Consider the following 72,089-nt stretch of genomic DNA (forward strand, 5'->3'; position numbering starts at 1 on the left):
TTATTTATTTATTTTTCTTTCTTTCTTTCTTTTTCTTTATTTATTTCAGATTACTATGGGGACACAAACATTTTGGTTACATAAATTGCTTTTGCACGATTTGAGTAAGTTATAAGAGTGCCCATCCCCCAGATAGTGTGCATTGCACCCGTCAGGTGTGGGTTCACCCGTGCCCTGCCCCCCAGCCCAGCCAGTCTTTGCTGTTTGCTCGGCCTGGTCTCAGAGAAAGCTCCTGGCGGTCTGGACTTCAACCTCAGGGCAAGGTCCGCCCCCCTGGCCGAGGCACTGCACAGCCAACTGCAACCAAAAGGTACAGCGTTGAAGTTTCCTGAAGCTGGGTCTTTGGTCCATTCGGAGCAGTTGTCTGGTCAGTGGCAGCTTCAGTGCAGATACTGCAAACAAAATAATGGCGCCTCCAAGACAGAATGTGAAGATGACACTGCCATTGTCCTTAGGAAGATATCACATTTCGGAAGAGTATGGCTTTCTTCTTCCAAATCCTCTGGTAAGAACAGAGCCTCACATCAGGTCAGAAACAAGTTTCTTGAGATACTGCTTGGGTGGCTTTTTCTAAATATATGTGATTATTAAGAGAGGTGCAATATTAATACCAAGTTATTAGCCTGAGAAAGATGCTACATATAAAGTAGAGTTATAATTACCAACAAAAGAGAAGTGATAGGCCAGGCACCATGGCTCTCACCTGTAAAACTAGCACTCTGAAAGGCCAAAGGGGGAGGATTGCTTGAGCTCAGGAGTTGGACACCAGCCTGAGTGAAAGCGAGACCCTGTCTCTACTAAAAATAGAAAAAATTAGCAGAGTGTGGTGGTGTGTGCCTGTAGTCCCAGTTACTGGGGAGGCTGAAGCAGGAGGATGGCTTGAGCCCAGGAGTTTGAGGTTGCAGTGAGCTAGGCTGACTCTACCACACTCTAGTCCAGACAACAGAGTGAGACTCTGTCTCCAAAAATAAAAATAACAAAGAGAGAGAGAGAAGCGACAGCTACAGCAGAGGATATAAATGGAATGGTTTTTGTGCCAGTTTCTTTTACTAGATTGTTAGTTAGCCCAGGAAAATTATAAGCAAATCTGTATTTATCAAGAAAAAGATTGAATTTAGATAAAGATCAATTATATGCACAAATATAAGAGCCACAGCAATAGCCGCACTGGGCTTCCCAGGCCTGTTCTCCTACGCACTGTAAGGTATTAACCAGACACAAGGTCTTCCAACAGAGAACAGCTGGGATTTCTCTATTACAAATTCTATCCTTCGCATTGCATGTGTTTGTAATGCAAATTTTTCCAAGGGAGCTTATTCATAAACTGCTCTGGGGCACTACCTCTAACATTTTGGGGTAAATTAGCCAACCTGACTTTCTCCTGGGAGCAAAAAAGAGAACATGAAGGATCTTGGGTGCTTTCAGGGGTGGTGGGAAGAATCTCTGAGAAGAGGAAGGAACTGATAACAAACAGTACCTCTTTCTTAACTCTACTTAGGGATTAATCTGAAATGCAAATCTGTTTCATTAGCTGGGCCTTTTCAACATTTTTCTCATTGAATGTTGTCCAAGGCCTAGAATGCTAAAACTCTACCAGTTTTTACAAACCGTCTGGTCCCAATTCCCTCTTTTTACATTTGGGCCACTTGCCCAAAGTCATTATTAGTGGCAAAAGCAGAGCTAATACTGAAGACTCTTAACCTATTTTTCTATCACATCCTAAATAAGGACCAAGACCACACAGGTAACAGTCTCAGGAGCTGATGGTGCAGACATTGCAGTAACGGAATAAACTGCCTGCCTTTCCCCCACCGGCCTAATTTTCCATATAATGATGAATAAAGAATGGTCTAGAATTCAATGAGCTTTTATTGAATACCTACTCTGATGCCTATTTACTTCTAAGTGTTATTGGAGAGATACCAATGACAATAAGAAGTATTTGCTGCTTTCAAAGTTCTCTGCAGAGAGCTGTTGCCTTTGAGCCACGTCACAAATCTGCAAGTCACTTGGGCGTGGAAGTAATGAAGAGTGTTGTGCAGAGTGGGTTGTGGTCCAGAGTACTGGACTGTGTTCTCTGACAGTTTCACTAGGGTGACCACATGTCCCCATTTGCCAGGCACTGAATGGAGTCCTGAGATGCAAGACTTTCAGTGCTAAACTGGGAAAGTCCTGGGAAAGCCAGACTGTGTCAATTGCCCTAATTTGCATTTCCTAGCTCTTGTGACTTTGAGTGAATCAGTAGCGCCTGACCCCCAATTTTGACGTTTGTTGGATGGGATCTGATGCCGCCTCCGCTACACTGCTGTGAAGCATTTTGGCAAATCCCGTGCAAGGACCAGAAGGCAGTTCTTCTGAGTCTCAGCCCAGTGCTTGTTAAAAGCTCCACTCTTCACGCCTGTAACCCTAGCACCGTGGGAGGCTGAGGCAGGAGGATCACTTGAGCTCAGGAGTTCCAGACCAGCCTGAGCAAGAGCGAGACCCTGTCTCTACAAAAAAGAGAAAAATTAACCAGGTGTGGTGGCATGTGCCTGTAGTCCCAGCTACTCAGGAGGCTGAGGCACGAGGATCGCTTGAGCCCAGGAGTTGGAGGCTGCAGTGAGCTGTGATGACACCATGGCACTCTAACCTGGGCAACAGAGCGAGACCCTTTCTCAAACAAACAAACAAACAAACAAAAAACCCTCCACTCTGGCTGTGTAACCTGATTCAGGAATATTCCCATCCTGCGTAGTTCACAAGGAAGAAAAGGCCAACAGTCCATCTTAGTCTTATGAGATTAAACATGTACGCTAAGCTGAGGAAAAATTGTATCACAAAGTAGGAGCACATCAGACAGGGCCGCAGCTGTGGAGTTCTCTTGGCTGTTCCCTTTTTTACCAGCATAGGGACCAGATGAGAAACCATAACAGCATCAAGTTCTCATGACATTCTGACCCCTCAGAAAAAATTTCCCTTCCTCAGCTCATATACAAAAGTCCCTGACAAACTGGTTCTACTCTGTTCTAGCCATATTCCCCAGAACTCTCAAAACACAGTTCTTTGTTTCAGTTTTAATTTTCCTTTCCTTTGTGTGAAAATGTTATTTATCTTCCTTTCTGGGAAGAGGTAGCATTTGCTGGAATCTCCCCCAGGCTGTGGCACAAACAAGGAGAGCCGCGGTGGCCAGCCCAGCAGATGGTGGCGTTGCCACCGCAGATGGCGCAATCACAGTCAGCGCCTCTGCTCACGGGACAGAGGCACTGCTTTCCGTCAGTGTGATGACAAGTGTCCAGTGGGCTGCTGTCCCCTCATGTCAACTGCCCTCAAAGATGGTCCTGGGGCATCTCTTTCAAAAGAGATGCTCTTTTGGTTTCTTACTATGAAAATTTGCTTGAAAGTCTTGCTGAAGAAAACACAGTCAAGCTAGTAAAATAATAATAACAATAATAACATTCAGACTTCAAGGGAGGCATCTGACCTGGTTTCAATTATTCTATCCTACCGTTTCTATAAATGCGCAAACCTTTCCAAGCTCCAGGGTTTCAGTGTGGCAAATGTGTGCCTCACAGACTCATATCCATAAACATACCACAAAAGTCTTTTGCCAGATCATGTGTCTTATGTTTGTGTGTGTGTGCGTGTGTGTTGAGGGGAGAAGGGGTAATTTCTCTTTAGACATTAAGATCACGAGGAAATTACTTTGGCAGGAAAGGAGGTTACAGCAGGGGCAGACCTGAGAGGTCTCAGATGTCAGGCTCTGGAGTTTGGATACCGTGTCTGGCAAACGATACAGCGCTAGTATTTGAAGAGTTCCCTTGCAGAATGTCAAGGGCGTGGTTGTCTGGAGTGGCGGTTCATGGGCTGCACTGCTTGGGGAGTTTTGCAAAATGCTGATGCCAGAGCTCCATGCGGAATGGTTCGCTCAGGATCTGCAGCCTGCCTGGCCTCAGTGCTTGGAAATCAGACTGAGTAGAGCGCACAGAGACCACCACGGTGGCACAGTTGAGGGAGAAGGGGACGGCTGGGGAGTGAGAGTGTCATGGCATGAGAAGCACCCAGAAGGGACTGGGAGTAGGTTAACACATTGACAGCCACACTAGGAAAAAAGTTTTCTCCCTGAGGCCATGGTGTTTTATTAAAACAAAACGATCCTTTCTAATTTCTTGTATTTTATTGGTTTCTGTGCGTCAGTTGTTTGCAATGCAATCCACGTTTTTATGATCAAATTGTCAGTATTAATTGTAACAATAAGAACATCAACAGGTAAGATTTTCACGAACCAACTGCAGGGTTTTGCTTCATGAGGTCCCCGGGTCAAAACCAGCCTGAGTTAAATACAACTCACGTGGCAGTCAATGCGTTCAATACAAAAATGAAGGAAAGGAGAAATTTTCAATGTACCATTGGGGGCGGAAGAAAAGGAGGGCAAAGAGTCAGGGCTCTGCAGTCCCAGGCTCGCTCCCAGGGCTCTGGGAAGATTCCTTATTTGCCTTTTCCGCCTCCCGGGGGCTCCAGGTGTTTCTTGGCTTTGTGGCAACATCACTCTACTCTCTGCCTCCACCTTCCTGTGGCCTCTCTGTGTCTGTGTCTTTTCCCCTCCTGTCTGTGTCTTCTCTTAAAAGAACACTTGTCATTGTGACACAGGAAAGTGGCTCCCAATGCCGGGAGTCACTTTCAGTCCACATGGGTCCTTGGCTTCGTGCAAGAAAGAATTCAGGAGCGAGCTGGGTGCATATCACTGCCTGAGCTCTGCCCCTTGCCCGTCCCCGCCTGTCCCCCCACAACATTGGGAGCACTGCAGTGAGACGTCACAGCCTGGCCTCTGCTGTATTTGAAAACTGCTGTGTCCCGGGTGCCCTGACAGCCCGAGAAGGAAGAGCTTGCGTGATTCTTGGCGAAGACGCCTACCACTCAGGGCGGGTGGGCGCTGTGATTCATACTTCTCAAAAGACAAGTTAAATATTCCCTATCAGATCCATGAAGACCTGTTCATGGAGAATAGGAGGCTGGTTCACGGGGACTGGGGAAATGCGCTTAAATCTGTTCTTTTCTACTTATTCGTTCCCATTCTGATCTATGTTCTTGTCTTCATTTTCAGATCTCTTATTACAACACTACTAACCTGATCTTTCTCTCTCCAGCTACCGATTCAGCTTTTTTCTTTTTAATTTATAAAAAGAAGGAATTTATTTCTTAACAGTTATAAAGGCTGAGAAGTCCAAGGTTGAGGGGCCACATCTGATGAGGGCCTTCTGGCTGATGGGGACTCTTCGCAGAGTCCCAAGGTGGTGCACGGCATGGCACGGCCAGGGGGCTAAACGTGCGGCTCAGATTTCAGAGTGTGACACTTCTAGGGAGCTCAGAAAATTTCACCACAAAATATGACTCCTTGGTATAAAGAGTATTTTGAACTGCAGGCCCCTGAGATCAACAAAGCGCTGGAGGGGCCTTTCCCTCTATCTGCGTGAATCAGACTGACCCAGCAAAAGATCAAAGGGGGCAATTGACTTTCCTTCCTCCCCTTGTTATCTCAATATATTGCCCAATGCAATGCAAGTGGACCTGGCCCTGATCATTTAAAACATAATACCTGTCCCTCGTTAATTTACAAGTCAATCTGTCCCCTGCCCCATTCACCCTCCCTTGCAACCAGTTGTCACCCCTGAACAGAATTACCCATATTCCTCGTTTCCCTCCCTCCCCCGGAAGGCATGTATAAAACCGTCTGAACCTCACTGGGATATTGAGCAATCACTCTGTGATTCTCCCCATGCACATGGCAAATAAACCTTTCTCTTATTAATCTGCCTTAATTGTGAGTTGATTTTTCAGCAAACTTCAGGGAAAAGGGCAAGTTTCCCTTTACCCCTACAATATACAAAAAAAAAAAAAAAAAAAAAAAAAGAAGAAGAAGAAAGGAAAAGAAAATTTAAAAACCAGGGAATTTTTTTTATAGAAAGGAATGCCAAAGATTTTATTATTTCTGCCCATCTCACTTCTGTCTGGGTCTTCTGACTTTGGGAATGAGGGAAAGAAAAACATTTAAAGTTGTTTCAATTTTTTATTCTCTTGCCCCATGCCCATCCTCTCAGCCCCACCGTTCTCTGTGTGTTTACTCTGAGGAGGTTTGGAACACGCTGAACTTTGAGTCAGAAGAGGTTTGATCTGGTCACTAAGCAGATGTATAACCTCAGGAAAGTCATCTAACCTCTCTGGACTTAAACCTTCTCTATTTTAAAATGGAAATAATGAGATAATATGAATATGTCCTAACTCATAACATGTACAATACAAATGTAGAAGGATTACAGATTTAAGCATTAACAGTGAAACTGGAAATACTTTAAAAGAAATGATGTTAGGATGGGAAGAACTTTCTAAGCGTGATTTAAAACCCAGAAGCGTAAATGAAATATTGGTTCATCTGACTACTCTGTTAGGAATGGGTGTTTCAGACACACACAGAAAAACCCAATGACCAAAGCATAGGAAAAGATTTTCATCTGCTCACATTTTATTGGCCAAGTCAGTCACATGGTTGTATCTACCTGCAGTGGGCAGGTATTTGCAACGTGCCCAAACGGGGAGAGCTATAGAATATTTGAGAGCAGTCGCAATGACTGCCACACTTCCTGACATCTCTCAAGTTAAGAAAAAATATGCTGCTTGGACTAAGCAAAAGAAGCTACGTTCTTTGTTTCCCCTGTGCCATAGTAACCAATAATGCTCCAGATAGCGGCTGCCCCACTGACAAAGAACAGAGCCGCCACCTGTCCCTTGACAGGCAGTGTGAGAAAGCAAGGAAATCTTGTTGTCAAACGGAGCCACTGGTTTCTGTGTTGCTCTGGCCTAATCGATCCATCCAGATTCTACGGACAGAGGTGGACTTGGGGTTCAGCCACGGTGTCCGTCCACCCACCTCTTGTCTCTCACCCAGGCCATTTCACTAATTCTCACGACCAACCAGGCCCTGTTGGCTTGCTAAATTGTAAAGCAACCTTGCATAACACTGTCTTAGTGAGGTTGGTTACGATTACACCAAATTACGTAACAATCACTTGCCTGATAAATAAAGGCATTCCTTTTAATTTTGCCTTTCTGGATAATGAAGCATGGCTAAGGCCCTTAGTATAAAAATTTCAGAACATATGAATAGTTAATATGTTCCTCTGGGATCATGCCCATTACACTTTCAGATGCTTTGCTGCTGCTTTCTTTACTGTGTGCATGATCTAACTTACCTTCTACTTGCAGGAGACAGTCTTGCTTTTACTTATACCCAAATATCCTTTAATGTCATTACAAAAATGATGGAAAGTACTGAAAGGGAAGCTTTTTTACAGCATGGCAGCTATATTTTTGTGTTTTTTTTTTTTTTTTGATTCTTAATATTATTTTTTGTAGAGATGGGGTCTCACTATGTTGCCCAGGCTGGACTTGAACTCCTGGCCTCTAGGTGTTTTCACTTCATGAACACATTAAAATTTGAACCCTGCTTACACGACCTTGACCTAAATTATACCATGCCATGTATAATATGTAAACTAATATATATCAGTGACTTCACAGTTTTGATTTTTAAAGGGGGCAATCTTACTTTAACTTTCTAATAGTGCATTTGAACTGCTGATGATTCCCTACTTCTGTGAAATCCTCTGACGTCTTGACTCCTGTAGGGTCACCCTGTCCCAGTTGACTGAACTTCTCTAGCTGCCTTTTTGATCTGCTTTGCTGGATTCAGTTCTATTTGCCATGTGAACGTTCCCCTTTGTGCTAACCTAGGCTTTCTTCTCATCACTTTGCTTATTCTTTCAAATGCCACCTTTGTGGTTAGCCACAAACTAGGGATTTTACTACAGTTTTGCTTTCCAATTGTATATTTCTAATATGACTTTTCTCCTGAACTTTAAGCTGTATGTCCAACTTCTCAGTACACAGCTGTAGCGTCAGATTCCACAGACATTTTTAGCTCAATATATTTCAAAATAAATCCACTGTCTTTATGACTACTCTCTGACTTCCGGTTGCATTTCTGTTGCAATTTGTGTTCCCACCCACTCATTTGATCACCTAGTTCATAAATGTGGAAATCATCCTTACTTCCTCTTCTTAACCCAAAGACATGACATTTAGTTGTGCAGGGTGTTCACTGAAAAAGGAGGCCCAGATCACGGGACGGATCAAGGATTGGCGAACTGTTTCTGAAGGGCCAAATAGTAAGCACTTTAAGCTTTGAATACCATAGGATACCCTATGGTTTCTGTCACAACTACCTAACTCTACTGCTGTAATGCAAGATCAATCACAGACAATGTGTAAACCAGTAAGAGTGGCTGGTTCCCTTAAAAATTCACTAAAATTCAGACTGTGTTCTATTTGGCTAGACCAGGGGCCCAGAATGGACACACAAAGAATGCTACCGGGGCTTGGGATTTTCTTGCCTTAAACTCCCACCTCCTACATTTAATCATCATGTCATTTCAATTTTATTTCTCAAGTGTATCTTGAATACATGACTTCAACTTTTTAAATTCACTGTCATTGCCTGAGTTTAGCCCTTGAACAGTAAGTATTTCAAAGGCTTTCTAATCTGACTTTATATCCTAAAATCTCGCAAACAAAATTATCTTCCTAAAATTCAGATCAAACCATGGCACCAACTTCCGTGAAGGGAAAACTCATATATTCTACACAGAGCACATCTGATCTCACTTCTACCCCTGGTCGTCCATCATCCCTTCTCTGGAGCTTTGTGTTCTGGCATCACTGGGACACGTGCAGTCCTGAGACGCACACGTCTGTTCACCCACTGTCCCCTCTGCATTTGCTGCCTTCCCTTCTTCAGATTTCCACCCCAAAAAGTCACATTTGGACTCCAAAACTAGGCTCAATTGTCATATTTCTTTTCTTTTTCTTGTCTTTTCTTTTTTTTTTTGAGACAGAGTCTTGCTCTGTTGCCCGGGCTAGAGTGAGTGCCGTGGCGTCAGCCTAACTCACAGCAACCTCAACCTCCTGAGCTCAAGCGATCCTCCTGCCTCAGCCTCCCGAGTAGCTGGGACTACAGGCATGTGCCACCATGCCCGGCTTTTCCTGTATATATTTTTAGTTGTCCATATAATTTCTTTCTATTTTTTTTAGTAGAGATGGGGGTCTTGCTCTTGCTCAGGCTGGTCTCGAACTCCTGAGCTCAAACGATTTGCCCACCTCGGCCTCCCAGAGTGCTAGGATTACAGGCGTGAGCCACCGCACCCGGCCTCAATTGTCATATTTCTATGAATAATTCCCGTTAATTCCCCCTAACAGCTGACAGAATTAACCACTTCCTGTTCTTTGCAAGTTCTTAAACATACATACCCATCAGTAATTAATCATACTATACTACGCTGGGAGTCAGACGTACAGCTGACTACATTTCTTTCTCCCTTGTTGGACCATGAGCTTGAACGAGTGCAGGAAATTTCACCCTAAAATATGACTCCTTGGTATAAAGAGTCTTGTTAATGGAAAAACCCTCAACTCTGGAAAATGATTTAAGGACATTTATTCTCAGTAGATCATGTGTGACCGTGGCCGGGGGAGCCATGCTCAAGAAGTCCTGCCTAAGTGGTCTAGAGGCTGCTGGGTTACAGTTTGGTTTTATACATTTTAGGGAGACAGGAATTGCAGGTAGAATCATAAATCAGTACGTGGAATGTGTATCTTACTGTCTCAAGAAATCTGTTTTGATCTCTGTTTTAACATTAATGCTGGTCAAATGCTGTATCTGAACTATTAACACAGAAGGGTGTGGTACAACAAGATGTGTCTGACCTCCCTTCCCTTCATGGTCAGAAACTCAGTTTTAAAGTTTTTCTGGGGTTCCCTTGGCCAAGGGGGGCTCCATTCAGTCAGCAAGGGGGGCTCGGGCTTTTACTTTACTTTGTAGCCCTTAGAGAGCAACAGGCCTTGGAAGGGGGTTTCTCTCGTCTCCACAAAGACCAGAGGGACCCGCAAGAACAGTTGTCTTCTCTTCCCTTCCCCATATGCTCCCGACTTATTGCAGGAAAGAAGACCAAGCAGGTCATCAGAAGGGCCTGACCCTTTTCCAAGATAACGCCTGTCTCTCAGGTTCATTGAACTTCTAAAGAAAATCATTTATAAGTCAATTTCTACTCCCCCCTCCATTCACTCTCCCAAGTATCCATTCATTCTTACTCTCAGTAGTAATCATTTATCACCTCTCAACAGAATTATCCATACTCCCCATCTCCTCCCTCTCCTCTGAAACAAGGTGAGGTAGGTATCTGGGTCTCACTGGGATACCAGCCGATCGCTGTGATTCTCCCTGCCTGCGTGGTAACGATAAATTTCGTATGCCTTTTCTCTCATTAATCTGCCTCAGCGTGAGTTGATTTTTCAGCAAACCTTCCGAAAGGAAGGGGGAAGCCTTCTCTTCACCCCAACACACTCCCTAAAGACAAAAACTGTTTTCATCACCTGTAATTCTGCAGCACCAAGCACAGGACCTAGCATATAGTGAATCCTCAAATGCCGCTAAACTGAATTGACTTGGGCTCTCCTGAAGACTGAAATCTGAAAGCAGTTGTTATCCGAAACCACCTCCCAGAGAGGCCTAAAATGTGGACATGTTTCTATTTTAACTGCAGAAAGAACTTCCAGATCATTACAGTCCTTGGATGGAAATTGCCAACAAACTTCCTCACTTGATCGAGAGTCACCAGCTTCGAGCTCATGTGAACAAGGTATATCCTTTTCTTCTTCTTCTCTTTGCCCCTTTCTCACCATTCTTTTCTCTCTTAGCCTTGTGGAAGTGGGTCAGTTGAACTGGGAAAGTAATCATGGCCACTGAGCTCGCCAGCAGAGCTGTCTCGGCCTTCCTGATGAACGGATTGACCCCTTGCTGTTACGATACACGTATTTGCCTGAGGTTTCCAGAGCCGGGGCAGTACATGCCCGGCACATATTAACCAACCACCAAATGTTTGTTTAAGGAGGAATCTGAGTGGTAATTGCAAATAAGCTAATGGAGAATTTTTACCCTGGGAAGGGCAGACGTGGAAATTCTTGGGGTCCTCATTCCACATTCCATGGCATTGCCTCTGAGTGGGTCTCCCCTGCTTGTCATGAGTCGTAGGACAGCTGAATCAGAGAGTTCAGGTTACAAAGTCAGGACTGGCCATGAGTCCTACAAGGATAACTGATGAGTCTGGAAATACCACATATGTATTTCCATATACTTATATATATGATGAACATTATACGATAAGAGAAGCGATTTTTCTCAAACATGTGTAAGGAATAGTGAAACTTCTGGTTCCAGAAAAACTGACATTACCCCCTCAAGGAATAATAAAAAGGTGTATAGGAAAAACACAGATTTCGATTCAGAAAGACCTGGATTTCAATCTTGGTTTTATTACTTAGTACAATAGCTATGTAACCTTCAGAAAGTTACATAATCCTGTAATTACCCTTCCTTATTTATAAAACAAGAGAAATTCTGGACTCGTGGTACTGTTGCGAGGACGAGACGACCTCTGAGGTGGCCCTTGCACAGTTCTTGCCCCACAGCAGCAGGAACATATGTTCACGACTCCCCCTGCTCTTACCTGCGTCGGTCTCTCTCATCAGTTTGGAGCACCCCATGATTTCAGAGGTGCAAGAAGGGTTTTTCACCCTCTAAAATTCTCCTTTGCTGACATAGTCATACTTAATGTCTGTAAGAACAAATTTGTTTAAAAATATGCACAAGATAAGAACCCTGTAAAAGATGAATAAGAGACTGTCTTTAATGTCTGTGAAGATGGCAAACTAAACCTAGTAATCTCTTTACCTGTTGCATAAAAAGTTTTATTGACACGACCAAATAAATACAAAAAGAAGAAAAAAAATCCATAGAAGCAGGAAAACAGAGGAAAGTACCCATGATAGAATAAAAACTTTAGGGATTTTTGGACTATATTAAGAAAATTGTGCATTAGATCCGCAAATAAGTTTATAGTACTCATGCCAAGCACTTAACCAAAGGAAAAGGCGACACTGACAAGTCCTCCTTCCCCATCTAAGAATAGCAGAGGAGAGAAAGAATGGGGAGTTTGGGACAGTTGGCAGGAGGGAAGGCTAGAATTCAATTTGTGAACTATGCAATCCTTTGGACCAGGCTTTATTTGATGAAACTGTCATAATTGCAAGGAAGGACTTTTTTTGGGGGGAGGGGACAGAGTCTCTCTCTGTTGCCCGGGCTAGAGTGCCGTGGCATCAGCCTAGCTCACAGCAACCTCAAACTCCTGGGCTCAAGCGATCCTCCTGCCTCAGCCTCCCGAGTAACTGGGACTACAGGCACATACCACCATGCCCCGCTAATTTTTTCTATTTTTAGTTGTTTGGCTAATTTCTTTCTATTTTTAGTAGAGATGGGGTCTCGCTCTTGCTCAGGCTGGTCTTGAACTCCTGAGCTCAAGCGATTCTCCTGGCTCGGCCTCCCAGAGTGCTAGGATTACAGGCGTGAGCCACTGTGCCCCACCAAGGAAGGACTTTTTAAATTGGGTCTCCTCATAGCACAGCACTGAAATCAACCCCTTAACATTTGTAGTGGGTTCAATAGTGTCTCCCTAGAAGTTATGGACATGCAGAACTTGTGGAAATGAACTTATTTGGAAATAGGGTCTTTGCAGATCAATTTAAGATGAGGTCATACTGTTACTAAATTAGAGCACACCCTAAATCCAATATAACTGGTGTCCTTCTAAGAGGAGGGAAATTTGGACACAGAGACACAGACACACAGGGGAAACACCACGTGGAGACGGAGGCAGAGCTACAGTGACGCAGGGGCAAGCCGAGGTACACCGAGGGCTGCAAGCAACCGCCTGAAGCTAGGAGAACACATGATGCATTCTCTGGCAGGCTCCAGAAGAAATCGGCCCTGCTGATACCTTCCACCACTGTGAGAGAATGAATTTCTCTTGCTTTTATCACCTACTTCGTGGTAATCTGTTACGGAAGCCCTAGGAAACTCACTGAACACTCTCGGCCTCTATCCCTACTTCTGATTACTTATAAAATATCTAACGAGGTAAAATCACTTTTTAGACTTCACCACCAAAGGCTGAGACCAAATCAGTTAGAAATTGTTTGTAAGGAATAAATGTAATCGTTTCTAGAACCACACATGGAGCTATAGCCCAAGACGTTTGTCCTCTGGGGTTCTTTACTTGGTACAGACAATTCACAGCAGGTGAGTTTACAGCTGTGATCTTTCAGGACACCCAGCCTACCACTGGCTCTGAGAAAGCCTCAACATACCTGTCTGCATCGATCATTCGCTTAGACCGATTACTTACATTTCCCAGGAGGACGTGTTCAAAAGGAGCTATACAAGAACAAATTCAGCAGCATTCTGGAAAAACAATAAGAAAAGCCATAGTAGCCACTAATTCTAATAAAACTGACCTCCATTCATGAATTTGAATGGACAAACCAATGAGTAACCAAAGATGAGACCAATGCTTTAAAAATTCTAATTAGTGTATACAGTATATTGTTGCCTTCATAAATTAAGTGAAGGCTGATATGTAAAAGGAGTTATTAGAAAGCAAAAAAAAAAATTCAACTACACAAAAAATCTCAATATAAACCTAATACATTCCATAAAACATTGATTGTTTAAGAAAAGTGATTTAGGGACTCCCTTGAGAAATTCCATAAAGCATAAAGCAAAAATCAAAGAATCCAAACCATCAGAAAAATTAAAATATGTAAAAAAGAGAAATATAGGTGGTGTGAATTTCATATAATGGAGGTCCCACAAGCAGATTACTATGGGTGGAAGAAAAGCAAAATGTCAAACATATCAGAACAAAAATTTTCAGATCCTAAGAAATATTTGAGTTTTTACATTGGAAAGACAATGTGGGGGGTGAGGGTGAGGGATACATGTAAATACCACAGTGAAGTTTCACATTTTCTAGCATAGAAGGAAATTCTGCAAATTCTTAGGAAATAATAAGAATGAAAAGGAGTTTACTTAAAGAGTAACAACGTAGGACTATTTATCTAGAAAACTAAATATTAAAAGAAAATTTAGACTGGGCACAGTGGCTCACACCTGTAATCCTAGCACTCTGGGAGGATGAGGCTGGAGGGTTGCTTAAGCTCAGGAGTTTGAGACCAGCCTGAGCAAGAGCGAGACCCCGTCTCTACCAAAAATAGAAAAATAAGCCCAGTGTGGTGGCGCATGCCTGTAGTCCCAGCTACTTGGGAGGCTGAGGCAGGAGGATCGCTTGAGCCCAGGAGTTTGAGGTGATGATGATCGTGCTACGATGCTGAGCTATGATGACACCATTGCACTCTAGCCCTGGCAATAGAAGGAGACTCTGTCTCCAAGAAAAAAAAAGAAAGAAGGAAGGAAGGAAGGAAGGAAGGAAGGAAAGAAAGAAAGAAAGAAAGAAAGAAAGAAAGGAGGGAAGGAAGGAAGGAGAAAGAAAGAAAAGAAATTAATACCTATTTGAATAGCTAAAATTAAAAAACATCTGGCTATACCAAATGCAGGAAAGAATGTGTAGCAATAGGGACTTTCATTCATTGCTGATGGGAATGCAAAATAGTACAGCCAGTTTAATAGTTTCTTATAACATTAAATACAGACAAATATTTATTAAAGTAAATTGAAAAGTTATGTCCATAGAAAAAATATCAGTGTATGAATAACAAGTTTTATTCACAATCACACACAAAAAAACACCTTGAAGCAACCAAGATACCTCTCAACAGGGGCACGAATACACTAAACGGAGTTACAGCCATCCTAAAACAGTGGGATGCCGTCACGTGATAAAAATGAGCTACTGATTTGTGCAACGACATGGATAAAGCTTAACTACATTTAGCTAAATGAAAGACGCCAGACCCAAGAGGCTACACATTCTATAATGCCATTCATGTGATGTTCTGGAAAAGGCAAAACTGTCAGGGAGGAAAACAGGTCAGCGATTGCCGGAGGTGAGGGAGGAGGAAGTAGCCAAGTGCAAAGGGGCCTCCCCAGGGGAATTTGTAGGCTGAGGGAACTGTTCTATGTGGCACTCTGGTGCCATAGGCTAGGTCACTACACATTGTAACACCCACAGAACTGTCTGTCACAAAGAAGGGACTTTCACGTATGTACATTTTTAAAAAGTGAAACAGAATGTTGGGGGATCTCAGGATGGAATGGGGACTGTGACGAATGTATCTAACTGGACTACTGGTAACCTCAGTGAAGAGTGCTGGGAGTGGGGACATGGAGGTGACCTACGTAACTTTGGAAAACACTGTTTTGACTGGAATCTGTAAAGGCTAAAGGAAAAGGAACGCGATATGATTGCTGGACTCTAGTTGGTAAACTGGAGTTCCATGGGCACCGGGGGACATTCCTGAGGCTGCTTTCCGCACAGGCTTGCCTCTCACTCCACTGCGCTTCGCAGATGCTACACTGTTGACAAACTGGAGGTGTGTGCGAGCCTACACCAAGCAGGGTTGTCAGCATCATTCGTCCAACTGCATGTGCTCACTTCGTGTCTCTGTGTCACATCTGGTAATTCTCACAATATTCTGAACTTTTTCTTTATTGCTATATCTGTTAGGGTGATCTGTGATCAGTGATCTTTGATGTTACTACTGTAATTGTTTTGGAGCACCGTGAACCAGGCCCATATAAGACCACAAACTTAATTGATAAGTGTTCCGTGTGTTCTGACTCCTTCACCAACCAGCCTTTCTCCCTCTTGGGCCTCCCAATCCCCTGAGACACAATAATATTAAAATTAGGTCAATTAATAACTCTACCATAGCCTGCAAGTGTTCAAGTGAAAGGAAGAGCCAAGAAGTAAGAAAGCGCATCATCCACGCACTTTTCAATTGCTCAGGAATGATTTCAATAAAGCAAACACAAATTATAATAAAGGACTCAGGAAAGGGAAACATGAATATGTAGGAAACAATGACAAACAATGAAATCGTTAAATTTTATGGTCATTTCTAAACAATCATTGATAATGTGTGAACCAAGAAACAAATTATTAAAATAATTTATGCACGCATTGTGCACATGTGTGTGTCTGCACACATTCCTGTGACCAAGCTGTGCTAACATGATGGAGCGAAAACTCTGTATTTCTTTTTAACAAAACTCAGGACAAGGACACAGTGGTGTGAGAGTTGTGAAAGTAAAGTCACATTTGTATTGGTTTGATAGGCTGTGTTATAAAGCAAATGCATTATATATATATGTATATATAAATAACAGCAAGGTAAGAAGATTTGCACTCTCAGTTATCATGACTGTATAAAACTATAGAAATTAAGACCAGATGGTACTGGGGCAGCAATAAACAGAGAGAACCAAGAATACAGTAGAGAACCTACATGCAGACCCACGTACATAAGGAAACTAAATACGTGACGGAGCCGAGAGGGCGCATCAGTGGGGCGTAGCACTTCATGGATGACCGACAGTCCATACGATCACACGCGTGTAGCACAATGGCCAGTTGAATCTGTTCCTTTCACCGCAAACACAAATATCATTCCAGATGAATACTAACTTAAATGTAAAAGAAGAAATATTAAATCTATTAAATCTGGTAGAAGGAAATTTAGGAGAATATCTTTATGTAAGGAAGAAGTTTTAAACAAGACATAAAATTGGGATATTTGCATGATAAACTTTACACCATTAAAATAGAACCTCTGTTCATCAAAATAGGTCAAAAGAAAATGAAAAGCTAAGCTACAAACTGAGAGAAGATATTGTCACAAATAAAACTAAAAAAAAAAAAAAAGATTCCTAGCCTGAATCCTGGAAATCAATAAGAAAGACAACCAAGTAAAACTGTGTTCACTACACATTAACAGACATTTTATGGAATAGGAAACAAAAGTGCTCGATGACATATGAAAGCTGCCATTACTCATAATAAATAAAATGAAAAAACTATGATGGGCTAACATTTTACAACCACACAGCTGAGAAGTGTTTAAGGGTCTCGCATTACCAGGTATTGGTGAGCATCTAAAGCACCTGAATCTCTTTCAAACACTGTCATTATCTGGTGATGTTGAAGATACACATTGTCACTGATGAGGATTCCATTCCTGGGTATATAAATATCTTAAACCTTCTTGGGCATCTATGTACCCTGAAAGATGTAAAAGTATTATCAATATTTACCTTAACAAAATCATGAAACAACTGTGAACGAGAATGAACTGTATCTGCTCACAGTGCTGTGGCTGAATCTCAAAGCCGTGTAGTGTTGAATAAGAAAAGCAAATCACAGAATATACTGTATTCAGTATGATTCTACTGTGCAAGGTTCAAAATCATTTAAATTAAATAATATATTGCTCACGCTTGAAGCTCTGATTCGGGGGCAAGGGGGCGGAAGGGCAATATACGTAATGTAAACTTTTGTACCCCCATAATGTGCTGAAATAAAATAAATAAATAAGTAAATAAATAAATAATATATTGCTTAGTGGTCATATATATATATATATATATGAATTTTTAATGACATATAAATACCTAGGAAATAAATACAGAATTCAAATAGGTACCTGCCCCTTAGTTTATATTATTATTTTTTGAGACAGGGTCTCGCTCTGTCGCCCAGCTGGAGTGCAGCGGCATGATCACAGCTCACTGGAATCTTGAACTCCTGGGCTCTAGTGAGCTTGCTGCTTCATTCTTCTGAGTAATTGGGACTACAGGTGTGTGCCACCACGCCAGGCTCAGTTTTGTATTTTTGTAGAGACAGGTCTCACTATGTTGCTCAGGCTGGTCATGAACTCCTGGGCTCAAGTGATCCTCCCACCTTGGCCTCCCAAAGTGCTGGGATTACAGGTGTGAGCCACCACACCCAGCCTCAAATAGGTGCTCTTGAGGGGCAGACAGGGTAATTCCACCAATAAGAGACACAAAGAGGACTGCAAAGCTTTTGGTCTTTTTCTGTTTCTAAGCCAGTTGATGGATATATGTGTTCATGTATATTCTTTAAGCTGTAAATAGATATTACATGTATTTAGTTAATAGTTATAAATTAATGATATAAGTGCACAAAAATACTTCTAATAAGTTAAAAATCATGAGATGCACTTTGAAAATGTTCAGAAGAAAAATATAATGCAAACATGTTTCTTTGAATCATGTTGTAAACTGTAAAGAAATGTTCACAGAGTTTCTGAGAAGCTCTTCAAAGTATGTTTCACTCTAAGAGGGAAAACCATACCCACGTCTCTCCCAACATTCCTGAGGCCAGAGACCGTCAAATTGTTAGTGGCGTTTCATCAGGGAGGATGAGCGTTCGGTGGTGGAGAAACTTCCCACTGTGGTGGAAACCCACAAATCACTATTGCTGTTTTTAGTTCAACCTTATTTATTCTAATCCATGAGTTTTTAATACCCGTTATAAGGGACAAATAATTATAAGCTCATGTCCCCCAAATCATTTACAATTCAGAACAAATTGGTTTAGGAATAAAATGTGATCAATATTTTTAAAATTCATTTGTGAGAAAGTATTAATAATAATTCTCTAGGCCGGGCGCGGTGGCTCAGGCCTATAATCTTAGCACTCTGGGAGGCTGAGGTGAGAGGATCTCTTGACTCAAGAGTTCAACACCAGCCTGAGCCCTGACCAAGACTGAGGCCCCATCTCCACTAAAAACAGAAAAAATTAGCCACATGTGGTGGTATGCACCTCTAGTCCCAGCTATTAATAAATGAGAGGCTGAGGCAGGAGGATCACTTGAGCCCAGGAGTCTGAGGTTGCTGTGAGCTAGGCTGACGCCATGGCACTCTAGCCTGGGTGACAGAATGAGACTCTGTCTCAAAAAAAAAAAAAAAAAAATTAAATAAAGATAATTCTTTAATAATGTATATTTTCAATGTGTCTAACCAAAATATAAATAATGTTTATATAGTGGTCCAAATAAGTTATTAAAAAGCAAACAATAAACTAGGGAAAAATTTAGACTATTTATTTCAAATATTAAGATCCATAATACAAAACTTAGTCTACCAAATCAATAAGATGAACAATCAGTGGGGAAAAAATGGGCAAAGAAGATAAATAGTTAAGTTACAGAGAGATATTTGAATGAACAATAAACAGGCAAAATTACTCCATCTCAAGAATAAACCAAAAATGTAAATGAAAACAATGAAATATCTGGTTTGGGTTAGCACATTGGCAATAAATTTAAAAAAAACCATTTAGCATGCTGTCACTCAAGATGTGTAGGGAGAAACACACGTTGAAAGCAGGAGAGCAAATTAGTAAAATCTCTCTGGCAAGAAATTTTATAACATCCATCAAAATTTTAAATATTCATATTCTTTGATGCATCAATTCCATTTTTGTGAATTTACCTCGCAGAAATACACAAAAGGGAAAGATGACCAAGCAAGGGGTGTTTATTGCATCCATTGTAATAGCCAAACAAACAAAAAAGAGAAAAATAACAAAAAAATCCCCCTAAATTCCCATTAATAAATAGATCTGTTAATTGAATGACAACTATACAGCTATTAAATGATAATGTATATGTGTGTGTCTCTCTGTTTCTCTCTATGTATATCTTTGCCATATAGTTTACTAAAAAAAGAAAGGCATATCACAGTATAAATATGTTAGGTCCGGAGCCAAGAGAGAGACACACGAAGGCTCATGTGTAGCAAAATGCTGTTCACTCCGGGGGAGTAAGTAAGTGACCAGAACAGCCACTTGTAATTAATTCTTTTTCAAACAACCAGCTCCTAGGACCCGGGCCCCAGTCACATCCTTCCTTCAGCTCTTGGCCTCCACTTATCAGGAGAGCAAGGGAGGGACAGACTTCCTCTCCATCAGGGAGGGAGGGGGGAGGAATGCCGGCTGCAGCTGTCTGTTAGATTTACATCTGGCGATTCTCCACACTCACTCTTGCGGCTACTGTTTTACAAGCCTAAATTGTGCATTAACCACATTCTGTCCTATAGGCTATTGTTTTACAAGCCTATGTTGTGCATTAACCACATTTTGTCCTATACATACTTTTCAGGTTCCTACCTGGAACAAACCTAACAAAATTAATATCTTTAATGTATATAAATATATATTATGTATATAATTATATAAAGCATATATAATTATCTTTACAGATATTTATGTCATATATTTAATGTACATACATATAAATTCATATTGCGAACTAAAATAAAATCTTAAGCCTCCCCCACCCACTGGCTGACTGAATGGAGCCCCTCTTGGCCAAGGGGATATCCTAAAACTAAATTGCCTGCCAGGAGGGAAGTCAGACATGCGTCATCGTGCCCCCTCCCTTCTTGGGGACATCCTTTGTCACCCATTAACAGGCCTAAAGCTGTGCAAGACACACCTGCAGCTCCTCAATTTACACAACAAATACATGGCCTGTGGCTTGTCTCTGATTAACAGACCTCTTTATCTTAAAACATCCCAAGCCTTTAGACAAAGCTTCAGGTAACCCAGCCACAGCAAGTCCACTTGCTCAAGACTTCTTGGGCGTGGCTCCGGGTCATGGTCCTCAAATTTGGCTCAGAATAAATCTCTTTAAAATTGTTTTACAGAGTTTGGCTTCTTTTCCATTGACAAGATGTATACATTCCAATACAAATTCAAATACATATAGATATTTATGTTATATGTATTTAATGTATATATAAATTCAACAAATAAATTTCATATTTAATATATATTTTAATAATTGCATAATTCTTTGAAATTTATAGTATTTAGATAGAAGTAGACACAAAACTTAATGGTGTTTATATCTAATGAGTGATATTGAGGCTAACAGAAACCATTTTCTCTTTATAATATATGTATACTATATGCATTCTATATGTACAAATATGCACTTATATTTAAAATTTTTTACAGTGACCTTCTATTGATTTCCATTTTTTCAAAGATATACCATTCATCTTCTCTAGAAAGTCAGTCTAGTTGCCAATATAAAAGGCTATTGGTGGCCCTTTTTAAAGACTATAATGTTCACGCTAGCAAAGTAAAAGTAATGCGTGACTAAAGAGGCAGTCATTCAGCTAAGAAAATTCTTGGGAAAGAAGACTTAAGGAAACCAAATTGTGAAAATGCTGATTCTTGCTCCTGTGTTAGAGCTAAGGTGTCCTCAATCTAGCCGCCTCATATCAGCATAAAAGGAGGAGATCACAACAAATATTTAAAAAATCAGGAAATCAGCCAGCTCACTGTGGTACGGTGCAAAATGAAAAAGTGTTTTATGTTAGGATGAAATTAAGCTAAACTATTTCTGCAAAGTACTTACTTTCCATCTCATAATGAAGCAAAATGTGAAATCAAGTTGCTTACCCTAAACTGAGAGAAACACTATGTGTCTGACTCATTCCCTAACCACGTCACCTTTACTTGTAGAGGGAAGAAAGTTCCACTATAAAGGTGTTTTCCTTTGTTTTGTTTTTTCTTTCTTTTTAATCCCTTAAGCTGTTTTGTTTTGTTTTGTTTTGAGACAGAGTCTCACTCTGTTGCCCAGGCTAGAGTGCCGTGGCGTCAGCCTAGCTCACAGCAACCTCAAACTCCTGGGCTCAAGCAATCCTTCTGCCTCAGCCTCCCGAGTAGCTGGGACTACAGGCATGCGCCACCATGCCCGGCTAATTTTTTCTATATATTTTTGGTTGTCCAGCTAAATTCTTTCTATTTTTAGTAGAGATAGATCTGGGTCTTGCTCAGGCTGGTCTGGAACTCCTGAGCTCAAACGATCTGCCTACTTCGGCCTCCCAGAATGCTAGGATTACAGGCGTGAGCCACCGAGCCCGGCCTTACGCTGTTTTTTATTTGTATGTTTGCTTGGACACGCGAGGCCAGGGACTCTGGAATGTGCAAGAAGTTTCCAGAAAAACGTTTCTCTCTGACCAAGAGGAAGTTCTCACCTTGATCTTACTCCTTTACCTGAGGCTGCACTGTGGGAGCCGAGGCTGTTGAGCACTTGAAAAGCTGTAAGGACAAATGAAGATGCAAGATACCATATTTTGAAGACTTTGAAAGACTGACTGTAAAATATCTCAATATTTTTTATATCGATTATATATTGATGATATTTTTGATATGTTGACTTAGACAAAATATATTACCACACCTAATTTCACTTGTTCCTTTCTTACTTTTTTTTTTTTTTTTAATGTGGCCGCTAGGAAATTTAAAACAAAACATCTGGCTTGTGCACATATTTCTGTCCGGCAGCGGTGACTTAAGGAGACAGCGGGACGGTGGTGTCAGCACGGGCTCCGGGGGCCTGGGCAGGCGTCTTGCCCTCTCTAAGTCTCAGTTTGTCTTCGGACTCTTGCGAAGATGGAATGCCACGTGCAGGGGACGTTTTTAGCACCTGCCTTAGATGCTCTTTGGTGAGAGGCTCATCAGAACTACCTAACAGCTGCTGCTCCAGCTCTCCGCTGGCTCCGGACGAAACGCAGTGTCGCAGCAGCGCCAGCCACGCCAGCGTGGCACTGGCCCCCCGCCTTGGGGATTCTCGGAGCCATCTCTAGGAGGGGGAACCCGCGGCCGGGGCAGCCGGGGAGGTTCGCCCACCGCCTACCCCAGGCCCCTGGCGGGGCTGAGACCCGCGCGCACAGGGCGGCGCCTGCAGGCAAAGGGACACCCAGAACACCAGCGTCGCCCTTCCTGGCGCTGCGGGCCTGGGAGAGGGGCTCGCGGACGGATGTAGGTCAGGCTGTATCCAGAGCCGGGGAAGGGGATGGGACAGGGGTCATTTCAAGGACGATACCACCTTTAACTGTCACAGTGACGTTGCTGTCAGCTCTCCACTGTGACAGTGAGGAAACGGGCAGGGGGGTGCCAACGACCTGGCAGCGTCACGGCACCGTTCCAGCAAGGGCTGAACCCACTGGCCCAGCTCAGCTACCTTTCTGCGGGGTTTGGTCCGATTCCTACCTTCGCCGAGCCTCGCGCTACCCGGGTATCACGTGCGGAGAGGAGCGCCCGCGCGCACGGCTGGTGCAGGGTCACCGGGCCACAGGTACGCAGACGGCGCAGTGCAAGTCGCCGGGGATCTGCCGTGAACACTCTCAGTCCCGGGAGCGGGTTATCCGCACCCTCCAACCGAGCAGAGGCTGCCGTGATGACACCAGATTTGCACAACCATGAGCGACAACGCGGGGGCTCAGCGGGGGGCCGAGGTACTTACATCCTATGGACGCCTCCTGCGCTGCGGCGTCCCAGATCTTGGGATAAACAGCTATGTGCAGGCTCTCAGCTGCCTCATTAAACTACAACTCATGTCCTTACACCCAAAGGACCTTTCAAGTCCCAGAATGCCTATTCTGTCCCCATCCATGTGACTCACAGTCTGTGGAACTTCTCTTGCACAGATGCCCCTCCTGGACTGCCAGTTCCTTACGAGCTACCGGGCACGGCGCCTGGCCCACCTGGTCCTCAGCTGCATCACCATGGGGTACGTCTGGCAGGAAGGAGACAGGCAGCCTGAACAGGTAAGGGGCAAAGACATGCTTGTCCCCTGTTGTCGGGCAGGTCTGCTGCCTCTGGAACGACACTCTGTGCTGGGCACTGCAGTTTTCCTGGAACAGGGGTACTTTCTTGTTCTTTTTGATGTGTATCCATTGAAGGAAGGGTGGAGGGCCTATTTACATGATTTTCTTCTCCTGACTAAGGAGCTAATTTTCTTTTAAACTGATAGTCATGGCTCCCTTTAATTAGTAGCTGAATCAATTTTTCTCTGGCACCCTCTTCCAAGAATGTGTAAAGAGCTGAATTTGAAGACGGATTCTAAGAGTTTATTAAAAACAAAACAAAACTTAACAGCATTTTAAACTAGTATGCGTATCAGTTATGTTGGTTGCTTTTTGCGATCCTGCAAAGTAAACAGGGCTACACTATACCCAGACCACAGAGGAGCACCGAAGTTGAATTTCATGCCCAAGGTCAGACAGCTAATTAGTGGAAAAGCCGAGACCAGAGCCCAGATCTTCTGATTTCAGTAATGCAGCCTTCTTTCCCCAGAGCGACACAAGGAGATTTAGAACACTAATCTTTATTTAGATTTAGAACACTAATCTTTATTTTTAATACTGCTTTCTCTCTAATTTATTAGTCTGTCACCAATAATGCATCTAAATCTCTTCTGAACCTTTGTATACCTTTAAAATTTGAACCCAAACCTTGAGATGTGAAATCTGCACGTTCCACTACCTATCTTGTAAATTACTATTTCTTTTCATTTTTTATAAGTGCACCTTCCCGGAAATCAGGCAGTCACCCTTGTCCTAGAGCCCAGCCCGGCTGTTAAGGGAGCAGCTCCAGCCCATGGCATTTGCCTGGCAGGTTCTGCCCTTTCTCTCACAGGTGAACACAGGAGGCCAAGGGAGAAGGAAAGTGTGGAGCTGCTTCAGATTTTTATATGTCAGTACATCTCATTTTATTTATTTATTTTTATTTTTTTATTTTTTTTGAAACAGGGTCTCACTCTGTTCCCTGGGCTAGAGTGCCGTGGAGTCAGCCTAGCTCACAGCAACCTCAAACTCCTGGGCTCAAGCGATCCTCCTGCCTCAGCCTCCCGAGTAGCTGGGACTACAGGAGTGCACTACCATACCCGACTAATTTTTTCTATGTATTTTTAGTTGTCCGGCTAGTTTCTTTCTATTTTTAGTAGAGACGGGGTCTCACTCTTGCTCAGGCTGGTCTGGAACTCCTGAGCTCAAATGATCCACCCGCCTCGGCCTCCCAGAGTGCTAGGATTACAGGCGTGAGCCACCGCGCCTGGCCAGTACATCTCATTTTAAACATTTGTGTGTCTGATGGTGAAAACTTTGACATCTAGGCACATCCCCGTGAGTCCCCCCTGCCATCTGCTCCTCAAGCCATTATCCTAGACTGGGGGGAGGCGTAGAGGAAGGTGATGGGCATGGACGTCTCCAGCTCCCAGTGTGTCCGTGTAGTTCCAGGCCACCAGTAAGGGTCCTTGTCCACACTGCTACCATCCCCACCCCCGATCATCCCTGACTTTCTCTGTTTCTCCTCCTTTGGCTTTTCAGCCAAGGGAGTCCTCGCTTCTCCACCTGCTTCTGCGGAAAGTGGACCTTACGCTCACATTTCTAAACCCTTCAAGGCTCTTCATGATTTTCTATTTAGGGAATAATTCTATCCCAAATTTGTCTAAAAATCTAAGGGAAAACAAAGGCAGAAACGGGGTGTCTTTAATAGATCCTTCTATCTTAAGGGGAGGTGAAAGCGGAGATGGAAAACGGGGAGCATAGGAATGTTCTGTTTTTTGCCTTTTGAATCTAGACTAATGTAACCTTTAGCACGGATAGAAACCCCTGTGGTCCAAGTAGCTTTTCTGGACTTACAGCCGATAAAGCTCTGTAGAGCACTCCTCAGGTAATACAGGGTGAATGAGGTCTCTCTTGAGGTGGCTTATTAAAGTTGTTGTTGGGTTCGACTTACGAGTGAGCAGGAGAGTCGGTTTCCATGCAAGCCGAGGTGGTCTGTCCTCCCATTCCACCAGGGCGCCCCGGGCTCCTGATTCTCACACGTTCCTATGTCTGTTTATGTGTCTCTATCTGTCTGCCTAGAGATATTTTTCCCCACTGCTGATCTCCTCGGTCCTCTACACGTTTTGGTGATGTCCTCTTTGCACAGTCAGCTTTCAGAGGTTATTTTATAGTCTATGTGTGTGTGTGGCCCAGCCTGGCAGTGTTCACATATATTACACCGTGTGCTCGTGAATACTGTTTCCACTGGGTTAACAGAGAGATGTGCGCGAGGTGTACGAATGTGGGTCACTCAGGTCATCCCAGGGGGCCGCCAGGTCACTTCTGTGCCACAGGATTGCAGGAATGAAAGACCACCATGGCTGTGTCCTCTGGCACGCTCTTTCTAGGATACGCTGATTGTCTGGATTTATATCCGAAAGGTTCTGCCGAGAAGTCTTGCCCTTCCCCTTGTGGAAGTCTCCAGGAACTTGGGGCTCCCTCCTATCCTGGTCCACGCGGACTTGGTGCTGACGAACTGGACCAAAAGGGACCCGGCAGGGTAAGGAAGGGAGAGGGTGGTCTGAATTTTAACTGATGACACTCGGGGGCAGGCCATCCTGCGATGTTGACTCTTCCCGCGGGAAACGCCCAGGCCTTTGCAGCTATTTGATGTTTGGGGATGTTCCTATTTATTGTCTGCTGTTATAATGCCAAAGCAGGGGTGAACTTGAACACCAGTTCAGAAATCACAGGCCCCAGAAGTTTCCTCTCGATACAGTCTGAACACGCTGGCCCAGACCACTTTTCCTGTTTGCTTCCATGTCGCATCAGAGTTTCTCAGGGTGACCTTCAAGCTCCTGCGGAACCACACTTCATTCATTCTTTCTCACCCAACCGTTTGTTCCCTAGAATGTGCCTCCCATTGAAGCCAAGTGAGAACCAGGAGCTTCACTAAGCGATCATTATATAGTGATCATGAATGAATGATTAAGAGCAGGTGCCTAGGTACACTGGGTTGAAATTTCCATTAACAAAGCCATCATTCCACTGAGCTCACATCGTTCTTCTGTCAGTTGGGCTGAGAACAGGGGAATTTGTTTACAGAAGAAACAACATGAGTTTTGTTTTATTTTGGCTTCTGACCATATTCTGCAAAATACACGAGTTTTTAACAAATAAGAAATCTAATAAACAGTCAGAATTAGGTGGAAGAGATGAAATGTTAAATTTCCCTTTGAGCTTTATAGTCACAGCCAAGTTTATTTCAGGCTGTAGATGGAAGAGATAGCACTTTCCTTGTGCCTGGATGAGGAGACATGGAGGCTGGACCTTAGGAACAGTGTCTTTAGCTGAAGGGTTGTGGGAAACCCCGGGGTTGCCAGAGATGATGGGAATCTGTTTTAAAGGAATAAACATTTTAATAGCGAGCTTAGACTTTGGGATTGATTGATGTGCCCCTTGGAAGAAGTGAGATTGGGCCACCTCATCTCTCTACACACCTCTGAGCCCTGGGAGCTTATGTTTTCTATAATTATTAACTGTGATCTTTGACCAATTCTGCTTTAACAACAAAATAGGTGATCATTGAAAGCTGCTGAATATGGCTCAGAATTTGGATGAAAAATAAACAGTAAATAGATGTGCATAAGTCTGGTCAAGTTGAATTTATGATTCAGAGAAAAGAAAGGGAGATTGAAGGTGAAATGGCTGTACTGGGAGGGTAGCGTCGAAAATAGAACAACAAACAGCTCGTGTCCTAGGGGCACAGGGCTCGTGCAGTCCCAGACGTGCAGACACGGTTGTCGTCTCACCAGAAGTTCTTGGTAATTACCCTGTGCAATCTTTTATTCATAATACGCCCAGCACAGAGCTAAGTGCTATGAAGAAATGAAAGGCACAGAAGCAAAGTACTGCTCAGATGGTCAGATAACAAGACAAAGCAGTGTGCCGATGTCAGAGCGGTTCAAACAATACAGCCTTTAGAATTTCAGAGAAATAACATCAGTGCAGGCTTTATAAATCAGCAGAAGCATTGGGAAGGGGGTAGAACTTGATCTAAGGCAAGTCCTAGGAGACAAATGGGAGTAAAATAACTAGAACCAAAATGCGGGCTGTGGGAATTACACAGATATAAGGGGAGTGAACTAGTTAATCTGATTGCCACAGGTCAGATATTCTGGGGCCGATATGTGAGCTGAGACTTGACTCACTCTTGATCATGCAGTCGCCCTATTGAGTCACAGCCTGTGGCACTCAGAGTGCGTGTGGGTGTATGTGTGTCCGCGAGCGCATTGCACATGCGTGTGCAAGCCTGTGTCCATGTGACCCCAGCAGGTAGATCTGGCTTACAAATTGAATTGTTTTTTTATTTTCTTTTTCTCTTGGTGGTTTCCAATAACGGAAATTGGACTAGACCCCTGGAAATCAGGTAAGTTCTCAGAAATCCTTTGCTCACTTTAGAATCCATGCTAACTTTAGAAAGTTTACAGCAAAACAAAAAGGAAAGCATACTAGATTATATACAGTATAATAGTCACTAAATAAAATGCATGAAAAAATACTAGAAGAAAATGTGCCAAAAATGAGCAGTCCGAAAGCTGACAGTGGCTGCCTCTGCCTGGCAGGCCATAGGGGATTAATTTTCTTTCCTGTATTTTCCAATTTGTACATAATAAAGCGAGTAAAGTGCAATGCAAGAAAAGAAAACTTCACCAAATTTCTGTGACTCTTTGAAGTCTACTGGTCTGAAAAGATTCCTCGTTTCACTGTAACTTCTATGAAAGGCCAGCGTGCCGGCAGTGGTAACTGCAGGTACAGAAGAATCCCCTTGATGTATCTGTGGCTACACGGGCTGGCATTCATGGGCAGGGCTGGGCCGGATGGCTCCTTAGGCTCCACTTCCCGCGGAGAGCAAAAGTAGCCCCTGAGACAACGTCACCTCTCCCATCAGCAAACCCATCAAATAAAGGGGTCCGCAAAAAAAGCTATAGCTCGGAGAGGTGGGCGTGGAAGATAAAGACATCACTTCCCAAGCTAATGTACCTGCTGGAACAAGAAAAGTCTTGACTTATGTTTGTTTTATTTGGTTTTGGCGTTTGGTTTGTTTTTCACCTTTTCTCATGCTAAAAATGTCAGAGGCCAAAGTGATCTATGGAGTTAAGTTTTGAGGTTTTGTAGACTGGATCTACAAAATGACAGCAGGTCATTTAAAAATTGTGTCTCTGTAACAGCCTTCCAGCTCCCACTCTATGACACAGCATGTGGTTAAATAAATACATATATATATATATATATATATATATATGTATCACAGATCAGAAAGAGCTCTAGCCTGCGTTATTAAACTGTTCCCAACCTGGTCCAGCTATGTGACTTTGGGCAAGCTGCTTTGCTTTTCAGGGCCATAGTTTCATGCCTGTAAAAAGGGAGCATGGACTTCGCTGCTGCCTGGGGTCGGTTTGGCTCTAAGACTGTGGCTTTTGACAAGGAGGTGTGATGGGCCGTAGAATTGGCCCCGCAGGCCTATGAAGAGTCAGGTAAAAACTGCCCACCCATGTTTCAGCTGTTCCACTGCGGGGTGGGCTAGGACCGTCAGGGCCATGCTAGACTTTAAGCGTCCTCTGGTCAGGTGAACCTGAGCTTGAACCGATCAATTCTCTTTCCTGCCTGGATGTTGCTGAAGGCAGAGGCTCATGCTGAGGGCTGTCTCATGGAGAGGAGAAAGCTGCCCACTGGCTCTGCCTCGCAGCTGTCTAACTGGGGTGGGGGACACCTGCAGGCAGTGAGTGCTCACAGCACAGTGTCCGCACCTCTGATCCTGCCACCGTCTCCTTCCCAAGGAACTTGGAGACCATCATCTCGTTTCCGGGGGGAGAGAGCCTGCGTGGCTTCGTACTGGTGACTGCTCTGGTAGAGAAAGCAGCAGTGCCTGGGATTAAGGTATCTTCTCGCTTCACAGCACTTTATTCTTTCAAATGAGAAATCAGTCTGAGCTCTACTCCTCGCTCCCAGCCCGTCCCTGTGGTAGATTTCTCAGTACAGAGGAACACAGACCTCGTCCTACTTAGCTCACGTCTGAGAGAAGAGACCTAAGTTCTAGCCCACAGTGTGAGCTCCTTTTTCTCAAAAGGACCGTTTGTCCATCCTACACACACAGTATTGCTCTAGGCAATGGGAAACCACAGTGAACAGGCAGACATTGTCCCAGCCGCTGCAGGAGCTCACCTGGGGGAGCTTCCTACAAAATATCCTGGGGAGGAAAATGGATTACTATAGGGTAATAAGGGGAAAAGTGCGGGGTTTCACGAAAAGACAGCTAAAACCTAATCCAGACTGGAAGGGTCAGGGAAAGCTTCTCCAGAGAAATGACATGAAAACCAGAGTGATGTATAGAAAGACAGAGAGAGGGAGGGAAGGAGGGAGGAGTGAAGCACATTATTACTACTCCTGGCAGAGAAAACTGTTGTGAAAAGCCTCGAAGGAAAATGAAATGAAAAGTATTTGGAGCTGGAAGGCATCGTTCAGGGCTTGCAAACTTGAATTTCTTCAAGGATCAGGCAGGTACCAGAAAGGCAGGTACAAGACAAAAGACAGCGTAATCACCTCGAGTTTCGTGCCTTGCCTCAAGATATTTAAGGCAGATTTATGACTTCCCTCCCCACCTTCACCAGTGGGCATATATTGAGTGCCTACCATGTCCTGTCATAATTGTTCCAGCACCTTCTTTCACTCTCAGAAGCGAAACTCCATGGTTACTTTCATTCTCACTCATTGTCTAGTCCGTTGGAAGGCGCAGGAGCAAACGCTGGCCTTCTGTGTGTAGTTCAGAAGGCAGAGACCACCCGAAGGCAAGGGAGACTTCATGGCAGAGGGGCTCTGAGTTCATGGAACACAGAGCTTCGGAGCGAGGATGCCCTGGTTGGAGATGTGGAAGTAGAAGCGATCATGTTGTGTGATAAATCAGGAAGAAGAAACGGGCCAAGCAATAGAGTTCAGCCCTCGAGAGGTACAGGAAGTAGCATCCAGTGGAAAGGTACAGAAAATCCTAACAGGGGTCTGTCTGGGAGGTGCCCAGAGACATCCGGCCCTGGGGCGACCCCACAGCAGAGCTAGTTAGGCTGCCCCCAGGGAGCTCGGAGCCAGGGTGGCAGTCGGGGTTCCCTCCCTGGCTCGCGCCACCCCCAATGCAGTGCTAATGAACTGAGTGCGGAATCTCGTCCGCAGGCCCTTGTCCAGGCAACGCACGCCATCTTGCAGCCCAGCCAGGATGCCCTGCTCCAGGCCCTGCAGCAGCTGAGGCTCTCCATACAGGCCATCACCGGAACCTTGGGACAAATGCACGGTAGGATGCTCCTGCAGGACCGTGGAGGGAGGCTGTGTCCGCGGCCTGAACGGGCGATGGCGCGTTTGCCCACCAGATGGCGCCGGTGCACCGCCTTCGTTTTGAGGCATTTGCTGTGCACCTGCTCAGGGAACCGTTGCTCCTTTGCAGAGCTGTTGTGCTGGTTCTGTCCTTTGTGTTCTCCTGTGACTGTGGCCAGATAGTTCTGTGGCATGTTGCGGTCCTGCCTGAAGCTTGGAAGGCGGGCCTGGGGTAGGCGATGATATTGGTCGTGTGTGCTCCGCCCGGCGAGGTTAGGCTGCCGCGGGGCAGACCTGAGATGATGCGGTTTGTCTTTACGGCCTAATGCCCCTTTTATTCTCCTCTCTCCCCCTGAGATGACTGACCCTGGCCTTAGGCCTCATCTCCTGGACGGCCTGTGCTGCTTTTCTGTGGCCAGTGCAAGCATGAGGTGTCACGGATGAGAAAGTTGTCACCATCAAAATGGAGTCACTTGACAAAACCAAACCAAGCCAAAAAAAAAATGGAGTCACTTGTGTTTAAAAAAAAAGAAAGAAAGAAAAAAACCTGACAAAGCCAGGGAAGGCAATGAAGAGAGATTCTCATGCCCGATAATAAAAACTATCAGAAAAGACCCTGCAAAAACCACAACCTCGTACAAAAGCCACCAAAGCCTGACACAAAAAATGCTTTTGCAAGGACATCTGCCTGGCAACTGCCTGTCCAGCCTGGGATTGGCATCGCCTTTGTTGTTGTTCCTTGTAGCCAAGGATAATTATCTTAATAAATGATGTTATCCTCCTCATTTTTCCTTTGAAAACCTTTGTCTTCCTTTACCTGCCTGAACGCACACATAGTTCACGACGCAGGCGTAGTCCCCTTGCAACGCCCTGCTCTGGAATAAATACAGTTTGCTTTCAGAGAGCCCGTCTCTGTTTGGTATCTAGGTTGGCACAGGTGTGGTCAGTTAAGTAGCTTGTGCTTCCTGGATGGTTATATCTTATTCTGGTCACTGTGTTCAGTCTCCAGTGTCTGGGAGGTCCTTCAACTTCAGAAGAATCTGAAAAATGGACCTGGTATGTGTTTAAGGAGGGTGTGGGGAGAGGGGTGTGAGCTGTGAGCAAGAGATAAGCAGAGTGTGAAGTATCAGTTTCCTTGAATCCTGCTTCCCTGAAAGAAAGAGCGTGATTGTGGGGAAGGAGGGAGTTTACAGGAAACAGGATGGGAGGAGAAGGAGCCAGGTCATGCTGAGAGCTTCATTACTGTGTATTAAAAGAGTAAATTTATTTGTCATCACTAGTAGAAATCCACCTGAAGTCACAGGATTATATATTTTTTTCCATTCAACTTCCTTGTTTTAAATTTTATATTTGCATTTTCTCCATTCCCTTGAATTTTCACTCTAGAGCCCTCATGATCACATCAGTAGTTCTCCTGCCAAACTACTCCCCTAAGTTGGTATTGTGGCGTTGCCAAGCTAACATGAGACCAGCTGTGTTTTTGCTGTGCCAAGAAACTCTGAGTTCACTACTCAGGGTATGAAGACGACTCAGGACGAGCGTTCTGGAAGGTCAGGGAGACGCTCACGGTGCGTGCTGCAGCCACTGGCGCAGGCTCCCCTGGTGCTCATTTTCAAAGTCACTTTGTAAGCCCAGGACGATGCCTCTGCTCTCCTGACCACCCTCTGCAGGAGGTCCCAGAGCCACCTGTCTTGTTTCCCCCAAAGGCAAATTTCCCCACACAACTATAATTTGTTTTAAATGTTTCCCTACTGGTCACATTCATGTATATGGTAAAGAGATGAATGTATTAGACGGTGTTTTCCAAAGGTGGCTACGGCGACACACCCCGGTGCCATCCCACACACTCTTCTGCAACGTGGCCTGGACCCTGCTTGCGTCAGGGGATGGAGTCTGTGTCCCTGCGTGTGTCGTGCTTGTAGCTCACAGAATGCAGCAGGACAGCACGCGACCTCTGAGGCACGGCCAGAAAAGGTGCCGCAGCTTCTGCCTGGGATGCTGTAAAGAGTCCACCGCTGCCGAGGCCACTGACCTGTGGGTGCGAAGGCAGAGCACACAGAGCAGCCAGGCGTGGGTGCTCCAGGTGACACCTGGCCAGGAGGGACCGAGCCTTCAGGTGACTCTGGGCTCCATCCCCAGTCACCTTCTGTCTTCAAGTGCCCCCAGCTAATGTCCCAGACACTGGCGCACAGAGGAGCCGTCTTCCCTTTGTCCTGTGCAGATTCCTGACCAGCAGGATGTAACAGTGGTTTTGTGCCCCTAAGTTTCCAATAGTTTCCGTGCAACAATAGTAACCACAAAAATGAAGTTATAAAAATAATAACAGATACTAGAAACTGCAAGGTTTAAGGAATCACACAGATTCTCCAGTGATTGTCTCTGGTTATAGTCACGAGCTTTCTTCTGTAATGAGGAGACAATGCCCAGAGCTTGATTGGACTTCTTCCCTCTGCTTGCATTTGCTGAACAATTTTCAGATTTTCAAGTGTTCGAATCATGGGCAGACATACTTCATGGCACGTTTGTGAGGATAACTCCTGTTCTCTAAGCATTAGTTTTCTCTTCAGAAAAGCAAAAGGATATTTTTCTCTCCAAGGAGCCAGGGAAATGTTTGCCTTTGTTTCCTTCTGAATCAACAGAATTTCCAGCTTCTGCCTGACTCACTGGCAGCTTTAAGCATTTTTTCTTAATAGCCACGAGGAGTCAAAATGTTTGCTTCTGACAGTTTAGGGGACGTGTTTAAATCGGATTTCTTACGAGTAGCTTGGGCTAAACTATAGTGTGAACTGCTGCTGCTGTTTCTTCTGATGGGTTTTGTGGAAGGAATTTTCCATCTTAGCTTGTGAACTTATTTTGTCTAAACTCAGTTAGAAAGTAATTAACAATGGAATTCTTCTCTATTTAATTCCATATGGTAATACAATCATGTTAAAGTTTCTTTTTTATTTTTTTGACCTGGAAACGATGTCCACAATATATTGCTAAGTGGAAAAAGCAGGTTACAGGACAGTGTGCACATGAGGCACTGCAGACGCAATGTATGGAACCTAAACCTTTGTACCCCCATAACAATTTTGAAATAAAAAAAGAAACGAACATTATGCACAATATGCACCCATTTTTATAAAAGTACACATATTTGCTTGACTGTCCACTCATTTCTCCCTATTTGAATTTTCTATAATGAAGATTATTTTTAATTAGCCAGTGAGGGAGTTATTAAACTCAGACTAGCCCAAATGTGCCCCCCAAAGGCTCCTTCTGGCAAAGTAAATGTTTCTGTTCAGCCCGTGTCTGGGAAATGACCATTACCTTCTAGATTTGAGTGTCCCTCAAAGACGATGTTCACTCACACTTCCTTTCAGCCAAACTGTACAATAGATATTTTTTATATTAAAGCTTAAAACAAACAAAAAACTTAATTAATATCCAAAAGAAGAGATGAGAAAATGCAAATCTTCTCTTTATTTATTTTACTTTTACTTACTTTTTGAGACAGAGTCTCGCTGTGTTGCCCAGGCTGGCCTCAACCTTCTGCCTCAAGCAATCCTCCCGCCTCAGCCTCCTGAGTAGCTGGTGCTACAGTTGCACGCCACCGTGCTCAGCTCAAATAACTTCTTTATTTTTAGATTCTTTTTGTAGAGATGGGGTCTCACTTGTTGCCTTATTGCTTATTCTCATCTAAGACATGGGAAAACGCAAGCCCTCATGTTAATAAAGAAACAGCCCAAGTACATACTACTAAATTATACACAGCTACATTTCCTAAGTTTAGCGTATTGCGACAGTACAGTAGGAGTTGGCGGCTTCCATTTCACACCATCTATAACACTCACTCTGTTCTCCATGTCCTTCTCTTGCCCATGCAAAAGGCGGGTATACACAATATGTCGGATGTTTCCTGGTTCCCATTGTATTAATATAATAGGAACTTGATATTTCAATTAAAAAGGTAAAGTGAGGACATTTGCATTCCTCGTCTGAAAGAAGATACTGTAGTACTTGAAGATGTGCTTTCAAAAAAATCATCGACCAAGTCTAACTTAGATGAATTCCCGCGGTCGTAATCACATAACTCAAGAGCAATCCAGTCTTAAAAGCTCCAGTAAATAAAACAACAGTAACAGGCACAATGAACAGTATAAACACTATTAATGGGCACTGAGTGTAATAGGGCAGACAATATTTGCTTTTGCATTCGTACTTACTCAATTATGTTTTTATTTAAAAAATGGTGCTGTTCAAGCTATTAATGTTTTACCACAAATTAACGTTGATAAATATAGCAAATGCTAAAAGTCTAGCTGGGTTATCATGCATGTACATAACCAAGACAAACTCAAATTTATAATGAAGGCGACTTACATTCCAAAGGACTTCTACCTTTGTTTTGTATTAAAAGAGCAAGCAAGGCCAGGCGCGGTGGCTCATGCCTGTAATCCTAGCATTCTGGGAGGCCAAGGCTGGGGGAATGTTTGAGCTCAGGAGTTTGAACCAGCCTTTTGCCCAGGCTGGAGTGCAGTGGTGTCAGCCTAGCTCACAGCAACCTCAAACTCCTGGGCTCAAGCAATCCTCCTGCCTCAGCCTCCCAAGTTGCTGGGACTACAGGCATGTGCCACCATGCCTGGCTAATTTTTTTTATTTTTTGGTTGTCTGGCTAATTTCTTTTTATTTTTAGTAGAGATGGGGTCTTGCTTTTGCTCAGGCTGGTCTCGAACTCCTGAACTCAAGCGATCCTCCCGCCTCTGCCTTCCAGAGTGCTAGGATTACAAGCATGAGCCACCAGGCCCTGCCTCTTATTTCTTTTTAAAATATTTTGTTCTTATTCTCTTGGCTAGGGCCTCTAACACAATATTGAGTGGAAGTGCTGATCCTTGTTTAGTTTCACATTTTAAAACATTGTTTTTAATATTTCACCATTAAGTACGATACATACCGTAGGCTTCCTGCAGATTCCTTGCATCAGTTTAAGAACATTTCCTCCTGTTCCTAATCAGCTGAAGTTTTTTGTTTGCTTATTTTAATCATGAACAAATTTTTTTACATCTATTGAAAGTATTTTATGTCAAGAATGTTTTACATGTGTTGAAATGATTATTTGACTTTTCCTACTTCAATATGTTTAGTTTGGGTAAAATATTAAATTATTGCTGGTTATTACTGCTTCAGCACAGAGTTGCAGCTTCTTAGCAGTTTTGGTGGGATCAAAGCACCACGTGGCAAAGACCCAGAAATAAAGGCCCAGAAAAAAATCCAGCACACGGCCATTGTCACATATGAGCAAAGAGAATATGACATCACCAAGGAGTATGTGGACGAGTCACCTAGACTAGGGGGGAAAACCTGAGAGCAGGAAGAAGAGAAAGAACCAGAGATGACATGTGACGGCAGAAAAGGAAAACTGACCATATGGAGATGCTATTATTATTATTTTATTTTTATTTTTTGAGACAGAATCTCGCTCTTTCACCCAGACTAGAGCGCAGTGGCATCATCATAGCTCACAGCAACCTCGAACTCCTGGGCTCAAGTGATCCTCTTGCCTCAGCCTCCGGAGTAGCAGGGACTATAGGTGTGCACAACCACGCTCGGCTAATTTTTCTATTTATGATAGAGATGGGGTCTCGCTCTTGCTCAGGCTGGCCTCGAACTCCTGACCTCAAGTGATCCTCCTGTCTCGGCCTCCCAGAGTGCCGGGATTACAGGCGTGAGCCACCACGGCTGGCCCGGAGATATTATTATTTAGCCCTTATATTAAGGATGTTTTTTTCCGCTCAGAAACAAAGAGACAGGGACAGGAATCTGGGCGTGGTAAACATACACCAGGTCACAAAATTCACAGAGGCCCCGTTTGTGAAGAAGAGAGAGCAACCTGCGAAAGCTGATGAACAGAAATGTGCGCGAATGAGAGGACACACTTGCTCACACCCGAGCTGACAGGCCCGGTGGGGTCGGTCACCTGCCAGCACTGGCAGCGCCTCAGAAACAGCCGCGCACGTTCACGAACGCAGCTAAGCGTGGCGCCAAGTGGCCCCGTGCCTGTCCTGGCGTGGCAGTCCCTGGGCAGGGGACAGTGCACTCCCGTCCCTTGGCTGACTACCCAGGGCGCTCTGGGAGGGGTGACTCTGCCTCTGTCCTCTCCCCTCCCCACGTCCTCTCGAAGATCATCTGTTTAGGATATTACATTTGTCAAGATGGCCTTGATCTCTTTTCTGTTGTTGTTATTAAGGACGCAGAGGGGAAGTACCGCAAATAGAACAGGGCGGCATGTGGAACAGTTTAGATGTCCTGTGAGCCAAGCAGGGGCCGCAGAAGAGAACATTCCATCTCCCACCGCTGCTTCTCCCGTTCCAGGTCTCCGTGCGGATCGGGGAGAGGAGGCAGTCCCAGGAGAGCCGCAGGGCCTGCACATGAAACCAATTGCTTTTTTTTTTTTTCCTGTTTGCCTGTAGTAAAGTTCACATTCTGATTGCTCCTCCAGATTACGTAGATCCAGACATATTTTATGCAGTCATCCGGATCTTTCTCTCTGGGTAAGTATGGTTTAATTGCTTGTCTGCATGAGGTCTCTGTAGCATTGTCCAAATTTATGAGGGGAGAAACAGAAGCTTCCTAGAGTAAGAAACAGGTCACTAGCCAAGTCCTCACCTGAATCCACTCCCAGATAAAGACGTGAGACACCATCTGCATGACAAGTGACACGGAGGGCCGAATATCTAAGCTCAGATTGACTGTCCTGAGGCCACTGTGATCTGTTTGCGCTCACTTTTCTTAGAATTCTGTCTTGTCGACATTTAAAAAAAAAAAAGCCCAGTATGTCACCCACATAGTTCTATAATTTATATCCACTGTTGCCCTTGTTAGCAAAGCAGCCGGAGGGCAGGACAGTGGCATAAAAGCTTGCTTTTAAAGTTCCCGGAAGGGCTGCCTGCCGCGGTTGAACATCTGTGTCCCTCCAAAATGCACGTGTTGACCCTAGTGGTCAAGGGATGGGATGAAAAGTGGGGCCTCTGGGAGGTGATTGCTTTTCACCAACTTTCGCAGGTTGCTCCCTCTTCTGCACACAACGGGGCCTCTGTGAATTTGTGACCTGGTGTATGTTTATCTCGCCCAGACTCCTGTCTATGTCTCTTTGTTTCTGAGAGGGGGAAAAAAAATCTTTACTATGAGCCCTAAATAATAACATCTCCGTATCATCAATTTCCCTTTCCTACCATCACATGTAATCTCATCCTTTCTCTTCTTCCTGCTCTCTGGTTTTTTACGTTTTTAAAGGAGGAAAAGTAAAAGGTGGAGGCAGAGGAGGGACAGGGTGACAAATGTGAGATCGATGCCATCTTGTTAACTAGGAGCTGCGGGCAGTGCTGTCGATGGAAAGAACGGAGGCTGCGCCCGGAGGCAGCAAGAGACGCCCCGTGCTGAAATCTAGCGTCCGCTGTGCAAGGACGGAGCGGCCGCAGGAACTAGGCCCGTCCTCCAGACCGGGCAGATCTGAAGTGCGAGGTCCTTTAGGGGAGCCCAGCGGGGTGGGGAATGTCCACTGTGAGGGTAGAAGCAAGCCGGTTTCCAAACAGCAACTTGAGAGCAGTGGGGACGGGTTGGTGGAGGAAGGAGTTAAGTAAAGGGGGAGAAGCGAGCAACACGGAGTCGAAAGTGTGTCTCAGAACCTGGGCTCTCTGTGCACCTTGGGTAGGATTAGACGAGAGGGAAACGGTGATTTAAAAAAATTTCATGCTACCATACAGCAAGCTCATGCTGAATACAGAAATAGACTGGGATTGAGGAAGCACTCAGTCCTGCGAAGTCTCTTTTTGCTTCACTTTACTCTCTAAATCTGTTAGTTTTCCGTTGTTTCATAACTAATGACCACACATTCAGCAGCTCAAAACCACACACATCGTTTTTCTCACAGTCCTATAAGTTAGAAGCTCAGGCAGGCTCAGCTGAGTTCTCTGCTTAGGGTGTGAAAAGGCCAAAGTCTTTGGGCTGCGAAAGAATCTGCTTCAAAACTCCGTTAGGTTGTTGCCAGAGCACAGGTTTTTGTGTCCTAGGCCTGAGATCTCTGTCCTTGCCGGCTGTCACATGGGAGCTGCTCTCGGCTTCCAGAAGCCTCCCATGTTCTTGTCATGTGGTGTCTCCGTTGCAGCAATGGTCCTTCCAACCCTTCCAGGACTTGGAGTCTCTCTGACTTCTCCTTCTGCCACTAGCTGGAGAAAAGTCTCTGCTTTTAAAGGTTTTATGTAATCAGATTCTGTTTGCTTAGGAAATCCAGCATAACACCCTATAGTAAGGGCGACTGATTAGTAACCGTAATTACATCTGCAGAGGTCCTTTTGCCTTGGAATGTGTCGTATGGACAGGCCTGATACTCATAGGACCTACAGCCTTAGGGATTAGGATGGGGATCTTGGGGAACCATTTTTACAATTCTGCGTACCACTCTATCTTTCAGAGGAATCAGTGAATTCTTCATCTTCCTTATATTAGTATCTGACAAGGAAATCCTTATGGTGAGATGAGCTCAAGAGGGTGACTTTGTTTTTGTTAAAATATAAGTTCTGGGTCAGTGACACATTTTACTTGTGATTTGTGTAAATTCCTCCCTTCTGTTTCTGATCCCTAAAAGATTTCCCATGTCCTCAAGTGGCTAGTACTAATCCTAAATGCATCCGTAAGTACAGCTGGCCAAGAACATCTGGATTATTGGGAATTTCCATTAAGTTTGTCTTAAAAAATGTGAATTTGCTCCTTTGTTCTTGATTTGTCCTATGTTTGTTTTATCATTTTTTTGTTTCCTTCTTTAAAATCATTTTTATTTCAGAGAGTGGAGATTTCATGTGCAGATGAAATATATTCCCTTTAGTTCCCAGTCACATTGAATTTCTCAGGGAAGTTAGCCCCGAGGGGAAAAAATGTCATCTCTCTCTCTTTTTTTTTTTTTTCTGTTTGAACTTCCCCTTTTCTTAGGGTTGCTAGAAATATGCTACAAGAAAAGGCTAAAAATAATCCTGCCTACAGAGATTTGAAATGAAAATAATTCCTTTTGTCCACAAACAGAGAACCTCAGAATGCATGAGAGCGGTCATGGGGCTGCTCAGAGAAACACGATGTCACTTCCTCAGACGGGTCGTGTGAAGCTAGAGAACGTGGGTTTTGAAAAGAGGTGTGGTTCCTTCATCTTTCTGGCCTGCCGTGCTGGCGTGCACTCCGCCACCTGCGCTGTGGCTGCACCGCACCCTCTGGAATACCGGGGGACCCAGCTGCAGGTGTAGACATGGAAACAGAGTATCACTGGGTTAAATCCGTGAGGCGACGTAAGGTCGCTTGGGAGGTGACAGTAGTGAGAAGTCCAAGGACTGACCCTTGGGAGAGTCAACAGTGGTCGGGACAGGAAGGAGCTAGTGACGGAGCCTGAGGTGACTACCGAAGAGCGTCAGGCAGGTGACAAAGACAGATCTGAGCCAGTGTCCCCCGGTGCGGTTGCTCCATGTGTCACCCAACAGCAGTCTCGTCTTTAATGTCTCTTCCCCATAAAATGTTGCTCAGCAATTTCACGGGACCAGTTTCCTCATGTTGAACAAGTCACAAAACTTCTTTGGAACCTACTTCACACTTAGCCGTAGGAAGCAGATACAGATTGGAAAGTGAGGCTCAGAAAAAATCTTTACAAAGTTACAAAATAGCAAAAGGGAGGAGCCCGGATTTCAGTTCACTGTGAATGATCTGACGCAATGGCTGACGCCCATCCACTGCGCAGCGTGGTCCCGACCCTGGGCAGCTGTCGTTTCTGTTTTCACCATAACCCATAAGGCGATTGTCGCATCACCCGGACGAGGAAACCGAGGCTGGGAGGGGTTAAGGAACTGAGCGGAGGCTCACAGGCTACACAGCCAGGCTCGCTGGGGTCTCGCAGCCAGCGTCTTCCCTCTGTCCCTCGTCCCTTTCAGAGTGACGCCACCCGACTGAGGGGGCCACCCTGCTGCTCCTCCCGTTCCTCTTCGCGTGTCCACCCTCAGGGCGGCATTTGTAAAAGGTCACGAATTGCACACACAGCAGTCCCCTGTGCCCTCTGTATGTGCGTGGCCCTTCTCTTGAGCAAGATGACTTTTAGAATTACAGGAAGAAAGTGAAACATCAGCATAAATCTGTTGTGTAAACTCATAACAGAAGATTGCTTGTTCCTGGTCACGAAAAGATTCTTTTTCTTAGGAAAAACAGAAATCCTCATGAGGGGTTCTTGGGAAAATGAAAACAGAGGATTATGAGTTTGGGGTTCAAGTTCTGGTTCCATCATTCTTTGACAATGTGACATTGGAAACTCAATTGCTTTGGGTCTTTGTTTCTTTGTCTATAAAATGAGGTAAAATGTTCCTGCCCTGCCCTGGTCACAAGAGGTCAAATGAGAAAAGGAATGTGGAGGCACGGGATGAGCAGACGCACGGTGCCAGCGTCGGGTCCCTTGCGGTCCTGCGTCACCCTACCAGCCACCCATGTTCACTCTGCCATCGATTGTTCAGGACGCTGTGAAAATCAGATGCAGAGAAATGAGTAGGACAGAAGGAGGCAGGAAGGGGGGGCCCAGAGAGAACAAAGAAGAAAGGACATCAGGGAGACAGGGGAGGAGAGGGAAGGAGGGAGGCGGTGAGCTCCCTCCCAGTCTGGCGTGGCCAAGAGCCCGGCTCCAGCCCCTTTGCGGCCGTGACTCAGGGTCTGGCCGGCCGCAGGCTGCACTGAGCTCTCTGTTGTTGTCCTCCTCGTCCACCCTGACCAGTGCCTACTGGCCACAGTGTTAGGTAAAGGCATGCTCACAAATCCAGGTCCTATCTAGAACTGATAGTTTAATGTGACAACTGTTACAATTGTCACTGTTTCAGGGAAGGACAACGGTGGGTATATGTCTATCTGTGCGTGTATTTGTGTGTATCCGTGTGTGTACTTGTATGTGTGTATTTGCACGAATTTGTGAAGCTTTATTTGTAAAGTTGCAAGTATTGGGTCATTAAGGATGAGATTAGAAGAGGAAGTGAAGATTTTTCCAGAAGCTCCTGGATTGTTCCTGTTGACTAGCATTGATGACATCTTTATAACTGAGTGTTTGAGTTTTTTCAATAAGTATGTCATGGCACCAATGACAAAGATTCCTCACTAAATGGTATTTGCTTCTCTGAAAGGATTTTTTTTTTTTTTTTTGAGACAGGGTCTTGCTCTGTTGCCCAGGCTGGAGTGCAGTGGCCAGAACGTAGCTCACTGCAGCTTTGAACCCCTGGGCTCCAGCGATCCTCCTGCCTCAGCTCCTGAGTAGCTGGGACTATAGATGTGCCACCACGCCTGGATAAGTTTTTTTTTTTTTTTTTAGAGATGGAGTCTCACTATTATTTTGTCCAGGTTGTTCTCAAACTCCTGGCCTCGGCCTCAAGCAATCCTCCTGCCTTGGCCTCCCAAAGTGCTGGGATTGTAGCAGTGAGCAACCAGGCCTTGCCTGGAAGAATCCTTTAAATAAGGAAGAGGAGGGCTGTGATTTTCTGACCTGTTATGAAGCTGGGGTTACAATGCTCCAGTACGTACCCTGCAAAGATGCCCAATCCCTTGCCCTAAAGTTACCACTGAAATCATGTTCCCTTTGGGGCTCACTCTTAGCTTCCACATCAGAAAATATACTGTCACCTCCAACCACCCCTTTCTTCTCTCCGACGCTCACTCTTGCCTAGGTGGAAAGACAACCCAGCCATGCCTGCAGGGCTGACGTACGAAGGCGTCTCCCAGGAGCCCCTGCAGTACTCGGGAGGGAGCGCGGCGCAGAGCACAGCGCTGCACGCCTTCGATGAGTTCCTGGGCGTCCGTCATGGCAGCGAAAGTGGTAAGCGGGCTTTTCGTTGTTGTTTTGTTTTTACCAATTGATAAAACCAAGTATAAATTAAAATGCAACGAAGTCTATACTTCTCTAAATCAATCGAGAAACTATGCGGCTGCGAAATGTTATCGTTTCAAAAAGTCAATTAATATCAGAATATCAGATCTCAGCAGGATCTTGAGTTTCATTTCCAAATCTTAAAACATCGCTGTGTTTCCAACTGTTCACTGCTGGGCTTGGATCCTTGGGCGGTAGTTTCCTTTTGCTAAAACGGGGGAGAGATCTGGAGTTTGAAGGCCGTGACATGATGGTGACGAGCCCGGAGCCAGCTGGCAGGGGTCTGAGCTCCTAGGGGAAAGCCCTCCCCCTCTCGTGGTACAACCTGTAGCCAAATGTTTTTAGACCAGAAGGGGGTTTATCATGTCGGAAGGTTGAAACTGCTCACTTCCTTACCTGCCAGCATCAAGGCCGTGAGCTGCACACACAGCTGCAAAAGCAGGCGCTTCACACTGTAGAGTTTTCAAGTTGGGTTAGGAAACAAATGACTAGAACTTGGTGTTGTACAGTCCAGCCTCTTCCACAAGTCAGTTCTCTAGAAGTATGATCATTTTTCATGGATATTTATATCTGGTGATGTTAACAGTTGATTTACCGTGCATGATATTAAACACAGAATGAATTTCCTATAAATATCTGTTGTTTTGATTTTTAAACAACTTGGCTTTAAGAAGCTATTGCTAAAACAGTTGCTCATTCCTTATTTTTTCCCCTTATACGCTCTGTGACTTTTGTTTTCCCTAACACTCCCTCCAAACCGAAGCAGTTAGGAAACAAAATTCAGGGAAATATTTAGCTCATCAGGATTTGTGTCCTGCCTTCCTGGCCATTCTGCATAGTGGCCAGCTGCCGGATACTTTGTTTCCACCTATAAGTAGTAAATACTTAGACATCGGCTGGTAGAGCTAGTTCTAGCTGAGGTATCTGAGATGTGCTTGCTTCATTCTGTCTTCCACATCTGTCAACAGTCAGAAATATGCGTTTGAGTTTTTGAAGTCTGTAAGCAAAGGAGCCAGCAAAGCAGAGAGAGTCAGGACACAGCAGCAGTGTCTGGAGCAGCAGGCGGGCTCCCGTTTCCATGCAGAGCTGTGACATTGTTCTGGGCTGTTTCTTGCAGCGGACTTTCTGCACAGCATGAGGGACTACATGCCTCCTTCCCATAAGGCCTTCGTAGAAGAAATCCGCTCAGCCCCTCCACTGAGGGAACACGTCCTGTCCTCTGCACACGGCCACTTGCGGACGGCCTACAACCAGTGTCTGCAGGCCCTGGCAGATCTGCGCAGCTACCATCTCAACATGGTGACCAAATACCTCATCACAGCCGCAGCCAAAGCAAAGAGTGGGAAGCTGAACGCTCTCCCAGGGCCACCTCAGGCTTTGGAAGACAGGGGCACGGGCGGAACTGCTGTTCTGAGGTTCCTAAAGAGTGTCAGGGATAAGACCTTAGAGGCCATCCTTCACCCACGTGGTTAGGAGACCACCCTCCCCAGCAGGGCGGAGCCCCTCTGGAGAGCAGGTGGGCCTGGGGAATGAGGGTCAGATTTCTGCCTGGGATCCCCCAAGGAGGACCTCGGCCCTCTTTCATGTTTCTGCTCCATAACACACCACTTTCTGCTCCATGTGAGCTGCTGTCTTCACAAAGGAGAGTTGGCGCGGCCAGAAACTTCCCTTCCCTACCTGATGGCCACTCAGCGGCAAACAGCGCTGGACACGTTCTCATCCGGAATCCCACGCAGAGGGAATGTACCGCGTTCTCTCTGCCTAGAATGGAAAACCATTCTAAATTTCAAAAGCCAAATAAAATTGCCTGTGTGCAGGTCACCTTGTTGATGTCTTTAAAAACAAATTCACTTCAAAATGTATTCAGTTCCTACTGAGCACTGCCTCTGAGACTAGAACAGGGGTTTCTGTGGCCCCAGACCAGCCTCCTCTCCCTGAATGTGTCGGATTTGGTGGTCGGAGGTTGGAAATGCTCAAGTGGACAAGTGGAAGGAAGAAGACGCTGACAACAAAGACTTGGGGGTCACCAGTGTGAAAACAAATAGTTAAGGATATGGGGACGGATGAGGCTTTTCCACAGGGTACACAGATTTGCAAAGTCTACTGTAATCCCTTTCTTTATTTTTAGAAAATGATTGTCTCTTGTTACCCTGAAAGTCTGCATTTGTAAGATGCACTTGTAACTGACCCTTTGTTAAGTAAATGAGCAAAATGGGAATAAATGGTAAATCCATGTTTAGCGTGTATGTAAATGTAACTGCCTCTGCTGACTTGGTTTCTAAGTTCTCATTCAACGTGACAGTAGAAAATGAGAAAACTTTAATAAGGCCAATTTCAATTTAGAATAAATTCTATTAAGTTCTTCCCCCTCCTCCACTATGCACACACACCTATACCTGGAATAGTTCCCAAACTCCAGGGACCCTATCTAGCGTCATGGCTTCAGGGAGAGGCACCTGATCATGGAACCGCCACTGGCCACGTTAGTATCAGCTAAAAGGTCCTCCTGTGCACGTGGGCCCTGGTCACGTGGAACTTGCGTGTGTCGTCCTGTCTAAAAGGCCTTTCTGGTATATCCTGCAACCCACAGGGGCCTATCATGCCACTTAGAAAAACATCTGACTGCTTCCCACATCCCCCAGGAGTATTTGGAGACCACGAGACTGGCTCAGGGCATCTGCCTGGCACCCACAGCAGCCGTCTTCAAGCGCCAGTGCCACGGGGAAAAGAGAATTCTGTACGCTTGTCCACTCTCGGAGGCGAGAAGACATGACCCAGCATCTTCCGCTCCGGGTACTGGGAGAGCCCTTGCTGTCTTCTATTCCCCGGGGTTTGCTCTGGCAAAGACGGGGAGGTGGGCAGGACAGGACCAAAAGCTTCTTCTTAGAGACACTCACCGATGCTCTTATCTTTGTCACCGCTTCCTCTTCTCTAATCCAAAGAGAGAATCTCTTCCCAGTCTGGGTGGGCCAAGGACAACCACTGGGTTTTCCACTGGGTCTGACAGTGTCCTCTCTGCCTGCTGTTCAGGTCAGAGTCCTAGTTCAAAGACTTAAACGCTGCCATAGCCCAGAAAGCCTTTTCTCTCCACTTGCCGTCCTTGTCTTGTTTTTTGAAAAGTTTATTTTGAATCTAAACAAGTGAGCACAGATATATTTGTTTGCCTCTGATTTGCTCTGGGATCAATAAGCCCAGACTGTCTAAACTGCCTGGACTGTGCGTGTGCTGTGGTCCAAGGACGTAGCCACGGTGGGGAGAGAGCAGGGAAGCACGTTGGTGAAGCAGCCAAAATGTTATCCCTTCTGGCCGCCGTTCCCAGGTGAAAGGACATGACCTTTGAACGAGGCCGGCATTTGAATTCTGACTTGCCCATGTTTTTGACACTATGGCTTTTGATCAATTCAGAAACTCACTAATTCCCAGCTTCCTATTTCTTACCAAACCAAGATGATCCAAAGGGCCTCCGAGTAGACATGAATAACAGACAGGATTGTGCCTGGCATAGAGGGCTCAGAGCACCGTGTAGGGATCAGTTCAGGAGAGAACGTGTATTCTTCAAGCTCCACAGATTCATAGTCTGCACAGCAATAAAATAACCATTTATCGTTCGGGGATGGGAAGTCGAAACTGACGAAAGCATGGACCCAAAGAGACAGGTTTGTATTCCAGCTTTGACACACTTCATACTGGCAAGCACGTTGTTGAGTCTTCTAGAGCTGCAGTTTACTTAATTGTAAAAGAAGGAATTTATAGTTATTGTGAGGAGCTAACTGGTGGTTATCGTGGTGTCATTTCCCCGTGTGCCCCTGAACTGCAGGGAACCATGTCTAGGGGCTCCTAAGAACCAACATACAAGTTGGAACTGGCTGTTTATCTCCCTGTACTTGGGGAAGAAAAGGGATAACATGACCCCAAAACAAGCAAGCAGAGTGAGACAGAATCTGGATTTTATTTGAAATCACGTAGGCCTGTGTGGTGAGTAATGACAGGGACCTTTGGGAACTTACAAAATGATGCCACAGTCACTTCAGGTTTTAAATCTAGACCTGTCTAAATGAAGCCTGTTTTGTACCTCAGATAACAAGAGTAACAAGCAATCATCTTAACTGGTTGACTTTCAGCAGGGCCAAGTCCGCTCAAAGAGACCACAGAGCTTGATATGGAATTTCTAGTAAATAATGAAAAAATAGAAAACTGGGTAGATTAAATGGGGTAAGAAGAGAAGTACACAAAGTTTCTTCTTTCAAAGACTTCAGAATATATTTTGTTTGTTGTCATTACATTTTATACACAGGAGGGAATAAAAGCAACAAAAATCTTTATGGTCTTTGCTAATGAACAAGAATGAACCAATGAACCTAGTTCATGTGTCAGGTGTGATTTCTTGGGGTAAGGAGTTCTATTCTCAGCTTTATGGTATAACGGTGAAAGTAAAGCTTCAGTAGAGAAGAGAACACAGTTTTCTCAAGATTTCTAGGAACAAAGTATATGCACTTCAGAAAAAAAAAAGACTAATGATGGAAATACATTTTTATTATTATGTGGGGATGCTTCTTGCAAGCTTGAAGAAATAGCAGAGTGGGAATTCAAGCCTCAATGTATCTAGCGTAGACACTGACTTACAATAAAAGTTGTTTATTAATACCTTGCTTAACATTTCTGAGTCACAGTAATCCCATTTGTAAAGGAGGGCAATAGCTACCTTGCAGTGTTTTCATGAAAAGTGAAGCTGATACAGCTTTGTTAGATATAGGCCCTGAGTAAGTGGTCGTACTATGATGATGCTGTATGTTCCCTGAATATCCTCTTGGTCTGGACAAGAAAATAAGTCTGGAAAAGAAATGAAGTAGGAAGCAACGAGAATGCAAAAGAGGCTCAAAGAGGTGCACGCAGGAAGTTCTGCAGAAGCCACTCCCTCGGGGCCTGTGTGGGGCAGGGTGGATGTACATAGATGTGTACTAAAAACAACGAGGCTGTCGAATCAGCCCCGGTTCGGGTCCCAGGACAGACACGCTCTGATCCAGGATTTGTAGGTTTTGTCTCATGATGACAAGAACAGGAAGGATGTCGTCATGGGATCATGCTTTAAATCCATCCAGATAGAGTCACAGCCAATGGTAGCGTCTGACACGTGGTTTCTCAATAACTGGAGGATAAATCGGTGCCTACATTGAATGGAGTAGAGAGGTCTACAAGTTCTTGCCTACGGAAGATGGTTTCCGCCAGGGGAGGAGAGGAGAATGCATGCTTTCTTCCCATCATAAGGGAGTCTGTGTAGGTCAGTCCTACAAATAGGTGGAGTGTGTGCCAGGTATGTGTTCAATTTGAAGATTCACCAAATTTGTGGTGACATATTGATCCCTCTTTCAATGGATTTGTAAATATTTGAGATTCCGTACTTAGAGCCTTGTATTATTAATAATTAGGGGTCACCAGAGAAACAGCATGGATGGAGGATGTGTGTGTGTGTGTGTGTGTGTGTGTGTGATCCCTCAGTATCAAAGGGGATGGGTTCCAGGACCCCTTTGGATTCCAAAATCCACGAATGCTGAAGCCCCTTATATAAAATGACACAGTGTTTGCCTGTAACCCACGCATATCCTCCTGTATACTTTAAATCATGTCTAGATTACTTATAATACTTAATACAATGTAAATGCTATGTAAATAGTTGTTACAATGTATTTTTAAATTTATATTATTTTTTATTTTTGTATTGTTATTTTTCCCCCCCAAATATTTTCGACCCATGCTTGGTTGAATCTGTGGACGTGGAACCCTAAGATATGGAAGAGTGTGTGTGTGTGTGTGTGTGTGTGTGTGGAGAGACAGAGACAGAGACAGAGAGAGACAGAGACAGAGAATGGAGGTCGACAGGTCCGAAGCCTGCGGGGTAGGCTGGCACACAGAAACATCCTGAATAACATTTGATGGAGTGTCTTTGAGCTGTGACCCAGCCAAGTTGATGCCAAATCGACGATCGCTCGCTTCCTTAGGAAGAACTCCATTAAGATAAGTTATGGAATCCGACACGTGCGCCCTCATGCTCTCTGTTACAGAAAAGGAGTCCTCCTTGTGTGATGGCGGGGAGGTCAAAATGGTGAAGAGTGTAGCTGTCCCCCGAGCGATGCCGGGAGGGGTCCGGTGGCGATTGGATAGCAGCTTCTGAGACAGCAGTGGGCACCCCCCCCCCCCAGGCCTGACTTGGGTCACAACTAAAGACTCTTCATGCTGGGTGGTCTCTGTGGAGCAAAAACATTGTCTCAATAAAAACAAACACTCCGTGCCCTGAGGTTGGGAGCACTGGGTGACTCTCCACCGGGGAATGAGTGACAATCCCTTGAGTCCTGAGCCCTCTCCATACCAGCCACCTTCACTTTGGCTGTCGCCACCACTCACTGCTCGGCACCCGGGGACACGATGCCTGTTAACATTGTGCCTGAGTCCAGCTGGGATTAGTCTGGTAATTTTAAGGAGACTTTAGTAAAACTTAAGATGATTGTAAAGGCAAGCAAAAAACATTAAAGAAATAGCAGCTAGCTAACATGGCTATCAGGGACTGCTCACTCTCTGGTGCTCACGGGCCGATACTGTCCTGATTCCTGGTGCTAACTTTTGTCCCCTCAAACTGGAACACAGATCTCACAGCTTATGACAGTGAGGCTCATAGCCTGAGCTCCTCTTCCTTTGTCGTTTGAAATTCATCTTTTGTTGTTTCTAAACCAGGGTTAAAATCAAAATAAAACTACGAAAAGAAAGAAAGAAAGGAAAGAAAAAGAAAGAAAGAGAGAAAGAGAGAAAAAAGAAAGAGAAAGAGAAGAATGAGAAAGAAAGACAAAGAAAAAGAAAGAAAATTCTTAAAAACTGTGAGATCCTAGTCAATGTAAGATCTGGAACACAAAACTTTCTGCACCTACAAGTCAATTCTTCCTCTCCCAGCAATGAATTTCACCCACCGAATTGCGTCTTGCATTTTCTTGTGCACAGATGTCCTATTTGCTTTGCTAATGGAAGAAATTCTCTTCTTTTTCTCTGTTCACTTAATAGTAAACTTAATAAAGGAGTCGGATATTATTGCTTTCTGAAATGCAGTCGCTAGTTAATTTTTGCAGTTTAGCATCTGCTTCCCAGTAACATTAAAAAATGGAGTTCTTGAGTGTAAGCATCATCAAAAATAAATGAATTTTTCGCAAAGTAATTTCCTTTGTAAACTCACAAATCTATTGGACCACATGTTTCTGTGGCAGCTGTATAGATATCGAACCAAACTCTATCATGCATTTGTTTTTAATTGTCCATAAACAGCCTTCTTCCTTCCTAAAGGCACCATTACCTGCAGTCTGCGTTGGAAATCGTTTGCGGTAGGTCCTGAGACCCCATTCCCGCCCTTCGCAGGCCATATCTCTCCTCAGACGGCAAGAAATCCTGGGGCCAAAGAGACTCGCCTTCAGGACTGGCCAGCCTTTTAGCAAACCAAGCAGGGACACAGCCATGCTGCGTGAATAACAATAACAACAACAAACGTGTGATTATTTTATCATCAAAATATAAAAGACACATCTATTTGAAATAGATTATATTATTAGATTATATATAAGTTATATTCTGGAATACTTTTCTGTTAGATAAATGCTTTTAAATATAACAATTGCCTATAAGTGACAATTATTTGTAGTTTACAGTAGGACTTATTAAACAGATAATACGTGATTATTCTCACTTTAATTATCTAAGTTTGTAGAAAGAGTTCAGAAAACATGATTATGATATCCACAATGTGAAAAATTAAAATCATGCTACCTGCACACAGCACAACAGCGAATCCACAGGCAAAGGCAAAGACAGGCTGTGAACAGGTGGTCACGATGTGCTTAGCTGCACACTTGAGTCGAGTGGCTCAGAGTGAACAATGATGGGTGATCCATCACTGGGAACTGCAAATCACAGTTGCCAGCACCAGAAATTGGGGGGAAAACAGTGAAAATGACCAGGGATGGATAATCTATGCCATATTCATTTGACACTAAAAACAGCATCATTTTTAGCCTCTATTGGGGCGGGGGGCTGCCACATAGATTTTGCACTTTTCTTTTCATCTTTTGAGGCAGGACCAGAAAGCGGGGCTGTAGCACCCTGAGGAAGTGTCTCCTGGGATGTGGGACTGTCAGTACGAAAGCCAGGACGGACAGAGGCAAACCAGTGGGATCACCCCTAATTGCCTTCCAAGAGCCTCCACCACCTGCACCACCAGCACCTGCTATACTGCGCTCTGGATACAGGGAACTCCAGAACGTTTAAGTCTGGAGCTGCATAATCCTCTCTCCCGCGTTGCTCTTGACTGTGTCATTGGTGTTTATTTGGGGGTAAGCGTAGGGGAAGGAGTGGGCTCACCGCAGGTGTGTGCATGGCCCTTAGCCAGATGACCGGGATGTCCACATGCAGGACACGGACTCCCTGGAAGTGTGCAGTAGAGCAGGGTTGGGAAGCATGAAGCTGACATGAGACCCACTGTCTTCATGTCTCCATGTTTGACACGGAATTCTAAGCAGTCTGAGAATTTTCATTTGAATATGGGCTTCCAGGTCATTATGAAGGTAAGAGCAGCTTTTACTGAATAGTTGGCTAGATTGATTTATAATCTTTAAATATGTGTAGAAATGGTACACCAATGTCCCTTTGTGCTCTCACCTCAGGCCCTGCAAACATCAGGGACCGGGGTGGCTCTCTTAAATCTTGCTGGAAAGTTTAATCATTGCTTGTAGGTCTGACCAGTTACCACCAGAGGGCAGTAGCAACCTGCAAAGCTAACACCGAGCTCCAAGCAAGGTGTGGACTCTGCACGGATTTCACAGGCCTGGTTTTTAGAAATACGGTTATGGAATTTCTTTTCTATGTGATGAAGGTGTTTTTAAATTGGTTGTGGTGATGGTTGCACAACTCTGTGAACATACGAAGAGCCACTGAACTATACATTTTCAATGGGTGAAGGTACAATACATGAATTACATCTCAGTAAAGCTGTTTACAACATATGTGTATGTCTTTCTCCCACAGTACGGTCGGCAGGAACTTGAGAAGTTATCCCCCCCAAGGTCCTGCCTCCAGACAGACCCACATTAACTCAATCTGGATGGATGTCTCTAGGCCCAAAAGCAAATGCTATTTTATTCATTATTAAAAGTTAATGGGATATTCTAAATGGTAGAACTATGGATCATTTGTATTCTTTTGTATTTTCCTTTACTGAAAACAAAAGCACTAACAATTTGTTCTTTAAGTTGGAGAGGGAGTCTTCGTCCTCCCTGGGTGATCAGGGCTATCTGTGCATCTCCGAGGTCGGAGAAGCTGAAACGGAGCCAGATCGTGGAAAGAAGATTACTAACAGCATTGAAATGAAAGATCACATAAATAGTCAAACAGGAAAAGCCAGATCGCTGCCTTGGGCTTTGAAAGAGATTAGTTGGGGTTTTGTCTAAAAGAAAAGACAAATAGCATTACTGAAATTAAATCTCTCTCTCCGCACGGCCCCCAACCCACCCAGCTGCACTGCAGTCGGCCACGCGTGGCTCCCGGGGGACCCTGCCCTGCATTCGGCACATGCAAACAGACGGCCCAGTGACGGCCATCACCGAACTGCATTCATCCTCTGCAGGGAAAATACGGATGGGACCAGACACCAGCTAGCCAAGACGGTGGGGTATCTACCGAATGTGCTCATGGTCACCACCTCCAACCTTCTTTTAAAATACAAAACAAGCATAAAACAAACAAAACTTAAAGGAGTCCTTTATCATCTCTCTTGTCCATTCATATCCAGTGATTAATAAGGGTGCTGACCAGAGAGTTAAAAGTTCTTACATGGCACTAATGAAAACAACACAGCTATATATTGCTCAATCCCTTTCTAGCCACACAATAAACATAAATTGGGGTTAGTGATTGCAGTACAGAGGATTGCCCGCACAGACTGCTCCCAACACTCTTGCTGTCTATGTCACTTGCCTGGGTACAAATTCTAGTTCCTCCATTTGACACATTTGTAACATCTCTGTGTTTCAATTTAGTGTAATAACAGTGCTGCCCTTATAGGGTATGGGTATGAGTTAACGCATGTGAAGTGTTATATCAGTGTCTACATAGAGCAAACATTGTGTAACAGGTTGCTGCTATTGTTGTTCCCTTCATTAATTGCAAAGAGTCCTTAGACACACGGTTGATCAGGGTGGGAGGAAAGCTTGCTTTCTCCAATCCAAGCACAGAGTCACTGAAGAGTTCCACTCATTTCTACCCGTTCAGGCTTCACCTGGGAGGGAAGTTTGTGATCTAAGAACCTCGGAGAAAGGCCTTTGGAAAAATAAAGAAATTTCTAGAGTATTGCATTCTCATCTTTTTAGGGAAGCGTTTTTCTTTTTTTTTTTTTTCTTTCTTTTTTTTTTCTTTTTTTTCAATTTAATTTTACAGAATCAAAGAGTCTAACAGTATATCTTGTTAGATACAGTATGTCCTCATAATGTATACATTATTTCTTGTACAATGATATGAAATAATATGGGAAATATTCATGATAAATTATTAAGTGAACAGTGCAAGTTAAAAACAATAGTTTCATATTTTTTCCCCACCCTCCCTTTCCCGAGTCAGCACCTTCAAGTGTTACCACTCCCCAAACGGTGCGCAATGCACTCATTGTGTAGGCATACCCCCATCCCCTCCCCCACCCCCCACCTCAGTCTGATGTCCAATTGGTGTCGTTCCCAGATGTGTATTTAGGTGATGATCAGGGAAACCAATTTTCTGGTGAGTACATGTGATGCTTGTTTTTCCATTCTTGGGATACTTCACTTAATATAATGGGTTCCAACTCTCTCCAGGAGAACCATAGAGATGTCGTATCTTCATCATTCCTTATAGCTGAGTAATATTCCATGGTATACATATACCACAGTTTACTAATCCAATCATGTATTGATGGGCATTTGGGTTGTTTCCACATCTTTGCTATTGTGAATTGTGCTGGGGAAGCGTTTTTCTAACACTGATTATTGTCATGGTCACTACAGAAAAATTTCTCCAATCCCACTCTTACATTCCAAATGTTATAAAATATCTACTTTTAAAATCAAACTAAAGCCATCCTCTTGTTGTTGTGGGACATTACAACACTCTTTGAGAGAACTGGAGATACCACAGACTTTGAAAAATCAGAAGTAGAATTAATAGAGCTAAAACTCATAAGAATACTGGCAGGGAGGAGATGGTTTTCTGGGTGAAGAAATCTAATATTCTGCTGTCGGACTGAATAAACTGTAAAGGATGGGAAGTTTGGCTTTCACATTTCTAACTTCTTTTTGCGCTACCAACCCCCCAACTTGATGGTATCTTTTCTAACATTCAGGACAATGCTGTATTTTATATAATCAGAAAAAAATACCAAGAATGAATATTTGTTTGTCTCTCATGTTTTAAAATATCCATGGGTGAAATGGTGTCTCCACAGTGTCATTAATGACTGAAATTGCTCTCTCTCTGCCCTGACATCCACAGGAGGTTTCTTCTGTCTTGTGGTTTAAGATGGCTGCTGAAGCTCCAGCCTTTACATCTGCCTCCCACATCCTGGGAAGAATAGAGGAAAGAGAGCAAACTTCTCCTTTTAAAAGTTACTTCGGAGAAGTCAAATACATACCTTTTGATTTCAGTTGACTATATCTTAGTCTTAGAGTCTTCCTAGCTATAATGGAGACTGGAAAATATAGTCCTGTAACAGACAGCCATGTATGCTGCAAAAAATAAAGTTCCGTTAAAAAAAAAAAAAAAGGAAGAAGGGAGTGGATGCGTGTTGAGGTAGGCAACAAAACCCACTTATATTACACCTTTCTTAAATAGTCGAATTTTCTCAGTGCCCTTCACGTTCCTCGACATTTTCTCAGAAGGGAATCTAAAACTCACACCACTCTATAAGAGATTGATAAAGGATGAAAGTATTAACACTATCTAAGGAATTAGCATTTCTGTAGGCTTACAGACTTAATGTAGTAATTACACTTTACTAGTAAAATTTCAAGGGAAGGAAAGGAGTAAAGCCAGTGTTTGGCAGGAACAGAGTATGAAATCCTGGCACATACACAACTCACACCTTCTTCACCTTAGGCTGGTCAGTCTGCAAGGAAAGTTGTCATATCATCTTCAACTTGCAGCTATGCTGATATGAAAAAAGTCCTGCCTATGTAAAACAGCTGATCTCAGATTGGAAAAAATTCTACGTGTTCTCACGGAGTCAAGAGTAAATTCTTCAAATGGGTTGCAGTCCTTCAGTTTATAGCAGTTCTCAAACTGGAGACCCGCATCAGAATTGCCTGGAGAACTTGACAAAACACAGATTGCTGTGACCACTGTCAGAGTTCCTGACCCGTACAAGGAGAACTACAAAGCACTGATAAAACAAATTGCAGATGACACAAACAATTGGAAAAATATCCCTTGCTCATGAACTGGTAGAATCAACATCGCTAAACTGTCCATACTGCCCAAAGTGATGTATAGATTCGATTCAATCCTCATCAAAATATAGACATTGTATTTCACAAATCTAGAAAAAATAATCCTAAACTTCATTTGGAACCAAAAAAAAAAAAAAAAAGCCGGAATAGCCAAAGCAATCTTAAGCAAAAAGAACAAATCTGGAGGCATCACATTATCAAAGTTCAAATTATACTCTAAGGCTAATGTAACCAAAACAGCATAGCACTGGTATAAGAATAGAGACATAGACCAATGGAACAGAATAGAGAACGCACAAATAAAACCATCTACCTACAACCAGCTAATACTCAAAAAAGCAGACAACAATATACACTAGGGAAAGGAAGCCCTATTCAATAAATGGTGCTGGGAAAATTGGATAGCCACATGAAGAAGAATGAAACAGGACCCCTATCTCTCATCATGTACAAAAATTGATTCAAGATGGATAAAAAAGTTAAATGTAAGGCATGAAACCATAAAAATTCTAGAAGAAAACATAGGATAAACTGATCCAGTAGGTTTTGAGTTCAACCTGAGAATGTTGCTTTTCTAAGTTCCCAGGTGATGTCATTACAAGCTAAAGTTTGAGAACCACTGGTTTATGGTGTTTTCTTCTTTTCCTTCTTAGCAAGAGCACCATGAGCCATACCTATAATTCATCTCACATTTCATGAAAGAGTGTTTTCCTTTCTGGTGGGGAACAGCTTAAGTTCTTCACGTCATCTGAACAGGAAGCATCAAGTGCCTAGGATGCTCTGATGGCCCATAGACCTCTCTCTCTCCAGAAACATACAGAAAAATGTCTGCGTGTGTTATAAAGAGAGATATTTCATTTTGATCATACTTTTGCACAATTAAGTGTCAACATCATATTTGAGAAATAGAGAACAAATCCAAGTTTCAGGAAAAAGCAATACTACTGTTTAGTGATGAGCATGGTAAAAATTCAAGACAGCTTGGGCCAAAAGACACAGGAAATGACGTGGATGCTTTCCTCAAAATGGCAACATCCCAAATCAACTGCTGACTAAGATTTTATCAGAAGGAAGACTGGTTCTGGGACTTAAATTCAAACTAGTTTGGTGTGTTCATTAAGTGATGCTAAAATTAATGGATGCAATATCCCTTCAGAAAAAGAAACAGAGCTGGAAAATGCTTAACACAAATAAGGATTTTTCTGTAAATAAATCTAAGTTGTATGGCAACATTATTGCATTACCCCTGTCTGCAGATCCATCTTAGCCACATTGCTTCACCTCGTTGAGCCTCAGTTTCCTCATCTGTGCAATGAGCGTGCTGGACTGGGTGGGCTCTAAGGACTCTCCCTTTTCTAACACTCACTGATTCACTAATGAGTGTGCAAGGGGCATTCTTGTGCTGAGTGAACAGGGAATTGGTTGGTTCTATTTGTAATGTCAATGGGCAGTTATTCTAAGCCCTAGTCGGTTCATTGCCATTTAAGCTGAACTCTGCCTGTTTGCATCAAACCCAGGCAATGCTCATGACACATAGAATGCTTAAAAAAAAAAAAAAAAAAGAACAATTAATGATATTTGAACAAAGAAATTCACCCAAGAAACTCATCGTCTCCTTTACCCAAAACCCCCATCCCACGACCACCAGCTCCACTGAACAAGCCCTCCCTATACATGGTCTTTTGCCTTTTCCAAGTAATATCATGAAATATTTGAAGTGGCTATTGTTATTTTTATTATAATCCCAATTATAATTCCTCAGAATTCACAATATTTAACTAAGTCTATTCCATACGGGGAGATCCTGGAATGCACCCTTCCCTCCGTCATATCCTGACAAGCTCCTCCCAATCCCCAAAGACTCGATTCAGGCCTCAGCTCTGGGGGTTCTCCCTGATGAAACTGTGGCCCCCCAGCCTATGTGCTACCTAACACCTTGGGCTTGTCCCCACGCTGCATTTAGCTCATGAAGTCATGATTGTCTGTTTATATAGCTGCTTCCTCCACTTAACTCTGAGTTCCGTGAAGTTGCCTCGGTATTCCCCATGCCGCAAAAGCAACACTTACTGAATGTTCTGGGGATGAAGGAAGAGATGCATGAGCTGGGAGTGTGCGTGGAGACTGCGCATTTGGGCAGAGCCAGCCGGGCAAACGAGGTTCACACTTCTGGTGCAGGCAGACAAGAACCACCTTGCCAGGGAACAGGGATCTACTTATCTCTAGAGAATCCGCAACCCGGGGCAGATGACTTTGTGGGTCTTTCCTTCAACACATTTTTATTCTGGTAAAATCGTATTTAAATTTACATCAAGGGAAGCTTTGAACACTGAGACCTAGGGCATAAGCGTCAAGACTGGCTTAGATAAAAGTATTCGGCATACACAATAATGATAGCAGATGTGTATAACGACAAATGCTTTCACCTATATTTTCTTTCATTTAATTTTCACCACAGCCTGGTAAGGTGGGTACTATGATTATCTCAGTTTGGCTAGTGAAGAAAATGCAGCTTAAAGGTAGGTGACCTGCCCAAGCTCAAGAACACAGCCAGGGGCGGGACTAGAACCCAACCCAGATTTTTTTATTCCAAATGCAATGGTCTCTCTATTGCTCTTACGTGACATGATTATCAAAGGAATTTCCGAGCTGGGTGCATGCTGCCTGGCCGAGAGGGAGTGGGTGTGCTGCACGTCCCTCCGGCTCAAAGCAGCTTTCACTCCTGTCCCGACATGTCATCTCTGAGCTTCTGTGCCACTCTGGGGGCAGAGCACAGGGACACAGGATCCCGAAATGACGGCCCTAATTGGTGAATCTGCACTAATGGCTTCGGGCAGAGACTTGCCCTATGGTGCGTCACCCTCTAATTGCCAGTGAATCATGCCAGTTAGCTCTAATCTTTAATTCATATTTCATAAACAGTTCCATTTGCTTCAGAAGTCTTTAATTTAAAAGCCAGGGGCAATGGTCACCACAGTTCCAAGAAGTCCCCTCACCAAAAGAGAGTGGAAAATGAAAGCAGATGTCCCTTTTTGTTCTCCATAGAAATCACCATTACTCTCTCTCTTTTTGCTGTGATGGCGGGTCCAGTGGTCACCTGTGGAGTATGTACCTTGCTCTGTAAACCTGTATCTTGCCCTTGCTCTATAATCCTATCTTTCTGTCCTCAATAAATCTCATTTTTGTGCTTTGCAAAAAAAAAAAAAAAAAATCACCATTAATGTGGTACCCTCTCCTCTGTCCCCACCCTGGCTGTCACCTCCAGGGCTCCTTGGAGTTGAGAGGGGAAGGGGATACAAAGGGCATTTGCACTCTGTCCTCCCACCTCTCCAGATCAACCCAGAGTCGGGGATTACCATCAGCCTTTATGGTGCCAGCAACGGAGGAATTGCACAGGTGCGGAATTCAAAAGCTCCTCCCTGGGTGGAGAAAGCAGAATAAGATTTGGTCTGATGCTTCTTTCATGCCTGTCTCTGAGACCCTAATGATACACACCTGGATGGTTGTGTCAATCGAGGGAGGGAGAGCTTGATCACCTGTTCAAGACGTAAAGAAGCAGATCCTGGAATGAAATTCTCAGCAACACTGTGAAAGTGCTGCTTGATGTGGCTTCCACTCACAGCTCAGGGGCTGAGTCGACGTCGGCATATAAGCTTTTATATATAGCACGGCAAAATGATATGGCGGTTCTACAAAGACCTAAAAACAATAGAAACCAAACTTCACGCTTCCCAAACAAGGACACACTTTAGATGCCTAATCCTAGCTTTCATCTCCAGAACACCAAATGATAATTTTGGAGCACCTTCTATATACCAGGCAGTAGATAAGCTACACACACGCACACACACACACACACACACACACATATTTAATATATAAATGCACATATACATACGTGTATATGTGCATGTATACATACACTTGCATTCTGTATGTGTGCAACACGTGGTCTCAGGCACATCCTCAGAAAGCTGTTAGTCCACCCAGAACGGCAAATAATAGAAGCTCGTGCTGTTGGTGTTCTAGGACACCTTCCCGACACTGGAACTGGCTCTGCACCTTTCTTGTACCTGCGGGCCACAGCCTCAGGCATGAAATGATGTGTTAACATTTGGTGCGACCAGGTAAAAACAAAATCTTCAAAACATCAAGAGTACTAAGTGAGCTCTGTGAGTATTAAGCATTTTGTTGTATGAGCTGCATCGCTGACCCACTCATTTGCTACCTCGCACATGACTTTCAGGGTAGCTCAAGGCTACCCCAGGTTCAGGATTTCTGTCTCTATTTGCAGTCTGAGGAGAACACGTAGGCTGGCCCTCACAATCTGCTTTTCATTTCTTCCTGAGAAATGAGACTTCTTGCTCCACATGAGGAAACCTGGGGTGATGGTGACGTCCAGAGGCAGCCGGTGTGGCCGCAGGGACATTCAGGCCGCCTGTGTTCCTCTTTGGACCTTTTGTGTAACTATCCAAACTCGTATCCGAGACTGAAGCCAACTCTGCCCGCTTTGGACTTGTTAGTTACCTAGGCCAATAAATTATATTTAAAAAAGGATAGCCTGGGCACAATGAACTGCTTTCCACAACTATCTGTCCTCACTGTGTGCCTGTCGTGGCATCTGTGCCTTACTTAACTCTGCCAGACGTGCCCTCAAAGTGACGTACAGACTATTATGCGCATAGATTGCCGGACTCGGTTTCGCATCGGCCGAGTGCTGAGTGGTTTGCTCTTGCTGGTCGTGCCTCGGGCTCTGCTTTTGCTTTTTAAGTAAATTTGAGAGCCTCGCTCCTGGTCCTCCAGCAGCCCAGTCCGTCCACGCCCGTCACCCGGCTGTCACCCTGCTGTCCTCCGTCCCGCGCCACTCCTGGTTCTCCTTGCTGTCCGCACCTGGCATGGAAACACCCGCGACCGCCCTGGGAGCGCGGCTGGGACTGAATCCCACGCAGAATACAAGGAGCATCGGGCTGGAAAGGCCTTCCCTGGAGGAGCGTATCCTTGTTAACACCGCAGTGTCGACCGAAAACGCACACAGGTGAGTTTCAGGCTCTGACAGGTCCGGCGTCTGCCGCCTGCCCGCAGCCTAAGGCCAGGCCGCACGCGTGGCGGTGGCCCCTTCCCGCCCCGCTCACTTCCCTTCCAGGAAATCTGCGGCATCTACACCCTCCCTGGCTGAGGGGCCGCGTTTTGTACGGTACAGCCCGGTCCCCGGGGGAACGGGATCAAGCAGATGAAAGTAGAAAAGACAGAAAGAAGCACTGCGTTGTCAGACATCCGACTCATGCTGAGGGGGGACCCTACCAGACCACAGAGGAAGTCCATGAATAGCCCCCTTGATTCAGAAAAATACAGCTTGCAGATCCCGATTTTGAATATCCATGGAAAGCCCATTTCCTAAACCAGAGCGCAAAAGAAAGAAAATATTCCCCAATTCTGTCCTGGTGCTTGACCCAGCTAAGGGCTCTAATCCCTCGGTGTGTGACCTTCTGAGAGTGACTCTCTCACTCAGCACAGTGCCCTTGAGAGCCACGCAAGTTGTTGATGTGTCAATATTTCATTTCTTTTGATTGCTGAGAAGTACAGTTTAATCAACCGGCTACCCGGGGCGTGTTAATTGTTCACGGTTTTTCACTGTTACAAATAAAGCTGCCGGGAAAAACTGCAGGCAGGTAGGAAACAAAGGGGTGAATTCCTCCTTTAAGACCTCAGTGGATTGGGTGATACCCACCCACCCACCTGGGGAGGACAAGACACTGAGTCTACCCGTTCAAATGCTGATCTCACTGAAATACACTCACGGACACACCCAGAAATAATGTTAAATACGGACACTCGATGGCCAGTCTAGCTGACACATAAAATGAACCACCCATCTTTCACCATGAAGAATATGTTTGCATAGGTTTTCATAGTTTTTTTTTTTTTTAATCAAGTTGAGGAAGTTCTCCCTTATTCCTAGTTTTCTGAGAGTTTTCATTATAAATAGGTATTTTGTCAAATCTTTCCGTGCAACAAGTCATACAGTTGTGATTTTTCTTCTTTCATCTATTAATATGGTGGATTACACTGATTCATTTTCAAATACGGAACCAGCCTTATATCTCTGCTCGGTCAAGGCAGGGACTTATTTCTGCATATTGCTAAGTTCTGTCTGCTAATATTTTGTTAAGGATTTTTTTCAACTATATTTATAAAACATATTGGTCTATAGTTTGGAGGCTTTGTATTTGTTTTCGTTTTTATTGGTACTGTCTCTGGTTTTGGTTACAGGTTAATACTGGCTTTATAAAATAAATAAATAATTAAGTAGCACTCCCTCTTCTATTTTCTAGAACAGATTGTGTAGAATTTGGGCTAATTCTTTTGTAAGTGTTTGCTAGGGTTTTTTAGTAAAACCATCTGGGCCTAGAGGTTTGTTTGGGAGGTTTTATTTTGTTTTAGTAACTGTTGGGGCTCAGAAAATGATACAACACAACATGGTGCTTTGAAATGCTGAACTGAAGAAGTCAAGTTCTCTCTGACCTTCCCCCTCCCGTCTTTTCTCTCAGCCGTTTGTTTTTCCCAAAGCACAGGATGAGGCTCTTCTCCGAACCTCCCGTACCCACCTAGAAACCAGACCCACCAAAGAGGAACACAATTGCCTTTGATCATCCCCCTGAAATCTCATTAACCAGAGAAGATTAAAACTCGTATCACAGAGAAAGAGACTGAAAATGAAGCACCACACCTGGAACTCAAACCTTGTCCCGAACTATTGTTTGTTCTCAGGTCCCATTCAATTTTTAAAGAGTTATTTACTAACCATTGGTGAGCGTTGGGCTCATTTGTTCCCTCTAAAAATAATTTACTGAATCTCAAAATGACCACATTTCTCCCAAGGGCTTACAAGCGTCTGAAGCTCATGGGTTACTGGGAAATTATCCTGTTTTTGTCCCTACTTAGGCACATTAAATACATTTGTACACTCTCATCCTCCTAATCTGCCCATTGTCAGTTCATTTTCAGTGAACAGTTAGAGGGCAGAGGGGAAGCTTTCCCTTGGCCCCTAAATAACAATTTAATTTTCTTAATAGTTATAGGAAAATCCAATTATCTTTTTCATATTGGGTGAGTTGTGGTAGTTTATGCTTTTCAAGAAATTGGCCCATTTCTTCTAAATTGTCAAATTTGTGTGTGAAGTTTTTGTGGTATTCCTATATTATCCTCTTGGTATCTGAAAGGTCTGTAGCTGTAGCCTCTGTTTTATTCCCATTATTAGCACTTTGCATCTTCTCTTTTTCACCTTTTCAGTCTTGCCAGAGAATTAAAAAAAAAAAAAATTTATTGATCTTTTCAAAGAATCAGTTTTTTATTCCATATGTTTTCTCTATTGTTTTCTGCTTTCAATTTCAATGATATCACTCTCATCTTTATTATTTCCTTCCTTCTGCTCATTTTGGGTAAGTATTGCTATTCTCTTTTTAGTTCACAGAGATGGGAGCTTAGATTATTAATTCGAGACTTTTTCTTTTTTCTAATGTGAGCAGTTAGTGCTATAAATTGCCCTTTAATCACTGCTTTAGCTATATCCCACACATTTTAGTATCTTGGATTTTTATTTTCATAATTTTAATATATATTTTTTATTTCTCTGAAGACTTCCTCCTTGATGCATGGATTATTTAGAAAGTGTTGTTTAGTTTCCAAGTGTTTGGAGATTTTCCTCTTGTCTTTCTGTTATTGATTTCTTGTTTGATTCCAACACAATCCATATGATTTCAACTATTTTGAATTCGTCAAGGTTTATTTATGGCCCAAGTTATAGTCTATCTTGTGACATGTTCTGTGAGTGCTTGAAAGAATGTGTATTTGGCTGTTTTTGGGTGAAGTGTCATATAGATTGATGTTGTCTAACTTAAATGTCAATTAGATCACATCAGTTAGATATTGTTGAGTTCTATACCTTTGCTGATTTTTCCATCTAGTTATTCTATCAGTTGTTGAGAGAGACGTGTTAAAGTCTCCAACTATAATTTCAGTTCTATCAATTGTTTTCCTCACATATTTTACAGCTCTTTTTTTTTTTTTGGTGCATACACAATTAATATTGCTGTTTTCCTGGTGGATTGACCCTTTTATCATGCTAAGCCCCTCTTTGTCCCTGATAACTTTCTGCTGAAGTCTATCTGATTTTATATAGCCACAGAATTAAAAAAAAAAATTTATTGATCTTTTCAAAAAATCAGTTTTTTATTCCATATGTTTTCTCTATTTTCTCTCAGTTTTATTGATTAATGTTTTCATAGTATATCTTTTAACATCCTTTTACTTTGGGCCTATCTATATTGTTATATTTGAAGTGAATTTCTTGAAAAGAGGATATAGTTAGGTCGTGTTTTTTTTTAAATAAATTTTGTTAATTTCTGGTTTTTAATTGGTATACTTAGAACATTTACATTTAATGTAATTATTGATAGGTTAGGGCTTGTGTCTGCTATTTATTTTTTGTTTTCTATCTCTCCCTCTTTTTCCTTTGTTTTATTTTTCCATCTTCTTGATCTTTCTTTGGGTTATGTGAACATTAAAAAAATGTTATTTATATCTATATATACCATTTTTGAGTGTATCTCTTTGTACAGTATTTTTAATGGTTTCTGTTAGTATCATACTATATATGTGAAGATTTGCCCAGTCTACCTGTACAAACATTATACCAGTTCAAGTGAAGTGTACATATTTTGAGAACCACATTTGACAGTGTTAAAATTTTTGTTACACATGTCAAACATAATTTGGAAAACAAAGAGTAGATGGAAAGTCTATTTTATTTATCCACATTTTTGCTACATATTCCAAGATAGAATTTCACTGCTCTTTCTTCCTCCCTAATATTTCAAAATCTCTTCTTTTTCCTTTCTCTTTTTTTTTTTTTTTTTTGAGACAGAGTCTCGCTTTGTTGCCCAGGCTAGAGTGAGTGCCGTGGCGTCAGCCTAGCTCACAGCAACCTCAGACTCCTGGGCTTAAGCGATCCTACTGCCTCAGCCTCCCGGGTAGCTGGGACTACAGGCATGTGCCACCATGCCCGGCTAATTTTTTCTATATATATTTTAGTTGGCCAGATAATTTCTTTCTGTTTTTAGTAGAGACGGGGTCTCGCTCTTGCTCAGGCTGGTCTCGAACTCCTGACCTTGAGCGATCCACCCGCCTCGGCCTCCCAGAGTGCTAGGATTACAGGCGTGAGCCACCGCGCCCGGCCTCCTTTCTCTTTTGTTTAAGGAAATTTCCTTAGCCATTCTTTTAGTGTAGGTCAGCTGCTGATAAATTCTCTTAGTTTTTCTTCATCTCAGAATGCCTTGATTTCCCTTTCATTCCTAAGGAACATGTGACATTCTTTTTCAGAACTTGAAAAATAGCATACCACTTCCTTCTGGTCTTTGTAGATTGTCAAGATAAATCTGCTGTCTTTCAAATTGTTTTTCACTTATAGGTAAGTGTCACTTCTTGCTTCTTTCAAGAATTTTCTCTGTCTTTAATTTTCAGAATTTTGACTATGATGTGTCTTGCTGTAGACTTTTGTATCCTGCTTGGGGTTGGCTCAGGTTTTTGAATGTGTAAGCTTGTGTCTTTTGACAAATTTGGAAAGTTTTCAGCCATTTCCTATTTGGGTAATTTTTCAGTCTCAACTTCTTTCTCCTCTCTCTCCATGACTGTAATGATAAAAATATTAAATCTTATTTTTTATCATCTTACAGATCCCCAAATGTTCCCAAAAGTTTGGCACTTGTCCCCAAGGCCGCATCAGAAGAACAAGGACAATTGGTTTGAGGAGAAGGAAAGAGAAGTTTATTAATTTGCCAGCAAATGAGGAGGTTGGCAGACTCCCATCTCAAAGTACCAATGTCCTGCTCTTGAGCAGAAGTACAGAGATTTTAAATGTTCTAATTCATCCCATCTTTGGCTAAGACAATCTTGTGACTTCTGCCTGGGCAATTCCCCCAAGCCATCTTCTATGGCACAAAGAACAAAGAACACTGCCCTGTCCCTACCAGCCACTGGCCTAAGGCAGAGATGTATGTTTTAGTTCTCAAAAAGGGTGAGGAGGTTTTGAAGAGACAGAAAACATTTTTACCCTTTTTAGGCCATTTTCTGTTATACAAGGCTTGTTTATTTACCTTTTTCATTCTATTTCCTCTGTGTGTGTGTGTTTAGATGGAGTAATTTCTTTTGTTCTATCTTCAGTTTCACTTAGTCTTTGCTCTTTCCTCTCTATTCTGCTAGTGAGCCTATCCACTGAGTTTTTTCATGTGGTTGTTCTATTTTTCAGTTCTAAAATTTTTAGTTGGTTCCTGTTTATATACTCTATGTCTTTACTGACACTTTCTATTTTTCATTTGTTTCAAGTATGTTGGTAGTTGTTCACTTCCTTGTCCAATTCCTTAATCAGGCTTCTTCCAAGTTCTTCCTCATCGGTTCAGACTATGAGCCACTGACCATGACTAAGAGATAATCTTATCTCAGACCATCTCTCCTAAGCAAAGTTAATGAGGTATGCTCTTTGGAATTCAGTCCAAGGAAGGATTTACTTTATCAATTATGCTTCAGGGCCAGGCCTGAGGGAATAAATAGAGTCATCTCTAAGCAGGAAACTTTGATGGAAAAGAAATGAGATTAATACATTCCAGTAATGTGTTCACTACCAACATCAGTTCATCAAGATTCAAGTTTCTGAAAAAAAGTATCCCAATTGTCAAATTTAACTCATCGTGTCCACAAGAGTTAATAGAAGCTAAAATCTGCTCTCTTTGGCTCCTTTAGTAAAAGGTGGAAGCATGGATTCACTACTCTAAAAACTGTATAAATAATGAGAAGAGGTAATTGCTCCTTTCCTCCACACACACACACAAATATAAAATGCAAAAATAAGGTGTTGATAAGAAGAGAGAGTGGGTACTATATAAAGAAAAAATGATAAATGTCTATTATAGTCACTTGGGCAATTTCTACCTTGGGGACATAGCACAGTGTTATGGGGGTCCTGATACAGCTCTGGGGTCACACAGCTGGTTTGAGTCCAAGCTCTACTGCCCAGGTGCTGGTCATCTATGGCAAGTCACGTGACCTTTGGGAGTTCAAATGTTCTCCTCTGTATAAAGGGGAAATAGTAAGTAACTTATAAGGTATGCAGCCTAAATATTAAATGAGATAATTCATATAATATACTTAACACAACATCTGTTGATAGCTGCTATTTTTCCAAATCCCATATTTTTAAATGTTGGTACTAATTTTAGCCTTCTGCAATGTGTTCCTTCCTGCATGCTAATAGAGTAATTAGGAGTAAAGAATTTTGACTCAAACAGACTCGAATTTGAAATGTTCTTCTGTTTACCAGCTATATGACATTGAGCACATCACTTACCTCTCTAAATTTCCCTTTCCTCATATGTAAATAGAAAATAATAATAAATGCTTCAAAAATTTAATATAAGGCATAAAAATAGGTCTATGCATATAAAGAATTTAGTAGAGCCTAGCACATAGTAAATGCTCCAAAACAGTCACTGTTATCTCTATTATCATCATTATTAAATATAAGAAATGTTGAGTCAAATTAGACTATTTATAGATGTTCTAGAAATAGTCAATGCCATATAAGAGTAAAAAATCAAAATGTCTCAATTCTACAATGTCATTATAAAATGAAATAAGGAAACTGTATTTGATCTAGCATCAAATGGATAAAGATCACTAGGAATGAATGTATCTATTACTGTTATGGCTTTATAAAACATATTGCATACTCACAGTGTCCTAGAGACAATATAGCTAGTACCCTCCCTTAGGGACTAGCTGCCTGCACTTATGACCACAGGCAGACTCTTACTCAATTAAAAAATCTCTCTGCAACCTTGTTATAGCCCTAGTCCTGCCCCACTCTCTAGCTCTGCCTAGATGTCTCAAAAAAACTAATACAAAATGGGCTATGAAGAAAGAGTGGCATATATCGAAATGGAAAGCCCATCTAAAATGATGTCTTACCGATCTTGGCAGTGCTAACTATCACAGAAATCACTTCTTAGAGGCTCCAATCACTCAGTGGGTACAATGCACAGTTCCAGCAACAGCAAAATTGGGGCACATCCACAGGCTTTGCAGTGATTCATCCTCTGCCAAGCCTTTTCAGACATATTGATCCATTAATTCACTTTTATTGTGCACCCACTATGCACAGAGCTAATGACTCAGAAAATATTTATAGTGTAAACCTCAACCGTTCAAGCTGGAAGAATTATGCATTGATTCTTTAATTCATTCATACATCTATCCAAGGATTCTACAAATATCTAATGAACACCTGCTGCGTGCCGGACACTCTACGTGGGCACGGGATGTGAACTTAAATGAAGCAAAAGTGCCTGAAGTGTCTAAAGTTTGATCCCACAGCCAATGAAACGTATCTGCTTCTCTGCACCTGTGATTTCTTCCTGGTAGGGTGGCGTATGTGACGGAGCAGGCAGCAGTTGGAAGTCGCTGGGGGTGAAGGAAACTTATTGTTGGTGCCCAGGTGGCGCAAATAAAGCCATGGGCCTTGTCCCCAAAGAGAGGTGAAGGGAGGACACGGGTTAGAAGTGCACATTTTGTGGTGCAGGTGGCACAGACATGAGTCAATGAAATTGACCTTTGGATTTTAGAGAAATACTCTTTGAACAAACAAAACATTTCATCAACTCTGGGAAAACTGGTTTCAGAAACCTGTTGAGCAACTGCTGACAAAGGGCATTTGGTGTGCCCGCTCGTTTGCATTTTGCTGCGTGGGTATGTTTTCTGCCACGGGCTCCCCACCCTTGCCGTGGACTGTCTCAAACTAAATGTGTATGTCTGGAAGTTAATGCTCTATTGTGCTGCTGGCTCTGTCTGCCTCGGCTAATGGGGTGTAGACAGCCCTGGTTGTTTGCAACTTCTGTCCTCCCCTCAGGAATTCCAGTCGGTAATTCCAGCCAGTTCCGATAAACAAAGGACAGAGAGAACTGGCACAGAGGTTGGAAACTGCTCGCTGTGCGCCAGCTCCAGCCTGTCACAGGCCAGCGCCCTGAGGGTGCCAGTGCAGCTATAGGAAGACCACAGTGGGAAGATCCATTGTCCTAGCGCAGAATGAGTGACCTCTCAGACATGAAAGGGGCCTTGAGAGGCCACCTGGTGGGGGGCAGGTGAGTGGCTGGGAAGGAGTGTTCGCCCAGGACACTCGCTTAGCCCTGGGGAGAAAGCCCTCTTCTTTGCTTCTGTCCTTCTTTCTTCTTACAGATTGGTCAGTCGCTTAGACTGTTGGGTTTTTTCCCCCAAAAGACCTAAGATTAAGATTTAGATGCAGTAACCTTTTGTGAAGTAATCCCTGGAAGCACAAACAAGACAGTGGTGACAACGATTCAGGGAGGGAGAGAAGCTGTGAAAGCGCATGTCATTGTGCGAGGACCCCTGCAGGAAACTGGGGTTCTCTCCCAGGGAGAGTCTCAAAAACCATGCGGAGGAAGTGTCCCCCGAACTGTCCCAAGAGAGGGTGTGGAGGCTGCATTGCTTACCCGGCTACTCCCATCCCAATTAACTGGGAGTCTCTCCCAAGTTCATTAACCCTCTCTCTACACGCACTTTTGGGTGGCACCAGTATGCAGAGAGCAAGCGCCTGGGATCCTGAAGAAAACCTTGGGCAGAGGGGAAAAGGAACGTCGGTGCTTGGGTGGGATGTTCTCAACATTCCGGAAACTCTCTACCACATCCCCGCTCGTGATCTCAGAGGGGGACCGGGAGGACATGGGCGCTGTTGGGCACCGGCGACATCTAATGCAGTCAGCACTCGCACACATGTGCATCTGGACACAAACGAATAAGTGGACACCTGGGCAGGAAGAGTCTTCTCTGTGTGACACAGGAGCCAAGACATGAAGTGTCGTGACGTAAACAAAGCATGTGGCAAGAGGCGACTCCGCCACTTTCCATCTGTGAAGTCTTAAGAGCTGCTCAGTCTCCCTCACGGAATTTTTAAAAGGACACATGAGAAAATGCTGTGTTGATATTTGCATAAAACTAAAAATTATTATGTGCTGGTTTATTTTTCAACCAGTATTACTGAACGGCTGTCAGGCACCGTGCTAAGCAGTAGGGATAGGACGGTACTGAGACTAAGAAAGTATTTGTTCCCGCTGAGCGTCATCTCGTAGGGCGTATAGACATCGAACACATGTGCAGACAGGCGAGTTTAATACAGGGGAACACGTGCTGGGATGGGAAGGACAGGGGGCCGTGGGGACACCCGCAGGAGCACAGCATCCAGGCCAGGGGGCTCGAGGAAAGCTTCTCATAGGAGTAACGTCTAAGCTGAGTCCTTAAGGATCTCTCAAAACAAACTGGCAAAATACATGTAACATTCAACATACCATCTTACCTGCTTTTTTTTTTTTTTTTGAGTAAGAGTCTCACTCTGTTGCCCGGGCTAGAGTGCCGTGGCTTCAGCATAGCTCACAGCAACCTCAAACTCCTGGGCTCAAACAATCTGCCCGGCTTGGCCTCCCAGAGTGCTAGGATTACAGGCGTGAGCCACCACGCCCGGTCCCATCTTACCTGCTTTTACATGCACAGTTCAATGGCATTGAGCGCACGCACACGGCTGTGCGAACACCCCCACCATCCATCCACAGACTCCCTTTGTTTTGCAAAACTTAAACTCTGCACCCATTAAGCACTAACCCCTATTCCCTTTCCTGTCATCCCCTGGAAACAGCCACTGTTTCTTCTGTCTCTGTGATATCTGACTGCTCTAGTTATCTCACAGAAACAGAATAACAGTACTTGATCTTTTATGATTGACATTTCACTCAGCATAATGTCCTCAAGCTTCATCCATGTTGTAGCATGTGTCAGAATTTCCTCCCTTTTTAAGGCTGAATGATATTCCATTATGTGTATATGCCACGGTTTGTTTATCCGATAATCTGCTTAGGAACACTCGGGCTGCTCCTGCCTCCTGGCTGTTGAGATCGGGCTGCTGTGGACACGGGGGCACAAATATCTTTCCGTCCTTGTTTTCAGTTCTGAAACTTTTCATCTATTGCCATATGTTATGTTTGACCAGTTTCACACGTGTATGTCTTTTCTTCTCTATCCGAGAGCAGGGAGAAGCTTGCAGAGGGCGCGGGGCTCTGCCTTGCGGGCGTGTTCTCAGAGCCCCCTCAGTGCCATTTTCCCAGCAGGCGGCGCGGAGCGACGGGGAGTGTTTGGGCTCTGGAGCGAAACCTGGGCTCCGATTCGAACACTTCCATTTACTAACTGCAACATTAAGCAAATCCTTTACCTCTGTAGGGCTCAGCTTAGTCTTCTCTCAAATGAGGAGAACAGAACTAATACTACAGTAGGGAAATTATGGTTAACAATAATTTATTGCATATTTCAAAATAGCTGGAAGAGAAGATTCATAATGCTCCCAACACAGGGAAAAGATAAATGTTTGTGGTGATGGGTATCCCAGTTACTCTGATTTGATCATTGTATACAGGTATCAAAATATCACATGTACACCCACTATATATACAATTATGATATATCAATTTAAAAAAAACTTATAGGAACCAAATTATATTGTAAGACATGAAAAAAAGAGGGAATATTACATTTGTAAAAAACCAAGAAATTCATGCACGTTGTAGAATGAAGGAGATGCTAGTCAAAGAGTAAAAGTTTGAGCCACACAGGAGGAGTAAGTTCCGAGATCTCTACATCAGCACAGCATGCTGACTAGTACTTGTATTGTATGCTTGAAATTTGCTAAGAGAGCAGATCTGAAATGTGAAAAAACAAAACCCAACTAATCTTTCAGATGATTATACACATTAGTAATTATGTAATGTGTTATATAACCAAAGTATTTTAAGAAGTCTGCATGAAAAAAAAACAGTGATCTTTCAAAGATGGTAATGATGCATCTTACAGGCAATTACTCAGCTGTTTAGGATGTACAGGTGGGTGAGCCGGCAAAGGGATGAGTGCAGTGGCTGGAAGACCCCAGGCCTGAACCAGCAGAGGGACGCCTGACTCCTGCACGCCCCACTGGGTGATGCCATCTGCCACCCCGCCGTTCTACAGCCTCACCCCAGGTCTGGGTGGCTCAGGACCCCCACCCCGACTTACCCCTGCTGCCTTTCCACACAGGCTACTGAGTCACTCATCAGCTTTGGGCACAGAACTGGTGCAAAGAAGAATCACAAAAGATGAGACCTTCCCGCTGTCCTCCAGAATCCAGCAGAGCCTCCCGAGGGGGCTCTTCCCCTGCGTGGCCCTGCCTTGCTTAAGTTCAGATCAGGTTTTTCTGAGCCCAGACACATCCCCCACCGCCATAACCTGAGAGTCTGCTTTCTACCTCCCCCCACAAACTCCACCTTAAATTCCAATCAACATGGCCCCTTGCCATTTTGCAAGCTGCCTCAAGTCTTTTGTGGCAGGAGGGACATTCTATTAAATACTAGTACTTAGCATCCTACTTGCATGACAAAATATAAAATATATTATGTCATTGGAGATGGGCTTTCTGCAAGGCCAATGTTATCCCAAACTTGTGGATGATGAAATTTCTTGTGAGGTTATCAAACCTTAGTCTCTAAGGCAGGGAACAAACTGAGGGGAGCATTGCCTTGCTCAGAAGAAATAACTCTGCAGGAAAGAAACATGCGGCCCCTTCATCACTCAGATTCCAACATAAAAAAAGAAATCAAAATCACAGCCCTCAAGTCCAGAGGTGAGTCCACCAGGGACTGCACCAGGTCATTACAGAGTGTTTAGT

The 72,089-nt window shown here is 43.8% G+C and overlaps 1 protein-coding gene across 4 annotated transcripts; it reads left to right on the forward strand.

The window, feature by feature from the left end:
- Positions 1-292: 292 nt before the first annotated feature.
- On the forward strand, positions 293-45,018 carry IDO2 (indoleamine 2,3-dioxygenase 2). 4 transcript variants are annotated; one of them, XM_069485003.1, is made up of 10 exons: positions 293-505; positions 10,629-10,724; positions 23,402-23,521; positions 25,930-26,081; positions 27,936-27,950; positions 29,362-29,461; positions 30,746-30,863; positions 37,365-37,416; positions 42,592-42,740; positions 43,909-45,018. In XM_069485003.1, the coding sequence occupies exons 1-10, from the start codon at positions 407-409 to the stop codon at positions 44,262-44,264; spliced, it is 1,257 nt and encodes a 418-aa protein (XP_069341104.1). In that variant the 5' UTR covers positions 293-406; the 3' UTR covers positions 44,265-45,018. The 4 variants fall into 4 exon arrangements, with proteins under 4 accessions (XP_069341104.1, XP_069341106.1, XP_069341105.1 ...); XM_069485005.1 differs by lacking the exon at positions 27,936-27,950 and adding an exon at positions 26,285-26,299 and having other exon boundaries at positions 25,963-26,081; XM_069485004.1 differs by having other exon boundaries at positions 25,963-26,081.
- Positions 45,019-72,089: the final 27,071 nt, after the last annotated feature.

Source organism: Eulemur rufifrons, chromosome 12, assembly GCF_041146395.1.
Source record: "Eulemur rufifrons isolate Redbay chromosome 12, OSU_ERuf_1, whole genome shotgun sequence".
In the NCBI taxonomy this organism is placed as follows: domain Eukaryota; kingdom Metazoa; phylum Chordata; class Mammalia; order Primates; family Lemuridae; genus Eulemur; species Eulemur rufifrons.

Bases quoted from the DNA above. Each gene is read 5' to 3' on its own strand.
- IDO2 (XM_069485003.1), top strand. From the start codon at position 407: ATGGCGCCTCCAAGACAGAATGTGAAGATGACACTGCCATTGTCCTTA. The intron at 29,462-30,745 runs GTATCTTCTCGC...TCTCGTCCGCAG, and splicing joins CAGCAGTGCCTGGGATTAAG to GCCCTTGTCCAGGCAACGCA. The intron at 42,741-43,908 runs GTAAGCGGGCTT...TGTTTCTTGCAG, and splicing joins CCGTCATGGCAGCGAAAGTG to CGGACTTTCTGCACAGCATG.